Source organism: Bombina bombina, chromosome 1 (genome assembly GCF_027579735.1).
Source record: "Bombina bombina isolate aBomBom1 chromosome 1, aBomBom1.pri, whole genome shotgun sequence".
NCBI classification, from domain to species: domain Eukaryota; kingdom Metazoa; phylum Chordata; class Amphibia; order Anura; family Bombinatoridae; genus Bombina; species Bombina bombina.
Window position 1 is genome coordinate 449,627,053 of NC_069499.1, and position 72,089 is coordinate 449,699,141.

The following is a 72,089-nucleotide window of genomic DNA, read 5'->3' on the forward strand; positions in this document are numbered from 1 at the left end:
ATCTATACCTATGTATATAGATGATTATATATAGGTATAAAAATATACAGGAATATCTATTTAAAAATACTTAGAACATATTCTGCTATGTGCAGAACATTGTAATGTGAAATATTTACAGTACATACACAGTAAAACACTTAATTAAAAATGAATATTGCATAAATATGTTTTTACGTTTTCATCTTCCTAACTGCAATGCACTCTGAGGACGCGTTATCATGATGTGCATTAACTTCAATTGCGTTCAAGCAACTGTGTTTACTTTCAACTTGTAATACGAGTGCTACATCCGATATGCGCAAACAGCTGAGATAAACCCATGTTCACTTGTGCGTAACTGTTAGCGCGCCACTCGTAATCTGGCCCATAGTCAGTTTTTTATACACAGAGATGATCAAATGATATGTGAGTATTGGTGTATCAAACCATTGTATTTCTGTTCCTATCTGGAAGTCAAAAGTAATTATATGTCCTTGGTCCCCTTCTCTTATCAATTTATACATCTTCCTTAGGTTCCTTAATAAAGTCCCACGGGTTTTGATATCATTTGTACACTGATAATAGCCAAATCTACCTCTCTGCACCAGACCTAACCCCTTCCTTACTAACTTATGTCACTAACTGTTTTTCTAATATTTCATCCTGGATGTCCTCTCACTACCTTAAAGTGAAGGTAAAGTTTTTTCATTAAAAATGGATATGTATAATCCTTTTACAATCTCCAATGCAGTCGCTATGGGTTTTTTTTAAATAAACTTATTTTTGACCGTATTTATCTACCTACATTTTTCTTATCGTAGCCATCAGAATCTCCTCCCATACAGCATTTCCGGGTTTCTGATACTTTGACGTATAGAGCGGTCCCACCCGCTCTATACGTGTAAACTAAGCTCGTGCATATTGAGCGTCTAATAACCGCGCATGCGCATTCTAAATTATCTGTCACCATTGCGCATGCGTTAATCTTTAATGGACGCGCTCGCTTTGCAAGTAGGCAATACAAATAGTTGAGCATGCACAGAATTAACCATCCCCTGATGACGTCAATTGAAGGCCGCCTAACGGCCAAAGAATCAATTGGCTATCTAAACAACGTGAACGTTGTTTAGGGGGGGGGGAAAAAAAAACGAGTTGATTTTAGGATAGCAGAATCGGAGCAGATTATAAAAGATATCTAAAGTAATATTGAAAGATCGAAGTATTTATGAATGAACATGCTATTTATTTTGCATGATATATTCATTTATTTGTAGCAGACCCATTAACTTTACTTTCAGCCCTTTGACTTTAATCCGCTCTCTCATCATTTTACGCCTCGCATATTGCAACTCCATCCTCTCCGGACTCTCTAACTGCTGTCGTTCTGCCATACAATCCATAATAAATTCCAGGCTGATCTTCCATGCACATTGCTCCTCATCTGCTGTACTTCTTTGCCAATCACTTCTCTGGCTTCCTCTAACCTCCAGAAAAAAACACAAATTCCTGACTCTGACATTCAAAGCCCTCAATAACACTGCTCTCCCTTATATCTCTGCCCTCATCTCCAGATACTATACCTCCCATTCGCTTTGCTCTGCTCCTCTCTTGTTAACTCTTCACTTCTCCAGATTGGCCCATATCTTGAGGAACTCTCTACCTTGCTCCACAAAATTCTCCCCTAGTTTTCAAACTTTCAAGCGCTCCTTAAAGACTCTACTGTCAAGGATGCATATAATATACACTAACATTTTCTTACCTCAGTTCCTCCCCTCCTTTTGTCATCTATTTGTCACCCCTTGGCATGTAAGCCTATGAGCAAAGCTTTTTTGTAGATCACCTTTATGAGAGCTGATTTTTACAACAGCGCAACCCTTGGCAGAGCCCTCTATTCATTTGTCTCCCACAATGGTTACCTTACACATTAGACCCATGTTTTTAGCTATGCGGAATCTGTTGCCACTCTACAAATAACTAATAATAATAATAATAATGAGAATGTTTAGAAACTGTTCCAGGGCCTTTCTCCCAGTGTATTCCTAATTCTGCACTAAAACAAACAGCATCCAATAATAATAAATGGCATTATAAATTCTAGACATACCTCTGCAGGGGTCAGTTATTGCTTGTGTTGTGGTATGTGATTTACTAATACCATATGAGAGCATTAAGAAATGTAAGGATACCTTTCCATAAAAACTGTTATCCATCATTCCTGCTACTCCCCCATCACCCCTGGTTTGGTATGTGCAAACATGTGTAAAATGATAGATGGCTCCATTGGACAAGCACACTCTACTCATAAACAGGGAGGGGAAGAATTTACACAACACTAAGAGAATGTATTTTTTATTAGAATTAGTTTATGCAATTCCTTATTATATATGAGAGGTAGCAGGGCTGGCCTTGAGAAGTCAGCGGGTGCATTTACAAATTTCAGAGCTAAATTATGTGAAACAAATAGAAAATCCACAATTTTCACAGCTAAATTATGTGAAAAAAATAGAAAATCCACAATTTTCACAGCTAAATTAAGTGAAAAAAAAGTTGTTCAGCTAAACTAAAGATTTTATATAAAACTATCGATGTGTTTACTGTCCATTTTAACAAGGCAACTATTGCATATGTGGAGAGTTATGTGGTGATATAATACAGAAGCAAATGAGTCAAGATGAGCAGAGTATAGTGGTTGCATAGGCAGATATTACACAACACACATTCTTGAGCTGCGATTTTGGCATTGAGTAGTAGGGGAGTTCTCTGCACATAGTAACCCCCCTCCCTCCTTCATGCCATCACACCAGGGGTGGGAAGGAGGTGTAGGCCTGATATCTGACTGTGCAGCCTGACACACACAGTTATTTCACTTACAGACCATGGGCTGCTGAAGATGGAGGGTTATAAAAGTTTTTTGTTTTTCCTTGTGTGTTCTTTGTTGCTCGGATTTGTGGCTGTAATCTTTTCTCTGGTCTGGGTTTTGCACTACAGAGAGGGTCTTGGCTGGGATGGCGGAGCTGCAGAATTCAATTGGCATCCTGTTTTAATAACTACAGGGTTCATCTTTATCCAAGGCATTGGTATGTAATATGCTTAAATAGGCGTATTGTATTGCATAAGTGTGTGTAAATCTTTATTAGAATGGGAAGGATTTCTCTACGGCAATAATAAAATAACACTTTTTATCATCCTAGTTCCTCTGAAAAAAAGTCTTAAATAATTGAATTATAACTTACAACAAAGTTCCATTGGTATCATGTGATACAAAATGTAACCTGTATGTATTGCTGCATACATTTTTTTATTGACACCACTGCATATATTTGTGTTACATTTTAATAAATGTAAACAAAATATTAGTCCATAAATACAATATTACAGTAAGTGATACTCTGTGTGGAAACAACATGTATGTTTTCTTATTAAAGTATTACAGTAATATGTATTTTATGAGGGAGCAATATACTATTATAGTAAGAGAGATTCATATTGTAGTTATTGTATCAGTCCCTCAGCTGCGTTGTCTGTTATAAACACACCATCCTGCTTGTTTACTGCACGGTTACATTTAGAGAACTGTAATAACAAACACGACAGGAAATTGCATTTTATTAACTTCAGCTCCACTAGAAAATGTAGAAAGTTGAACCCAGACAAGATGATTTTGCTCACATTGTTAAAACAGTATAGGAATATGACTTTTTAGGTTGTTTTAGGAAAACTATTTTGATGTTTAGTTACTACATTCCAGATGCTTAACTAGAAACTGCTGGGTTGTTTTAGCATTAACATTTAACATGTTTTGTCTCTCTCTCGTTCTCTCTCTCTCTCTCTATATATATATACTACCACACATATTTTACAAACATAAGCAGACCAATATATTGGATATTTCTGTAAACAGAGAGGTCAGAGAGCAACCACATACCGTTCCCATCTGGCAATTATGTCTGTGACTGTGAGGTTGTTCCTTGAGTCTTTTATAATTTATTTAAAGTAGTACAATAGATAAAATCATGGCAGGATCAAGGTATGTTTGTTTTGCTTTTACAGGGTTATTATGTTGGCATATATGCCAATGCTGCATTATATTCTAAGTAAATATATTTTGTCAAAGGCATAGCCTTCACTTTTGTAATCACAATGAAATACATTGGATCCCTTCAAAAATAAAGGCTGTATTTTTAGAGGTTTTTATATATATATATATATTGTATAATTTGTATTTATAATATGACTACACACACACCTCTCTATATGAATGAGATGTATTATCACCATAACATATGCTTATATACTGGAATTAATCCTTTTTTTTGTCACTCAAACAGCAGTGCCTGTGCAGTACTTATAATTTTGGAATTCATCATAATGCTAGTTGTATATGAGCACCACATAAAAGATTCAGTTTGTATACTGCTGGCTGCCCTTTATAAGATTTTGAAATGTTAATTTTCGACCCTTTACCAAATTCCCCTCAAAAGTGACCAGATTTCCTTCTGCTCCATGAACCATTAGCCCTGCGATATTCTTAGTCTTGATGTCATTTTGCCTATGCCACCCAAAGTGTTACATGTGCAGCCTTCTCAAATGGTCCTTAAATCACTTTAAAGGGACAGGAAACCCCAAATATTTCATTCATGATTCGGAAAGAACATACAATTTTAAACAACTTTCAAATTTACTTTTGTTATTAAATTTGCTTCATTACCTTGTTATCCATTGCTGAAGGAACAGCATTGCACTACTGGCAGCTAGCTGAACACATCTAGTTAGCCAATCACAAGAGACAAATGTGTGCAGGCACCAATCAGCAGCTTGCTCCCACTAGTGTAGGATATGTTCGTATTGATTTTCAACAAGGGATAACAAGAGAACGAAGCACATTTTAAAATATAAGCAATTTTAAAACTGTCTTAAAATGTCATGCTCTATCTGCATTCTTGCAAGTTTCATTTTGACTTTTCTATCCCTTTAACCTTTAATATATATTAATACTGTATTAGAGAGGGTACATTTTAGGGGAAGTTGAAGGAAAGCAAGTGTATGTTTCATTTGGTAAAGTATACATTTTCCCAGGATACTGTATATATATATATATATATATATATATATATATATATATATATATATATATATATATATAGGATATTCTTTATTGCTTTTCCTTACTGTTTTGTATTACTGTATTTATATATATATATATATATATATATATATATACACAACAACATTTTAAATTAGGGGGAGATAAAAGGCGAGTTTAAAATCCTCCACTACGCACAAAATATAGAAAAAATAACTCATTGTGTAGTTCATTAACAAATCTAGACAGGCCCAGAGGCTTGTTTTCCCACAGAAAACCACAGAAAACAGAGTACTGGGATGGTTATGAATCACTGCACTAACCCTAGCTAAGTTGATAAGCTGTGTGAACAGCGATACTTTGGCGTAAAGGGAACCTGCTGAAAAGCAGACTGAAGTAAAAAGGTGTGTCATTGTGTACTTAATTTGCATATCTTACCCAGAATCCTTTGCTGCATTGGAAACAATGTAATTCAGAGGTTTTCTGTGGGAAAACAAGCATCTGGGCCTGTCTAGATTTGTTAATGAACTACACAATGAGTTATTTTTTCTATATATATATATACTTCATATATTCTATTACATTTGTAATTATCTTTATCTTCTCTATTGTAAGATGGTGACAATATTTTACATATAGTGAATCTTACAAAACATTGCAAAATTATACCAAAAGAACCATCACAATTGAAAGAATACAACAGTGCATGAGTATTTTCAAAGTCCTAAGACATTACTGCTCATTTTCAAAGCCAAAAAATAGTTTAACTTTGTTTCTATGTTCCAACTAAAGTTAATGTTTTAAATGAATTACAGTGGGGGGGGGGGTTTATTAGGAAAATTGCTATTCCTGTGCTACATAAACCAACAAATTCTATGGTAGTGGTCTCTGGCAGCCAGTGAGCTGTAACGTCACAGCTGTTAATTAACATATCATCTGTCATATACATGATAGAAACATTTTGAGTACAACGTACCTTTAATTGTCCCTTTAGGACATTATAAGCATTTTTTGTACCCTCAGCCCTAATTATCTGTGAACATTCTTAGCTTACTGTTAGGATTCCATGGTCTCGAGACATCTCCTTGGTTAGCAATCACTACTGTAGGGGAAACTGGGAATTTTGCCCACAACAAACTCCACAGGAGGCAAATTAAAATCCAAACTTAGGTCAGCTTCAAGTAATGTCTCTCCCTCTTCTTTAAAAAAAGTGGGGGGAAAAATAACAATGCATCTAACAACTCTGTTTTAATAGCTGGAGAATACTCAGTTTTTTTAATTGACCTGCTGCTTTATATTGTATACTGTATACTCAACCTTTTTATTGTAAACCGAATACCATAGTAGGTTAATAATAGGCATTATTTATTTATCAACCGTATATATTTATTATTATTATTATCAGGTATTTGTAGAGCGCCAACAGGTTCCACAGCGCATAATATAATACACTTATTATTTTTGCAAGTGAAACTCCAAATGATAATAATTAAAATGTAAAGCTCATATATTGCACAGATAAGCCAATTTCATTAAATTGTACAATGTTTATTAAAGAACACTGTATACATATGCTAAAATTATTTTACGTGGGAAAAAGGTTAAAGGGACAGAGTACTGTAATTTTTCCCCCTTTAAAGAATCAGTGTAGTCTCTTTGTTAGAACATTATCACCCTGCAAATCTGTGTGTTTAACCCCTGCAAAGGGGTTAAGCACATATGTAAACTACCGCTCTGGAACCATAGAGAACTGTTGGTCCTGAGCAGAAACTGACGCTAGTCCAATAAGCAGCTCTAGTCTCATAGCCCAGCTGGATCAGCATTCATTTCCGCTCAAGACCATGGGGCCCCATCCGATATGCAGCGTCGCCCGCAAAAGCTGGCGACGCCGTTTTTTGCATGAGTTTGGTATCCTATATACAGCACCGCATATAAATGTGGCACATACCCGGCGGACGTAGTTTTTCCCCCATAGACTAACATATAAAACCTGCGCAATTTGGTATCCAATATCCAGCGCAAGGCCTTACGTGGCGAAAATGGAGAAAACTTACTCCATTTTCACCTCGCCATAAAATGCACCCATAGCAGGCCTTGCGCTGGGTATGGGAGCACCGTAACTCCCTAAAATGCCTACAAAAACAAAACCTAACACCTAACGCATGCGCAATGTCTATCTACCTGTCAACCGCAATCCCCCACTGCAATACCTAATAAAGTGTTTAACCCCTAAACCGCCGCTCCCGGACCCCGCCGCCACCTACATTAAATGTATTACCCCCTAATCTGATCCCCCTACACCGCCGCCACCTACATTAAATATATTAACCCCTAATCTGATCCCCCTACACTGCCGCCACCTACATTAAATATATTAACCCCTAATCTGATCCCCCTACACCGCCGCCACCCACATTAAATATATTACCCCCTAAACCTAAGTCTAACCCTAACACCCCTAACTTAATTATTATTTAAATAAATCTAAATAATATTAATATTATAAAATAAAGTATTCCTATTTAAAACTAAATACTTACCTATAAAATAAACCCTAAAATAGCTACAATATAATTAATAATTACATTGTAGCTATTTTAGGATTTATATTTAATTTACAGGTAACTTTGTATTTATTTTAACTAGGTACAATAGCTATTAAATAGTTAATAACTATTTAATAGCTACCTAGTTAAAATAATTACAAAATTACCTGTAAAATAAATCCTAACCTAAGTAACAAATACACCTAACACTACACTATCAATAAATTAATTAAATAAATTAACTACAATTATCTAATATAAAATACAAGAAGTTATTAGAAGTTTAATCTAATTACACCTAATCTAAGCCCCTTAATAAAATAAAAAGCCCCCAAAATAATAAAATTTCCCTACCCTAAACTACATTACAAATAGCCCTTAAAAGGGCCTTTTGCAGGACATTGCCCCAAAGTAACCAGCTCTTTTACCAGCCCTTAAAAGGGCTTTTTGCGGGGCATTGCCCCAAAGTAATCAGCTCTTTTACCTGTAAAAAAAAAGCAATACAATACCCCCCCAACATTACAACCCACCACCCACACACCCCTACTCTAAAACCCACTCGATCCCCCCTTAAATAACACTACCCCATTGAAGATCACCCTACCTTGAGCCATCTTCACCCAGCCGGGCCGAACTCTTCATCCGATGCGGGCACAAGTGGTCCTCCAGCCGGGCAGAAGTCTTCATCCAATCGGGGCAGAAGAGGTCCTCCATCCAGCAGAAGTCTTCATCCAAGCGGCATCTTCTATTTTCATCCTTGCGGCGATGAGCGGCTCCATCTTGAAGACCTCCGGCGCGGAACATCCTCCTCGGCCGACGACTACCCGACGAATGACTGGTCCTTTAAATGACGTCATCCAAGATGGCGTCCCTCGAATTCCGATTGGCTCATTCGTCAGGTAGTCGTCGGCCAAGGAGGATGCTCTGCGCCGGAGGTCTTCAAGATGGCGCCGCTAATCGCCGCAAGGATGAAGATAGAAGATGCCGCTTGGATAAAGACTTCTGCTGGATGGAGGACCTCTTCTGCCCCGATCGGATGAAGACTTCTGCCTGGCTGGAGGACCACTTGTGCCCGCATCGGATGAAGAGTTCGGCCCGGCTGGGTGAAGACGGCTCAAGGTAGGGTGATCTTCAATGGGGTAGTGTTAGGTTTATTTAAGGGGGGATTGGGTGGGTTTTAGAGTAGGGGTGTGTGGGTGGTGGGTTGTAATGTTGGGGGGGTATTGTATTGCTTTTTTTTTACAGGTAAAAGAGCTGATTACTTTGGGGCAATGCCCTGCAAAAAGCCCTTTTAAGGGCTGGTAAAAGAGCTGGTTACTTTGGGGCAATGTCCCGCAAAAGGCCCTTTTAAGGGCTATTTGTAATGTAGTTTAGGGTAGGGAAATTTTATTATTTTGGGGGGCTTTGTATTTTATTAGGGGGCTTAGATTAGGTGTAATTAGATTAAACTTCTTGTAATATTTTTTTATTTTTTGTAATTTAGTGTTTGTTTGTTTTTGTAATATAGTTTAGTTTATCTAATTGTATTTTATATTAGATAATTGTAGTTAATTTATTTAATTAATTTATTGATAGTGTAGTGTTAGGTGTATTTGTAACTTAGGTGAGGATTTATTTTACAGGTAATTTTGTAATTATTTTAACTAGGTAGCTATTAAATAGTTATTAACTATGTAATAGCTATTGTACCTAGTTAAAATAAATACAGTTACCTGTAAAATAAATATAAATTCTAAAATAGCTACAATGTAATTATTAATTATATTGTAGCTATTTTTGGGTTTATTTTATAGGTAAGTATTTAGTTTTAAATAGGAATACTTTAGTTAATAATATTAATATTATTTAGATTTATTTAAATAATAATTAAGTTAGGGGGTGTTAGGGTTAGACAGGTTTAGGGGGTAATAAATTTAATGTAGGTGGCGGCGGTGTAGGGGGATCAGATTAGGGGGTAATATATTTAATGTAGGTGGCGGCGGTGTAGGGGGTCAGATTAGGGGGTAATATATTTAATGTAGGTGGCGGCGGGGTAGGGGGATCAGATTAGGGGGTAATATATTTAATGTAGGTGGCGGCGGTGTAGGGGGATCAGATTAGGGGTTAATATATTTAATGTAGGTGGCGACGGGGTCCGGGAGCGGCGGTTTAGGGGTTAATACATATAATGTATGTGTCGGCGGGGTCCGGGAGCGGCGGTTTAGGGGTTAATACATATAATGTAGGTGGCGGCGGGGTCCGGGAGCTGCGGTTTAGGGGTTAATACATTTATTATTAGGAGTGAGAGGGGGGGAATTGCGGATATAGGGGTATACATGTCGGGATGATGTTTGGGAGGCGTGTTAGACAGTTACGGGAGATTTCATACTTTAGTACGTTTTTGTAGGCGCAGGCAGTTTCTAAAGTGCCGTAAGTCACTGGCGACTCCAGAAATTTGTACTTACGCTTATTTCTGGACATCGCTAGTTTGTCTGACTTACGGCAGTTTAGCAACTGCCGGCGGGGTATATTGGATACCCCGATGTGCGAGGTGAAACTACGGGCGGCGCGGGTTCCCTCGCTTACGCTGAAAACTACGCCGTATATCGGATCGCGCCCCATGTTTTAAAATATGGCACAGTAATGGTCCATGCACATAGATTATTACCGATAAATACTGGTCTGTGGCATTTCTATTATGATTTAAACACACAAACTGATCAGTCTTCAAGGCCAAAATCAAAGCAGCAGGAGCTCCTAGCCCCAATGTATTATAACTAGTGCCTGTCTGGCAAATGCTAAGGGGATACTCCCTTTATGTGTTGCACACATGCTTTTAAATACATGGAGCATTAGGAATAAAGCATTTGGTAACATGCAGAGAATGTGATATATATGCAGTGTTGTTTCTCTTTTCTTCCCTGTAATGAAGGTATAAATTTTATTTTATTGAGTAATCATTATAAAAGTAAATGTATTTTGTGAGCTACACACACTGAACCAAGCTTAAGGAAAGAAATATAATTTAAAAAGCACACACAAAGCAGCCTCTTGTGGAAGTAATGTGTATAGAGAAAGAGGAAGCCGGAGTTTTGTAACTTATACTATGTAGCCAAAAGTATGTGGACAGCCCTACTAATTATTGAGTTCATGTGTTTCAGCCACACCCATTGCTAACAGGTGCAATTAAATCCAGCACATAACCATAAAATCTCCATAGACAAACATTGGCAGTAAAATGAGTGGTACTGAAGGCGTGACTTTAAACGGACATTAAACCCCAAAAAATTCTTTCATGATTCAGATAGAGGATACAATCTTTAAAAAGTTTCCAATCTACTTCTATTATCAATTTTTTTTCATTCTCATGTTATTCTTTGCTGATTAGATACCTAGGTAGGTAGCTTTCACATGCCTGAAGCACTACACAACAGGAAATAGTGCTGCCATCTAGTGTCCCTGCTAATGTATAACATTGTTGCAAAACTGCTGCTATATAGTGCTGCAGACATGTGCACACTCTTGAGCTTACATTTCAGCTTTTCCACAAAGAATAACAAGAAAACTAAGAAAATTTGATAATAGAAGTAAATTAGAAAGTTTTTTTAAAATGTTATGTTCCATCTAAATCATGAAAGAAAAAAAAATGGGTTTTGTGTCCCTTTAACCCTTTGAGTGCTAATGACGGCTCTGAGCCGTCACAGAGTTTCTCACTCTGGTGCTAATGACGGCTCAGAGCCGTCATGAGCACTCTCCCACCTTGAGGGAGATCTGGGGGCTCCTTATTGCTGCTACCCCGGTGATCGTGCCTGTAGAGTGACAGGCATCGCTGGGGCTTCACGTGATGCGCGGTGACGTCACGCGCAATTACGTGATGACGTCACCACGCAACTTAATTTATACTTAACAATGTTAAGTATAGGAGGAGGGGGCATGCTGCTTAGAAGCCTGTATCTCAGGCATCTAAGCAGCTACAGACCCCCAAGACCAACTGTTGGAAAGGTAATCACCTAACCTTTCCAACAATGTATGTCTTGGGTTCCTGTAAAAAAAAAAAAAGTTTAAAAAAAAAATCACAAATTTAAAAAAGAAAAAAAGAAAAAGAAAATATTAGCACCCAGGTGGGAAATGGCTTAGCAGCCAAAGGGTTAAGTCAGTTGATTAAATTTCTCCCTTACTAGCAACATCAGCACAAGAGCTGTTTGTCAGGAGCTTCATGAAATGGATTTCCATGGCCGAGCAGCTGTACACAAGCCTCACATTAACACGTGCAATATCAAGCATCGGCTGGAATGGTGTAAAGCACACCGCCACTGGATAACGCTACCTAACAGAATATATAGTGACTTCTCTAAAGACAAAGCTTGGTGGAGGAAGAGTGAATTGGAAAGAAAGCATATGCGCTCCAGATAGAGCTAACTGTCTACCAATGGTGTATATGTGTGTGCAAATACACAATTAGTACAAGAAAGGATAATGTATTATGAGTAAATAAGCGGATATTTATTCTACTTAATTATAGGCAAAAAAATAAAGAATCTAGTACATATACAAATAAATCAGATGCCGGCATCTAAATATAAAAATATAACACTTTGTTCATAAAAAAAAACATAACACTTGGTTCATAATAAAAAATGGCCAAAAAAATATTAGACATAGGAGTGTCAGATAGTGAATTTGCAGATGGAACACAATAGTGTTTCAAAGTAGGTCTGTGGGATATCAGACTGATTGTGGATCCAGCATCTGTGACTTTGAAAGTACCAGTGCCCTTGCGCTTGATAATGCTGGGTTTCTGAACACGTCGTATGGGTTTATTAGAGGAATTCTCCAGATTACACTGCATGTATGGACGCTGGGTTATCTGAAAACTCTGTTAGTTGCAGTATAGAGAAATGTCCCAATCACGTGACTTCTGTTCCTCTTTTCCAATTGGCTGTATGGACCACACTGGGGCTTTTTCTGGAAAAAAGTTATTTTTGTAGCCTTGTAGCCATTGTTATAATTGCAGCCCAAAGAGGAGTGGGTGATTTTCTTCCACTGTAGTATTTTTTTCAACTTGTGTGGCTAACGGCCCAGAGGAAGAGGTTAGTGAGAGCACCACAACAGGAGTTTTTAAAAGCCACTCCTAATATACACAAAGTGCTTAATTGGCCTGTTCTGCTCTGTAACCTCCTTGTTATAAAAGAGAAACGATGTGTCAATTCGGAAATGGAAGTATATCAACGTTCAGTGTAATAGAGCGCCACAACGGAAGGAGGAAGAACGGTCTGGGGCTCTTTTTCAGGGTTTGGGCTGAGCCCTTTAGTTCCAGTGAATGCTGCAGGTTACATAGACATTTTAGACAATTGGGTGCTTACAACTTTGTTGCAACAGTTTGGGGGGAGGCCCTTTCCTTTTCCAGCATGACTGTTCTCCTGTGCACCAAGCAGCAAGGTTTATAAAGACGTGATTTGATGAGTTTGGTGTGGAGGAACTCGAGTACCTTGCATAGAGCCCTTTCTTCAACCCCATTGAACACCTTTGGGATGAAAGACAGATTGGGATCCAGACCTTGTTGTCAAGCATCAGTGTCTAACCTCACAAATGCTCTTTTGGGTGAATGGGCACAAATTCCAACATACACACTCCACAATTTTGTGGAAAGTCTTCCTAGAAGAGTTGCAGTTGTTATATCCGCAAAGGGGCACCAACTCCATATTAATGCCCATGGTTGTGAAATAGGATGTCCATCAAGCTCATATAGTTGGTGTTGAGTGAATTGTTGGCTAAGTAAGATTCTTAAATACAAAATTACTTTAGATAGGCGACACATCTTTCTCTTTTACGAGAAAAAGAATAGATGGGTTAATATTTGTTTTATTAATGCAGTAATACTAGGTGGTAGATACTTAATTCTAAAAGCATGGAAAAACAGTAAAGAACCCTCTACCGCTTATTAATTGAATCCAAAAACAAGCGGTAATAGAACAATTTGAGAAACAAGTTTTATAAAAAATATGACATATCTTCTCCTGGACATGTCATATTTGGTATCAAAATCATGACATCACAGTACTGTTAGAAAATATATGAATGAGATGCAGGCAAATTTAAATAATCGGTTATAGCTATTACCTGCATGAATGAGTCAGTTATTGAGTGTTCTATGTGTTTTATATTTTGAAGGTGTAGAAGAAGATTAATAAGTGATTCAGTGAATTGTGTACTGTATATAAGCATCCTGTGATATTGTGCACTACCTTACGCTAAGTTTGTATCCAGATAATAATGCTATAGCATCTCATAAGATATATCTGTATATGCTGGACAGAAATCTCAGAATAAATTAAGTGCACATCTCCTAGCACAAGTATCGTATCTCAGAGCAGACTGTGTGCAAATCCATTAAGTATTAACCACAAATATCCATGAAAAGGAAAAATATATTAGTTGGCACTGTGTACACAAAAATCATGGCAAGATTTCATTGGCGAAGAAGAACAGTGTGCAAAAACAGAAATTGAATGATAGGGACTGCAAAACACTAACAAGGATTGTGTCCCAACAACTCAGAACTGCTGCAGCAAAAGTGACTGACAGCCAATATCCATCGAAGGGCTGCAATTGCTAAACCATAAGTCACAGACACCAATGCTAAAATGTGAAAAAAATGATGTCCTGAGCATGAAACCTGCAAAGATGAAAGTTTGGAAATGAGTGATATGATCTGAAGTCATCATTCACATTATTCCCAACAGTAGGTTGTATGGAGAATCCCAATGGAAACGTACAACTCAAAATGTCTGGTTCCAACTATGAAACATGATGGTTGATCTGGGATGATTAGGGCAGCCATACCTTGGTATTCAGCTGGCCCCATCATTACCCTAAATGGTCAAGTTAGGCACATTATATGGTCTAATGTTTTTTCCAAACAATAATGCCAGAACAGTTCAGTTTTGGTTAGAGGAGCAACAAGAGGAACTGGCCAGCTCAATCACCTGACTTGAATATCATCAAGCCACAGTAGACAGTTTTGAAGAGAAGAGTGATAAGCAGATTCCCTCCTCCAACATCTCTGAAGCAATTGTCAGATGTTCTGATAGATGAACGGTACAACATTCCATTGGAGCCTATTCAAAAGTTGCATGAATCTATTCCAAGAATGTTGGAAGCTGTATTAAAGACAACTGTATGTATATATATATATATATGTGTGTGTGTGTGTGTGTATTATAAATTCTCAGTTTATTTTTATTTATTTGTTTGATGTTGTTAGCAAATTTTGTATAAGTTACACATTTGCCAGCTGCCTGTTGTAAACAAAAATATTTCTTTTAAGCTTTGCTACATGTGTATATGAAAGATAAGAAAGAAATGAGCCTGTTTCCTGTTAAGTTTTCTGTCCTCGGTTGCTTATCACTACTGTGTAGATAATAATTTTTTTTATTTGCAAAAAAAAACATCCTAAAAGGGAAGTCAAATTATTAAAATAAAAAAGGAACACTGTTATGCAAGTGGGGCAAGCGAGAAAACAAACTAGGGAAAAATGAACACAAACTGAGACGTAGATAGGCACAGAAAGGAGGAAAAAAGGGGGATAAGAGAATAGTGGAGAACAGAGAATGTGTGAGAGATACATTCAGGAACAAAGAGATTGTGGGAAATGTGAGAGAATGAGAATGGAGAGTATAGGGGAAGACTTCCAGGAGGCGGCCATCATAAGACAAAATAATGAGAAGTGCAAGTGAATCAGATGTAATCGGCTCAATATTTTCAGATATTGACATCATCGGAGCCCTTAATGTCTGAAAGGAGACACTGCAACATTCTTATCTTAAAATATTCTTTCCAGTTTAAAAAATATATATATATTTGTTTGCTGATTTATTCTGTATGACATTCTACCATAAAATTGATTTCTTTCTCCTGGTATCCTTTGTTGAAACGCAGGTAGGTAGGATCAGGAGCATGCATGTCTCAGAATCACTATATAGCAGAATTTTACAAGAATGCTTTTAACTATGTTATACATTGTGTAAATACTGATGCCATCTAGTGTTCAAAAGTGTAATTATTATTTAAAGCTGTAGTGCCCCAAAAACATGCACACTGCTTCCTAGGTATGCCAGTGAACAAAAAATACCATGAGAGCATATACAATTTTATAATAGATGTAATGGTGTCTGTGCTGTTGGCGGCTTTACTTAGCCTGTGCATGTGCTCCTGGCAGCTTTACTTAGCCTGTGCATGTGCTCCTGGCAGCTTTACTTAGCCTGTGCATGGGCTCCTGGCAGCTTTACTTAGCCTGTGCATGTGCTCCTGGCAGCTTTACTTAGCCTGTGCATGTGCTCCTGGCAGCTTTACTTAGCCTGTGCATGTGCTCCTGGCAGCTTTACTTAGCCTGTGCATGTGCTCCTGGCAGCTTTACTTAGCCTGTGCGTGTGCTCCTGGCAGCTTTACTTAGCCTGCGCATGTGCTCCTAGCAGCTTTACTTACCTTGTGCGCTCCTGGCAGCTTTACTTACCTTATGTGTGTGCTCCTGGCAGCTTTACTTAGCTTGTGCATGTGCTACTGGCAGCTTTACTTAGCCTGTGCATGTGCTCCTGGCAGCTTTACTTAGCCTGTGCATGTGCTCCTGGCAGCTTTACTTAGCCTGTGCATGGGCTCCTGGCAGCTTTACTTAGCCTGTGCATGTGCTCCTGGCAGCTTTACTTAGCCTGTGCATGTGCTCCTGGCAGCTTTACTTAGCCTGTGCATGTGCTCCTGGCAGCTTTACTTAGCCTGTGCGTGTGCTCCTGGCAGCTTTACTTAGCCTGTGCATGTGCTCCTGGCAGCTTTACTTAGCTAGAGTCTGTGCTACTGGCAGCTTTACTTAGCTTGTGCATGTGCTCCTGGTAGCTTTACATAGCCTGTGCATGTGCTCCAGGCAGCTTTACTTACCTTGTGCGTGTGCTCCTGGCAGCTTTACTTAGCTTGTGCATGTGCTACTGGCAACTTTACTTAGCCTGTGCATGTGCTCCTGGCAGCTTTACTTAGCCTGTGCATGTGCTCCTGGCAGCTTTACTTAGCCTGTGCATGGGCTCCTGGCAGCTTTACTTAGCCTGTGCGCGTGCTCCTGGCAGCTTTACTTACCTTGTGCGTGTGCTCCTGGCAGCTTTACTTAGCTTGTGCATGTGCTCCTGGCAGCTTTACTTAGCCTGTGCATGTGCTCCTGGCAGCTTTACTTACCTTTTGCGTGTGCACCTGGCAGCTTTACTTAGCTTGTGCATGTGCTGCTGGCAGCTTTACTTAGCCTGTGCATGTGCTCCTGGCAGCTTTACTTAGCCTGTGCATGTGCTCCTAGCAGCTTTACTTAGCCTGTGCGCGTGCTCCTGGCAGCTTTACTTAGCCTGTGCGCGTGCTCCTGGCAGCTTTACTTACCTTGTGCGTGTGCTCCTGGCAGCTTTACTTAGCTTGTGCATGTGCTCCTGGCAGCTTTACTTAGCCTGTGCATGTGCTCCTGGCAGCTTTACTTACCTTTTGCGTGTGCACCTGGCAGCTTTACTTAGCTTGTGCATGTGCTGCTGGCAGCTTTACTTAGCCTGTGCATGTGCTCCTGGCAGCTTTACTTAGCTTGTGCATGCGCTCCTGGCAGCTTTACTTAGCATGTGCATGTGCTCCTGGCAGCTTTACTTAGCCTGTGCATGTGCTCCTGGCAGCTTTACATAGCCTGTGCATGTGCTGCTGGCAGCTTTACTTAGCCTGTGCATGTGCTCCTTGCAGCTTTACGTAGCCTGTGCGTGTGCTGCTTGCAGCTTTCCTTAACTTGTGCATGTGCTGCTGGCAGCTTTACTTAGCTTGTGCATGTGCTGCTGGCAGCTTTACTTAGCTTGTGCGTGTGCTGTTTGCAGCTTTACTTAGCCTGTGCGCGTGCTCCTGGCAGCTTTACTTAGCCTGTGCGCGTGCTCCTGGCAGCTTTACTTACCTTGTGCGTGTGCTCCTGGCAGCTTTACTTAGCTTGTGCATGTGCTCCTGGCAGCTTTACTTAGCCTGTGCATGTGCTCCTGGCAGCTTTACTTACCTTTTGCGTGTGCACCTGGCAGCTTTACTTAGCTTGTGCATGTGCTGCTGGCAGCTTTACTTAGCCTGTGCATGTGCTCCTGGCAGCTTTACTTAGCTTGTGCATGCGCTCCTGGCAGCTTTACTTAGCATGTGCATGTGCTCCTGGCAGCTTTACTTAGCCTGTGCATGTGCTCCTGGCAGCTTTACATAGCCTGTGCATGTGCTGCTGGCAGCTTTACTTAGCCTGTGCATGTGCTCCTTGCAGCTTTACGTAGCCTGTGCGTGTGCTGCTTGCAGCTTTCCTTAACTTGTGCATGTGCTGCTGGCAGCTTTACTTAGCTTGTGCATGTGCTGCTGGCAGCTTTACTTAGCTTGTGCGTGTGCTGTTTGCAGCTTTACTTAGCTTGTGCATGTGCTGCTGGCAGCTTTACTTAGCTTGTGCATGTGCTGTTTGCAGCTTTACTTAGCCTGTGCATGTGCTGCTGGCAGCTTTACTTAGCTAGAGTCTGTACTACTGGCAGCTTTACTTAGCTTGTGCATGTACTGCTGACAGCTTTACTTAGCTTGTGCATGTGCTCCTGGCAGCTTTACTTAGCTAGAGTCTGTGCTACTGGCAGCTTTACTTAGCCTGTGCATGTGCTCCTGGCAGCTTTACTTAGCTTGTGCATGTGCTGCTGGCAGCTTTACTTAGCTTGTGCGTGTGCTGCTGGCAGCTTTACTTAGCCTGTGCATGTGCTTCTGGTAGCTTTACTTAGCCTGTGCATGTGCTTCTGGTAGCTTTACTTAGCCTGTGCATGTGCTGCTGGCAGCTTTACTTAGCCTGTGCATGTGCTGCTGGCAGCTTTACTTAGCTTGTGCGTGTGCTGCTGGCAGCTTTACTTAGCTTGTGCATGTGCTCCTGGCAGCTTTACTTAGCTTGTGCGTGTGCTGCTGGCAGCTTTACTTAGCTTGTGCGTGTGCTACTGGCAGCTTTACTTAGCTTGTGCGTGTGCTGTTTGCAGCTTTACTTAGCTTGTGCATGTGCTGCTGGCAACTTTACTTAGCTTGTGCATGTGCTGCTGGCAGCTTTACTTAGCTTGTGCATGTGCTACTGGCAGCTTTACTTAGCCTGTGCATGTGCTGCTGGCAGCTTTACATTGCTTGTGTGTGTGCTGCTGGCAGCTTTACTTAGCTTGTGCATGTGCTGTTGGCAGCTTTACTTAGCTTGTGCATGTACTGCTGGCAGCTTTACTTAGCTTGTGCGTGTGCTGCTGGCAGCTTTACTTAGCCTGTGCGTGTGCTGCTGGCAGCTTTACTTAGCTTGTGCATGTGCTGTTGGCAGCTTTACTTAGCTTGTGCATGTACTGCTGGCAGCTTTACTTAGCTTGTGCATGTACTGCTGGCAGCTTTACTTAGCTTGTGCATGTGCTGCTGGCAGCTTTACTTAGCTTGTGCATGTGCTGTTGGCAGCTTTACTTAGCTTGTGCATGTACTGCTGGCAGCTTTACTTACCTTGTGCGTGTGCACCTGGCAGCTTTACTTAGCCTGTGCATGTGCTCCTGGCAGCTTTACTTAGCTAGAGTCTGTGCTACTGGCAGCTTTACTTAGCTTGTGCATGTGCTCCTGGTAGCTTTACATAGCCTGTGCATGTGCTCCAGGCAGCTTTACTTACCTTGTGCGTGTGCTCCTGGCAGCTTTACTTAGCCTGTGCATGTGCTCCTAGCAGCTTTACTTAGCCTGTGCGCGTGCTCCTGGCAGCTTTACTTAGCCTGTGCGCGTGCTCCTGGCAGCTTTACTTACCTTGTGCGTGTGCTCCTGGCAGCTTTACTTAGCTTGTGCATGTGCTCCAGGCAGCTTTACTTACCTTGTGCGTGTGCTCCTGGCAGCTTTACTTAGCCTGTGCATGTGCTCCTAGCAGCTTTACTTAGCCTGTGCGCGTGCTCCTGGCAGCTTTACTTAGCCTGTGCACGTGCTCCTGGCAGCTTTACTTACCTTGTGCGTGTGCTCCTGGCAGCTTTACTTACCTTGTGCATGTGCTCCTGGCAGCTTTACTTAGCCTGTGCATATGCTCCTGGCAGCTTTACTTACCTTTTGTGTGTGCACCTGGCAGCTTTACTTAGCTTGTGCATGTGCTGCTGGCAGCTTTACTTAGCCTGTGCATGTGCTCCTGGCAGCTTTACTTAGCTTGTGCATGTGCTCCTGGCAGCTTTACTTAGCATGTGCATGTGCTCCTGGCAGCTTTACTTAGCCTGTGCATGTGCTCCTGGTAGCTTTACATAGCCTGTGCATGTGCTGCTGGCAGCTTTACTTAGCCTGTGCATGTGCTCCTTGCAGCTTTACGTAGCCTGTGCGTGTGCTGCTTGCAGCTTTCCTTAACTTGTGCATGTGCTGCTGGCAGCTTTACTTAGCTTGTGCGTGTGCTGTTTGCAGCTTTACTTAGCTTGTGCATGTGCTGCTGGCAGCTTTACTTAGCTTGTGCATGTGCTGTTTGCAGCTTTACTTAGCCTGTGCATGTGCTGCTGGCAGCTTTACTTAGCTAGAGTCTGTGCTACTGGCAGCTTTACTTAGCTTGTGCATGTACTGCTGGCAGCTTTACTTAGCTAGAGTCTGTGCTACTGGCAGCTTTACTTAGCTTGTGCATGTGCTCCTGGCAGCTTTACTTAGCTAGAGTCTGTGCTACTGGCAGCTTTACTTAGCCTGTGCATGTGCTTCTGGTAGCTTTACTTAGCCTGTGCATGTGCTGCTGGCAGCTTTACTTAGCTAGAGTCTGTGCTACTGGCAGCTTTACTTAGCCTGTGCATGTGCTGCTGGCAGCTTTACTTAGCCTGTGCATGTGCTGCTGGCAGCTTTACTTAGCTTGTGCGTGTGCTGCTGGCAGCTTTACTTAGCTTGTGCATGTGCTCCTGGCAGCTTTACTTAGCTTGTGCGTGTGCTGCTGGCAGCTTTACTTAGCTTGTGCGTGTGCTACTGGCAGCTTTACTTAGCTTGTGCGTGTGCTGTTTGCAGCTTTACTTAGCTTGTGCATGTGCTGCTGGCAACTTTACTTAGCTTGTGCATGTGCTGCTGGCAGCTTTACTTAGCTTGTGCATGTGCTGCTGGCAGCTTTACTTAGCCTGTGCATGTGATGCTGGCAGCTTTACATTGCTTGTGTGTGTGCTGCTGGCAGCTTTACTTAGCTTGTGCATGTGCTGTTGGCAGCTTTACTTAGCTTGTGCATGTACTGCTGGCAGCTTTACTTAGCTTGTGCGTGTGCTGCTGGCAGCTTTACTTAGCCTGTGTGTGTGCTGCTGGCAGCTTTACTTAGCTTTTGCATGTGCTGTTGGCAGCTTTACTTAGCTTGTGCATGTACTGCTGGCAGCTTTACTTAGCTTGTGCATGTACTGCTGGCAGCTTTACTTAGCTTGTGCATGTGCTGCTGGCAGCTTTACTTAGCTTGTGCATGTGCTGTTGGCAGCTTTACTTAGCTTGTGCATGTACTGCTGGCAGCTTTACTTAGCTTGTGCGTGTGCTGCTGGCATCTTTACTTAGCTTGTGCATGTGCTGCTGGCAGCTTTATTTATCTTGTGTATGTGCTGCTGGCAGCTTTACTTAGCTTGTGCGTGTGCTGCTGGCAGCTTTACTTAGCTTGTGCGTGTGCTGCTGGCAGCTTTACTTAGCTAGAGTCTGTGCTGCTGCCCTTACCTGTCATTATGTGACCTCTTTATTGTACTGCCATGGACTTCTCGTGACATTGTAACTTATAACTTACCTATCAAACATGTGTGGTGCTTTGTCTCTACATAGTTGTGTCATTTTGCATGATGATTTCATTGTAGTGTCTCGTACGCTAACAAGACACGTGCTAGATTTAAAGGTGCAAAACGTAAAATAACGTTCCCTACATAATACACGGAGCTGTCTAAGGAAGGTGCCTTGCATTAGGTCAGTCTGTCTCTGGGTAGCGCTTGTTGATTGATGACTAAATGTAGTGACAGGTAATGGATATGAAACCCAATCATGTAGCCACCAATCAGCAAGCTCTACCTAAGATGCTGAACCAAAAATAGGCCGGCTTCTAAGCTTACATTCCTGTTTTTTTTTTTTTAAATAAAGATACCAAGAGAATGAAAAAAATGATAATAGGAGTAAATTAGAAAGTTGATTAAAATTGCATGCTCTATCTGAATCATGAAAGAAAAAATGTTTTGTATCCCTTTAACACCACTATATCACTATAGTTTAGTAATCAGCAAGAACAATTGTAGCTAATCATAAGAAAATTTAACTAATATTTACTTATTAATGTGCTATTTTTACTACTAGTCTAGGATTATAAGAATACTGGAAATGTCAAGGTGTGTGTATCTATATATTCTCCATTTCAAAATATTTACTGAGAATTATTTTGTCACTTTTTTTAAGTGAGAGCAATGTATTTACTAATTCTCACTATAACCTGATTTAATTTACATTTAGAATATCTTACAACTAAATTCCCCTTCATAACAAAGCTTTTTTTCTATATATTTTTAGCTATTATAGTGTACAGGTTACCATGGACCTGGAAATGCAGCAAGCTGCTAATGAAATGCATACATGCTGGTCTACACCTTACTGCCTTGGTGCTGGCTATAGTAGCACTAGTGGCTGTGTTTGATTTCCACAATGCCAAGAACATCCCTAACATGTACAGTCTACACAGCTGGGTTGGTCTGACTGTTGTAATCTTATTTTCTTTACAGGTGAGTGTGTTTATCTGATTATGAGAATATATGCTACATTTAACACCTATAATACTCTTATGCAAATGATAATCTTATTAAAACAAACTATTCAATTAAAGGGACAGTCTACAATATCATTTTTATTGTTTAAAAAGATAGATAGTCCATTTATTCCCCAGTTTTGCATAAGCTACACAGTAATATAAATATAAGTTTTACCTCTGTGATTACCTTGTATCTAAGCATCTTCTGATATCCCCAAATCACTCAAAATTTTCTTTATTATCTATTGACTTGCATTTTAGCCAATTAGTGCTGTGTTGTGCTGACTCTTAAAGGGACAGTATACTGTAAAATTGTTTTTCCCTTAATGTGCTTCCAATTACTTTGTTTACCAACTGCAGAGTATAAAAGGTACAAGAATTTTCTTTTTAATGTTTATTTGTTTATATAAAAAAGCTGATTTTGTGTTTTGAAGACACAACCTAATAAAATGGGTTGAGCATGTAGGTATAATCATATCTCATTATACTATATCACATTGTGTACATATACACATGCTAGCGGCCGATTGAGCAGGAGGCAGCATTGCACAAGTATTTCACCAGAAATGCTTGTGCAATGTTAAATGCAGACAGCGTATGCTACAGCGAATCATGTCCGCTCGACCTTTGTTAAATCTACCCCTATATATCCTTTGATGGTGCACTATATCACATTTTTGTTCACTTAAAGTGCTTTTTGTGATTTTCAAGTTACCTATTGTTTGTTTACTATTTGAAGTGTGCTGAAATGTTACAGTATGTTTTTTGTAGTATTTTAAATGGACAGTCCATTATTTCAACTTGCTGTCAAGTAAAGTATACATTACACTGCAGTAGGGTTGCCACCTCAGCCATGTTTTCCTGGACACTTATGAGTTACACATGCTGCAGGGTGTGCAGGAAGGAACATGTATTGTGTTTCTGGACAGCACTATTTATATGCACTCTACAGATTCCTCCCTGCACACCCTGCAGCATGTGTAACTTATAAGTGTTCTGTATTTTAAGGGACGGTTGGCACTGCAGACATATGTATATTTTTTAATCTGAGGTCTGATTTTAGTATATAGTTGACAGGAACATCTGGACAATGGGTCTGATCTGATCTTTTATATAGGCTGCAGGAAAAGGTGTTTAATATGAGTTTTAATATGGGATTAAGACAAACAGGGGCTGCTGGGCTATGGGGTTTTATGATTGTAGTGTATTCTCCCCAAAACCACTGGTTTACAGTATGTATATATATATATATATATATATATATATATATATATATATATATATATATATATATATATATATATATATACTGTATATATTGCATTAACCTGTGTGTATGTCTGTTACCTAAATGCAGACATTTAGCACTTATAACAGGTGTGTATTTGTGTGTATATATATATATATATATATATATATATACTGTATATATTGCATTAACCTGTGTGTATGTCTGTTACCTGAATGCAGACATTTAGCACTTATAACAGGTGTGTATTTGTGTGTATATATATATATATATATATATATATACTGTATATATTGCATTAACCTGTGTGTATGTCTGTTACCTGAATGCAGACATTTAGCACTTATAACAGGTGTGTATTTGTGTGTATATATATATATATATATATATATATATATATACTGTATATATTGCATTAACCTGTGTGTATGTCTGTTACCTGAATGCAGACATTTAGCACTTATAACAGGTGTGTATTTGTGTGTATATATATATATATATATATATATATATATACTGTATATATTGCATTAACCTGTGTGTATGTCTGTTACCTGAATGCAGACATTTAGCACTTATAACAGGTGTGTATTTGTGTGTGTGTATATATATATATATATATATATATATATATATATACAGTATGTGTGGGTGTTATATAGTGATTTAATATTGACTTTGTGCTGTGATGCCAGATAAAGCTTCTTATGGTTCTTTTTTCCAGCTTGTTTTGGGAATCTTGGTCTTCTTACTTCCGTTTGCCTCTGCAAATCTTAGAGCAGCACTGATGCCAATTCACGCATACTCTGGGCTGCTCATCTTTGGGACTGTGATAGCAACAGCTCTTATGGGAATAACTGAGAAACTTATTTTTGCATTGTAAGTATTGATACGTTGTAAGAACTTGAATTGCAATAGATAAATACCCAATGTCATCAACCTTTATTATTAATGGTCTTCTGCTACACATATAGAGTTGTGCACAATTCTTTGAGTATGATTTTCTGAACTATGGGACCTTTTTGCTTTGCGTTAGACACAAAAGGACTATAATTTCTAGAGTGTGCATGGGATCTATTAACATAGAAACAAACAATGATAAGGCCCAGTGAGGTAAATAGACAATTTATTAGGAAAAGTCTAAATTATTCTTGGTTCTGCCACCTTCATAACATATGGAAGCCATACCAAATTGTTAAGTGTGCCAAGAAGCAGCCCACTCTTAGAGAGTGAAGATAGGCTAGGGGTGTCCGTAGTTAACACATACAAGCTCAGAAGAGCATAACATCTAAATAAAATTAACATTTATAATATAATCTATTTAGGCATCAAGCTAAAATCAGATATCATATAATGATATTATCTGCAAACTTAGTTTCACATCCCTGCTCTAATCAAAGAATACTCTGTTTTATTACATGGGCTGACTTTCAAGGGAAATATGGTGATCATGTAATCAGGATAAAAAGTGAAAGTGCAATAAAAAAAAATCTGTGCCATTCTAAAGTACTAGCACCATAATATAATCTATATCAACATCAGGTTAAAACCAGAGTAAGATATCATGATATTAGCTGCATGATTTGTTCAACATCCGTGCTCTAATCAAAGAATACTCTGTTTTATTGCATGGGCTGACTTTCAAGAGAAATATGGTGATCATGTAATCAGGATAAAAAGTAAAAATGCAATAAAAAATTTTGTGCCATTCTATAGTACTAGCACCATAATATAATCTATATCAACATCAGGTTAAAACCAGAGTAAGATATCATGATATTAGCTGCACAATAGGTTCAACATCCCTGCTCTAATCAAAGATAGCACTGTTTTTTTCATACAGGTAGCGAGAGTCCATGATCCATTACTCTTGGGAATGACTCTTCCCTACCTCTAGGAGGAGTCAAAGATTCCCAAATCACAAGGACTCTATAAAACCCCTCCCACCTCACCAGTACCTCAGTCTTGTATTTGCCTCCACTGGAGGTGGTCGAAGAAAGATGTGCATTTAATTCTTCAGAGAGAGGGTTTCTCCGATCGAGTTGAGGCCTGTTTTTCTCAGAGTACAAGTTGCTTGTTGGAGGGATGCATTTTGAGTATTGGAAGCGTGATATATATTTCACATATGGGGATTTAGTTACAAGCCTTTCCATGGGGTTGCAGGGACTTGCCCATTGCCTCTGTCTGTTGGTTTATCGATATACTTCTATTCCAGTTCCTCTGCTGTTTTGTTTCAGCACTGGTCTTGGCTTCCTACTGATTTCCCCCAGTATTAGAATGTTTTTGGGTAAGTACTATATTTTTATTTACTTGGCACTCTATAAGTCGCTTAAAGGGACAGTCAACACAAAAATAGTTTTAACATATATCTATAAAGTTGCCCTAGCTTGTTTTTTCCAAATATATGCCAGTTTTTAACGATAATCCGTTTTCAAGTTAAATCACTTACTTTTCCCCCGGCTGTCGTTTTAAAATGTGTAGCTCCTCCCCTTTTTCGTCATCCGTGACATCATTAAAATCCTGTGTTCCCTGTAATTGTTCTAAAAACAGCCTGTGTATGTGTGATGCAGGGGAAGTCACTCCCCCCACTCCAGAAAGAAATGGAGAGTCTTGTAGTCTGTGAAGAGTTAGCTGCTCCAAGTGTTTGCCCTGTGTATGCTGCAGCCAAATAAAGTTAGGATTGTTACCTGTTATAGTACAGCCTGAAGTTGAGACATGAGGAATTTAACATCTGATGACATTTTTCTTAAACAAGATACAATAACTTTTAGAATTTGCCCTCTCTCATATGTAGGGCTTTATTCTACAGCCTCGAGATTGAAGATGCTGACAGCTCATTGTCTGCTTTCTGTCCATCTACATGTTGCAGTTTGTTCAATTACTTTTATATACAAGTTAGTTTTTAATGATGTCACCTTTATACACTCTATGTCACTCATACACACAGGATGTACATTCCTGCAGTTCGGTGCTTTTTGTGGACCATATGGGCTTGCAAACCTCACTTTGGTCTTTACAGATTATACATTATATATTTGCTGTTGGTTTGGGATTTCTGACAAGGATACATCACATTTTTTAGCGTATGTATAGTCCACTGTATGTATTACATTTCTGATTTTGGTCTGTATATTGGCGTGTTTTAGGTGTCTCTCATGTGTTTATATCATTGATTTACCTAAAGTCCCTGTTCACCTAAATTATGACTATAGCTTATGTATTGGATTAGCTTTATCCATCTCATCCTCGCTAGTACTAATATGGTCCACAAAAAGCACCGAACTGCATGAGTGTACATATCCTGTGTGTATGAGTGACGTAGGCCTAGATTTGGAGTTCGGCGGTAGCCGTCAAAACCAGCGTTAGAGGCTCCTAACGCTGGTTTTGGCCGCCCGCTGGTATTTGGAGTCAGTGATTAAAGGGTCTAACGCTCACTTTTCAGCCGCAACTTTTCCATACCGCAGATCCCCCTACGCCATTTGCGTAGCCTATGTTTTCAATGGGATCTTTATAACGCCGGTATTTAGAGTCGTTTCTGAAGTGAGCGTTAGAGCTCTAACGACAAAATTCCAGCCGCCTGAAAATAGCAGGAGTTAAGAGCTTTCTGGCTAACGCCGGTTCATAAAGCTCTTAACTACTGTACCCTAAAGTACACTAACACCCATAAACTACCTATGTACCCCTAAACCGAGCTCCCCCCACATCGCCGCCACTCGATTAAAATTTTTAACCCCTAATCTGCCGACCGCCACCTACGTTATACTTATGTACCCCTAATCTGCTGCCCCTAACCCCGCCGACCCCTATATTACATTTATTAACCCCTAACCTGCCCCCCACAACGTCGCCGCCAGCTACTTAAAATAATTAACCCCTAATCTTCCAACCGCAAAGCGCCGCCACCTACGTTATCCCTATGTACCCCTAATCTGCTACCCCTAACACCGCCGACCCCTATATAATATTTATTAACCCCTAATCTGCCCCCCTCAACGTCGCCGACACCTGCCTACACTTATTAACCCCTAATCTGCCGAGCGGACCTGAGCGCTACTATAATAAAGTTATTAACCCCTAACCCGCCTCACTAACCCTATCATAAATAGTATTAACCCCTAATCTGCCCTCCCTAACATCGCCGACACCTAACTTCAATTATTAACCCCTAATCTGCCGACCGGAGCTCACCGCTATTCTAATAAATTGATTAACCCCTAAAGCTAAGTCTAACCCTAACACTAACACCCCCCTAACTTAAATATAATTTACATCTAACGAAATAAATTAACTCTTATTAAATAAATGATTCCTATTTAAAGCTAAATACTTACCTGTAAAATAAATCCTAATATAGCTACAATATAAATTATAATTATATTATAGCTATTTTAGGATTAATATTTATTTTACAGGCAACTTGGTATTTATTTTAACCAGGTACAATAGCTATTAAATAGTTAAGAACTATTTAATAGCTAAAATAGTTAAAATAATAACAAAATTACATGTAAAATAAATCCTAACCTAAGATATAATTAAACCTAACACTACCCTATCAATAAAATAATTAAATAAACTACCTACAATTACCTACAATTAACCTAACACTACACTATCAATAAATTAATTAAACACAATTGCTACAAATAAATACAATTAAATAAACTAGCTAAAGTACAAAAAATAAAAAAGAACTAAGTTACAAAAAATAAAAAAATATTTACAAACATAAGAAAAATATTACAACAATTTTAAACTAATTACACCTACTCTAAGCCCCCTAATAAAATAACAAAGCCCCCCAAAATAAAAAATTCCCTACCCTATTCTAAATTAAAAAAGTTACAAGCTCTTTTACCTTACCAGCCCTGAACAGGGCCCTTTGCGGGGCATGCCCCAAGAATTTCAGCTCTTTTGCCTGTAAAAGAATAAATACAATACCCCCCCCCCCCAACATTACAACCCACCACCCACATACCCCTAATCTAACCCAAACCCCCCTTAAATAAACCTAACACTAAGCCCCTGAAGATCTTCCTACCTTGTCTTCACCATCCAGGTATCACCGATCCGTCCTGGCATCCGGTGCTGAAGAGGTCCAGAAGAGGCTCCAAAGTCTTCCTCCTATCCGGCAAGAAGAGGACATCCGGACCGGCAAACATCTTCTCCAAGCGGCATCTTCGATCTTCTTCCATCCGGTGCGGAGCGGGTCCATCTTGAAGCAGGCGACGCGGATCCATCCTCTTCTTCCGATGTCTCCCGACTAATGACGGTTCCTTTAAGGGACGTCATCCAAGATGGCGTCCCTCGAATTCCGATTGGCTGATAGGATTCTATCAGCCAATCGGAATTAAGGTAGGAATTTTCTGATTGGCTGATGGAATCAGCCAATCAGAATCAAGTTCAATCCGATTGGCTGATCCAATCAGCCAATCAGATTGAGCTCGCATTCTATTGGCTGATCGGAACAGCCAATAGAATGCGAGCTCAATCTGATTGGCTGATTGGATCAGCCAATCGGATTGAACTTGATTCTGATTGGCTGATTCCATCAGCCAATCAGAAAATTCCTACCTTAATTCCGATTGGCTGATAGAATCCTATCAGCCAATCGGAATTCGAGGGACGCCATCTTGGATGACGTCCCTTAAAGGAACAGTCATTCGTCGTTCAGTCGTCGGTCCGGATGGATGTTCCGCGCTGGAGGTCTTCAGGATCCTGCCGCTTCGCTCCGGATGGAAGACCATAGAAGATGCCGCCTGGATGATGACTTCAATCGGATGGAAGATCCTCTTCTGCCCCGCTTGGATGAAGACTTTGACCGGATCATGGACCTCTTCAGCCCCCGCTTGGGCTTGGATCAGGACATCGGAGGAGCTCTTCAGGACGGATCGGTGAACCTGGATGGTGAAGACAAGGTAGGAAGATCTTCAGGGGCTTAGTGTTAGGTTTATTTAAGGGGGGTTTGGGTTAGATTAGGGGTATGTGGGTGGTGGGTTGTAATGTTGGGGGGGGGTATTGTATTTATTCTTTTACAGGCAAAAGAGCTGAAATTCTTGGGGCATGCCCCGCAAAGGGCCCTGTTCAGGGCTGGTAAGGTAAAAGAGCTTGTAACTTTTTTAATTTAGAATAGGGTAGGGAATTTTTTATTTTGGGGGGCTTTGTTATTTTATTAGGGGGCTTAGAGTAGGTGTAATTAGTTTAAAATTGTTGTAATATTTTTCTTATGTTTGTAAATATTTTTTTATTTTCTGTAACTTAGTTCTTTTTTATTTTTTGTACTTTAGCTAGTTTATTTAATTGTATTTATTTGTAGGTATTGTGTTTAATTAATTTATTGATAGTGTAGTGTTAGGTTAATTGTAGGTAATTGTAGGTAGTTTATTTAATTATTTTATTGATAGGGTAGTGTTAGGTTTAATTATATCTTAGGTTAGGATTTATTTTACAGGTAAATTTGTTATTATTTTAACTAGGTAACTATTAAATAGTTCTTAACTATTTAATAGCTATTGTACCTGGTTAAAATAATTACAAAGTTGCCTGTAAAATAAATATTAATCCTAAAATAGCTACAATGTAATTATAATTTATATTGTAGCTATATTAGGATTTATTTTACAGGTAAGTATTTAGCTTTAAATAGGAATCATTTATTTAATAAGAGTTAATTTATTTCGTTAGATAAAAATTATATTTAACTTAGGGGGGTGTTAGTGTTAGGGTTAGACTTAGCTTTAGGGGTTAATCCATTTATTAGAATAGCGGTGAGCTCCGCTCGGAAGATTAGGGGTTAATAATTGAAGGTAGGTGTCGGCGATGTTAGGAAAGGCAGATTAGGGGTTAATACTATTTATGATAGGGTTAGTGAGGCGGATTAGGGGTTAATAACTTTATTATAGTAGCGCTCAGGTCCGCTCGGCAGATTAGGGGTTAATAAGTGTAGGCAGGTGTCGGCGACGTTGAGGGGGGCAGATTAGGGGTTAATAAATATAATATAGGGGTCGGCGATGTTAGGGGCAGCAGATTAGGGGTACATAGGGATAATGTAAGTAGCGGCGGTTTACGGAGCGGCAGATTAGGGGTTAATAATAATATGCAGGGGTCAGCGATAGCGGGGGCGGCAGATTAGGGGTTAATAAGTGTAAGGTTAGGGGTGTTTAGACTCGGGGTACATGTTAGAGTGTTAGGTGCAGACGTAGGAAGTGTTTCCCCATAGGAAACAATGGGGCTGCGTTAGGAGCTGAACGCTGCTTTTTTGCAGGTGTTAGTTTTTTTTTCAGCTCAAACAGCCCCATTGTTTCCTATGGGAGAATCGTGCACGAGCACGTTTTTGAGGCCGGCCGCGTCCGTAAGCAACTCTGGTATCGAGAGTTGCATTTGCGGTACAAATGCTCTACGCTCCTTTTTTGGAGCCTAACGCAGCATTTGTTTGAACTCTCGATACCAGAGTTAATTTTATGGTGCGGCCAGAAAAAAGCCTGCGGAGCGTTAACAGCCCTTTTACCGCCAAACTCCAAATCTAGGCCAGAGTGTATAAATGTGACATTAAAAACTAACTTATATATAAAAGGAATTGAACAAACTGCAACATGTAGATGTACTGAAAACAGACAATGAGTTGTCAGCATCTTCAATCTCAAGGCTGTGGAATAAAGCCCTACATATGAGAAAGGGCAAATTCTAAAAATTATTGTATCTTGTTTAAGAAAAATGTCATCAGATGTTTAATTGCTCAGGTCTCAACTTCAGGCTGTACTATAACAGGTAACAATCCTAACTTTATTTGGCTGCAGCATACACAGGGCAAACACTTGGAGCAGCTAACTCTTCACAGACTGCAAGACTCTCCGTTTCTTTCTGGAGTGGGGGGGGGGGAGTGACTTCCCCTGCATCACACATACACAGGCTGTTTTTGTTCCTGGGTGAAAAAGTGGCTTGAGTACAATAGGCACATTGCGTATGCCCGAAAAACGGTTACGAGTAACTTAGAACAATTACAGGGAACACAGGATTTTAATGATGTCACGGATGACGAAAAAGGTGTGGAGCTACACAGACATTTTAAAACGACAGCCAGGGAAAAGTGATTTAACTTGAAAACGGATTATCGTTAAAAACTGGCATATATTTGGAAAAAAGCTAGGGCAACTTTATAGATATATGTTAAAACTATTTTTGTGTTGACTGTCCCTTTTAAGTTATCACTATATATATTGTTATATATGTACATAGCCGTGGGACAGTTATATTTACGTTGTTATTTGGTATTTTCCTCTTTAAAATAATATGGAAAATTATTCAGCTTTTTCAAGCGCATATTTTGATGCACACTAGTCACGTGCATACATTTTTTGATGCACGTTGATGCACACCGGCCATCGGGTCTGTGTGCGTCGGCGTGATAGTGTGCGTAATTTTCTATTATAAATTATGTAAGTTTGATACACACCTCACTTTACAATTGTGCTGCCTGGATGCAAGGTAGTCACATGACTAAGAGCCTACTGTAGGGAAACGTTGTCCTTTTTCCCATTATATTTAGGCAATAAAGAGGTTTTTATCATTATTTTTGACAAGAGGCTGGATTCCATTGTTTTTCTTTATTTTTTTGCAGTTATAGAGTCTTATAATTCTTTCTCTAAATCTGCCTTTGAAGCTGGGTCATTTTCTACCAGTGTTAAATGTTTATTTTGTTATGCTAAGGTATTTCCCTCGGCAATCTTATGCAATAAATGTTTTAATGCATTCTCGCCACTTCTACTACTGTTCTTGCTTCAAAGGGTATTATTGCTCCTTCTATTTTGTTCCTTAGAGAAGAAAATCTACTTTTTCTCCTGGAATTAAGAACTTCATGTGAACAACAGTGCTGAAATGTTGGTGACCATGGCTCTTTCAGCTAAGCGTAACACGTCATTTCAGAATTTACCTTCTACTAGTTCTTAGCCTGCTAAGGTTACTGTTTCTAGTTATGAGGCTGCTGTGTCCTTAGAGGGGGTGGTTTTCTCTGTTGAGTCTTTCTCTAATATTTAAACTGAAACATCCTATCATTCACTTTATGTTGAGCATATTTGTTCTCTTTTTAAGGGAATTTTGCTTACTTACTTTAGAGGTTAAAAACGCTAAATTATCACACTCCCGCAAATGTGCAAATTTGCTCGTTTGCAGGCGTGCGATAATTAATCAGCCATTACAAGTGGCTGGTAATTGCTACTGTGAGCTCGCAATTAGCACTTATATCAGATCTCTGGTTAATTTTATAAATGTGCCTCAAATGCCCACAAAATACAGTCTAACATATTTTATTGAAAATAAAGATAGCAGCATCTTTATTGTTTAATAAAATTACTGCACTAGGCAATATATTTTGGGCTAAAATTGTCGGGAATGGGGTGTTAGAAAAAGAAACGGCACTGAAAAGTACATTTACAATGTGGTCTATTAGAACTGTGTGCTCCCTGTAAATATATATGTGTTTCTATACATATATATTTATGTGTTAATATGTGTAATTGTGTATATACACATTTTAACACATAAATATATGTTTATAATCATATACATATATAATGAAAATTGCTGCCCATCGCTGCGCTACTTACCCCCTTCGCTGTGCTGAAGTTCTGATGCAGCCTATGGAAGCGCTCACTCTTGACTCAAGCGCAATGCTTCCTAGAAATGAGAATGCTGGTATTATACAGTGGAGCGGAAATATCGTTTTCATGTTTTTTAAACCCTTGGTTAGATCCATTGATTTGTTTCTTGTCCCTGTTGCAGTTTGTGAGATTATATTCAGAGTTTGGACTAAGCCATGTATACCTTTTATTAAATTTCTTCTGCAACGTTTAAGAATGTGTATCCTTTTCTGGCTTCTATTATTGAGCTTTGGGAAGCTATTCCCAAAGTGGTTGGGCCGTTATATCTCTGGCTAAATGTACTACCATTATTTTGGAAAATTGTTCTTCCCTTATAGTCCCTTTAGATAGGAAGTTATAATCTTTCTTTAGGAGGGCTTATTTGCAAGCAAGTTATATTTTCAGTTCAGTAATATCTATTGCTGATGTGGCTGTTGCGTTATCTTTTGGATATATAGTCTTTCTGGGCAGTTTTCTTATGTTTCTGAGTGAATTTTTCTTAATTCTTTTTATGTTGTTTAAATATGCAAATGCTATCTTTTTTTTTTTTTTTTTTTACAGGGAAAGATTTTATTTGGTTTTGGTTTGTTTTCCATTATTTCTACGGTGTCTGGAGATTAAGGAGCTTTTCTTCATCAGGACAAGAAGTCCAAGGGTGTACCTAAAGCTCAGATTTCTGTTTTGCCTTGTCCCTTTCGTCATAACAGGGCTCAGAAATCGTTTTCCTTTGCCCAATATCAGAGTTCCTCTGGTTATATCTGGAAATAAATAGAATAGCATTTGCAAAAAAAAATAAAGCCTCTGCTTGCAAGGCTGCAAAGCTATATACCAGGCCAATCTATATGCTGTGAAATATGCTGACAGGAACAGTGGCCATTAGTTTATCTGGAACAGGTCTGATCAGTCAAACAAATCTTCTCCCCCTTCCAAGTCTGCATGTAGGTCCGGCCCCTGATCCAGAGACTCTGATAGGGGGTAGGTTGCATCTCTTTCAGGTAGCTTGGTTTTAGTCTGTTCAGGTTCCTTGGGTTCTTAACATAGTCTTAAGGATATCGAAAACGTTTCATATCAAGGCCTCCCAAAGGAAGGTTTTTTTCTGTCCTGTTCCTTGGAAAATTGTAAAGGCTCAGGTAGATGGGAACTGCAACCTATTCATTGTTCCAAAGAAGGAGGGAACTTTCAGGTAAATTCTGATCTAGAAATTCTGAACAAGTTTCTTAAGTTCCTACTTTTGAAATGGAAACTATTCAGACTATTCTGCGAGGTCATTCGAATTTTAGGATTCTTACCTTTTATGTTATGTTCTTATTTCAGGAACATTATCGGTTTCTGAGGTTTGTATTTTTGGATGAGCATTTTCAAAAATTTTGCAGATTTTGCAGGTTCCTCCTTTTGAGCCTATGGGGCCGATTTATTAATGTGCGGGCAGACATGATCGACTGTAGCGGATCATGTGTGCCCCACATCGATAAATGCCAACATAATACGCTGTCGGCACTTATCATTGCACAAGCATTTCTCATGAAATGCTTGGGCAATACCGCCCCCTGCACATTCATTGCTGTCCGCCACCTTCTTAGCTTATGTTTCTGTCAAGTCTTAAGGCTTGCGTGGAAACAGCAGCATTCGCTGCTTCTTAAATCGTTCCCTATGCATCAGGTGTATATTAAACTTGATCTGCTAGAAGAGTTTTTACTCTTTCTTGTGTTTCCTGACAATATAAATTGGGACATTGTTGTTCTTTCTTTAGGTATAATTCCTAAGAATCATTTAGAAAGATCTCTTCATGTTTTGGATTCTGTTAGAGCTTTGTAGTGTTATGTAGATGCTACTAAGGATTTCAGACAAACATTTTGATTGTTTGTTCTTTTCTCCAGTTCTATGAAAAGGCTGAAATTTCTGCTGTTTCTTTGGCTTCTTGATTGAAGCTTCTGATTCATATAGCTTTCTTGAAGGCAGGTTTGCCTCCACCTAGATGTATTTCTGTTCATTCTACCAGTTCAGTCACCACTTTTTTTTTTTTTTTAATATATTTTTTATTGAGGACAACATACATACATCATATATAGAATCAGTGGCGTAGCGTGGGGGGGGCACAGGGGCGGTTGCCCCGGGCGCATAATTATGGGGGGCGCAAAGCCTCCACCAGATAGTAGACTGTGACAGTCAGTCCCAGACTCCAGCGGCGCTTTGACAACTTGGCAGGCAAAGGGAACAGGGAGGATAAACATTCTAACAGGTGCCCTGCTGTTCTCTCTTGAGTCTTAAGCAAGTGTGAACTTCAATTGTCAGTCAGTGTTGTCTGTGAGTCTGTGCCGCCTGTAAGTGTAATCCGACTCTGTCCGAACGTTACCTGCTGACTAGCGTTACGGTTTACGTCACTAGTTAGCACGTCGGGTCCCGACTCCTCCCACTCCTAGCGCACAGGTCAGGAGGGACCAAGGGAGCAAGAAGTGGAGGAAGACTGTCTCTAGCGCGTTGTGCCCGCCCGTGACTTTAAAAGGTAAGTAATGTGGGAGCCTGGAGGAGAGGATAAAGGGATGTTGGTGGCTATATTGACTACAAGTTATCACTAGCTCACAATGCAGCCATTAAACATGCTAAGAGGAATGGAATGTTAACCCGGTCCAGCCCAGGAACACCCTGAAATTTGCAAACACTCAGACTGAAAATTGTCTGATCAATATGACGCACTGCATTAGGAACTCTTGATTACAAGCATCTCTTCTCATGTCATTACAGCTGAGCCTTGGCCCTGCCTTGTGTATACGTGCTGCCCTGCACTCTGTGGGGCCTAGTTATCAAGCCGTCAACCTCAAATACGCTGCGTATTCCGCAGCGTATTTGTGGCGAGGCTGATACGCCTTAGTTATCAAAGGCTCGAGACCGGCAAAAGTAGAATTTTGTGACGTAAGCATCGATCCGCCGGACTCAGTCCGACACAGATCGATTCTTACGTCACTCCAGATGTTCCGCACACAAGTGCGGCACATTCTCACTACTTTTGCTAGCTATCAAAAAACTAGCAGGTACGCTCGGCACTTTTACGGCCCAGCGTACCTGGTTTTCAAAGCGCCAGCCTGGAGGCGGCGGATCCCATAGGAATCAATGGGAGTCTGACCATAGCGAAAGTACAAGTTCGCTGCTGACAGACATCCCATTGATTTCTATGGGAGCTGTCTACACCTAACACCCTAACATGTACCCCGAGTCTAAACACCACTAATCTGACCCCCCCTACACCGCCGCAACTAAATAAAGTTATTACCCCCTAAACCGCCGCTCCCGGAGCCCACCGCAAGCTACTCTATACATATTAACCCCTAAACCGCCGCTCCCGGAGCCCACCGCAACTATAATAAATGTATTAACCCCTAAACCGCCGCTCCCTGAACCCGCCGCAACCTATATTAAATGTATTAACCCCTATCCTGCCCCCCCTACACCGTCGCCACCTATAATACATTTATTAACCCCTAATCTGCCCCCCCTACACCGTCGCCACCTATAATAAATTTATTAACCCCTATCCTGCCCCCCACTACGCCGCCGCCACTGTAATAAAATTATTAACCCCTAAACCTAACCCTAACCCTAACGCCCCCTAACTTAAATATTAATTAAATAAATCTAAATAAATTAACTCTTATTAACTAAATGAATCCTATTTAAAACTAAATACTTACCTTTAAAATAAACCCTAATATAGCTACAATATAAATAATAATTATATTCTAGCTATCTTAGGATTTATTTTTATTTTACAGGTACCTTTCAATTTATTTTAACCATGTACAATAGCTATTAAATAGTTATTAACTATTTAATAGCTTACCTAGCTAAAATAAAGAGAAATCTACCTGTGAAATAAATCCTAACCTAAGTTACAATTACACCTAACACTACACTATACTTTAATAAATTATTCCTATTTAAAAATAAATACTTACCTGTAAAATAAACCCTAAGATAGCTACAATGTAATTAATAATTATATTATAGCTATCTTAGGATTTATATTTATTTTACAGGTAACTTTGTATTTATTTTAGCTAGTTAGAATAGTTATTAAATAGTTATTAACTATTTAATAACTACCTAGCTAAAAGAAATACAAAATTACCTGTAAAATAAATCCTAACTTAAGTTACAATTAAACCTAATACTACACTATCATTAAATTAACTAAATAAACTACCTACAAATAACTACAATGAAATACAATTACATAAACTAACTAAAGTACAAAAAATAAAAAAAGCTAAGTTACAAAAAATAAAAAATTAAGTTACAAACATGTTAAAAATATTACAACAATTTTAAGCTACTTACACCTAATCTAAGCCCCCTAATAAAATAACAAACCCCCCCAAAATAAAAAAAATCCCTACCCTATTCTAAATTACATAAATTTCAAAGCTCTTTTACCTTACCAGCCCTTAAAAGGGCCATTTGTGGGGGCATGCCCCAAAAAGTTCAGCTCTTTTGCCTGTAAAATAAAAATACAACCCCCCCCCAACATTAAAACCCACCACCCACATACCCCTAATCTAACCCAAACCCCCCTTACAAAAACCTAACACTAATCCCCTGAAGATCATCCTACCTTGAGTCGTCTTCACTCAGCCGAGCCACCGATGGAACTGAAGAGGACATCCGGAGCGGAAGAAGTTAATCCTCCAAGCGGCGCTGAAGAAATCTTCCATCCGATGAAGTCATCATCCAGGCGGCGCTGAAGAAGTCTTCGATCCGGCCGATGTCATCTTCAAAGAGGCGCTGAAGAGGTCTTCTATCCGGGCGAAGTCATCTTCCAAGCCGGGTCTTGAATCTTCCTTCCGCCGACGCGGAACCACCTTCTTCACCGATGGACTACGACGAATGACGGCTCCTTTAAGGGACGTCATCCAAGATGGCGTCCCCTCAATTCCGATTGGCTGATAGGATTCTATCAGCCAATCGGAATTAAGGTAGGAAAATCTGATTGGCTGATGGAATCAGCCAATCAGATTCAAGTTCAATCCGATTGGCTGATCCAATCAGCCAATCAGATTGAGCTCGCATTCTATTGGCTGATCGGAACAGCCAATAGAATGCGAGCTCAATCTGATTGGCTGATTCCATCAGCCAATCAGATTTTCCTACCTTAATTCCGATTGGCTGATAGAATCCTATCAGCCAATCGGAATTGAGGGGACGCCATCTTGGATGACGTCCCTTAAAGGAGCCGTCATTCGTCGTAGTCCGTCGGTGAAGAAGGTGGTTCCGCGTCGGCGGAAGGAAGATTCAAGACCCGGCTTGGAATATGACTTCGCCCGGATAGAAGACCTCTTCAGCGCCTCTTTGAAGATGACATCGGCCGGATCGAAGACTTCTTCAGCGCCGCCTGGATGATGACTTCATCGGATGGAAGATTTCTTCAGCGCCGCTTGGAGGATTAACTTCTTCCGCTCCGGATGTCCTCTTCAGTTCCATCGGAGGCTCGGCTGAGTGAAGACGACTCAAGGTAGGATGATCTTCAGGGGATTAGTATTAGGTTTTTGTAAGGGGGGTTTGGGTTAGATTAGGGGTATGTGGGTGGTGGGTTTTAATGTTGGGGGGGGGTTGTATTTTTATTTTACAGGCAAAAGAGCTGAACTTTTTGGGGCATGCCCCCACAAATGGCCCTTTTAAGGGCTGGTAAGGTAAAAGAGCTTTGAAATTTATGTAATTTAGAATAGGGTAGGGATTTTTTTTATTTTGGGGGGGTTTGTTATTTTATTAGGGGGCTTAGATTAGGTGTAAGTAGCTTAAAATTGTTGTAATATTTTTAACATGTTTGTAACTTAATTTTTTATTTTTTGTAACTTAGCTTTTTTTATTTTTTGTACTTTAGTTAGTTTATGTAATTGTATTTCATTGTAGTTCTTTGTAGGTAGTTTATTTAGTTAATTTAATGATAGTGTAGTATTAGGTTTAATTGTAACTTAAGTTAGGATTTATTTTACAGGTAATTTTATATTTCTTTTAGCTAGGTAGTTATTAAATAGTTAATAACTATTTAATAACTATTCTAACTAGCTAAAATAAATACAAAGTTACCTGTAAAATAAATATAAATCCTAAGATAGCTAGAATATAATTATTAATTATATTGTAGCTATCTTAGGGTTTATTTTACAGGTAAGTATTTAGTTTAAATAGGAATAATTTATTAAAGTATAGTGTAGTGTTAGGTGTAATTGTAACTTAGGTTAGGATTTATTTCACAGGTACATTTCTCTTTATTTTAGCTAGGTAAGCTATTAAATAGTTAATAACTATTTAATAGTTATTGTACATGGTTAAAATAAATTGAAAGGTACCTGTAAAATAAAAATAAATCCTAAGATAGCTAGAATATAATTATTATTTATATTGTAGCTATATTAGGGTTTATTTTAAAGGTAAGTATTTAGTTTTAAATAGGATTCATTTAGTTAATAAGAGTTAATTTATTTAGATTTATTTAATTAATATTTAAGTTAGGGGGGCGTTATGGTTAGGGTTAGACTTAGGTTTAGGGGTTAATCATTTTATTACAGTGGCGGCGGCGTAGTGGGGGGCAGGATAGGGGTTAATAAATTTATTATAGGTTGCGGCGGGTTCATGGAGCGGCGGTTTAGGGGTTAAACTATTTATTTAGTTGCGGAGAGGTGCGGGATCAGCAGGATAGGGGTTAATAATTTTATAATAGAGGGCGACGGTATAGGGGGGGCAGGATAGGGGTTACTAGGTATAATGTAGGTGGCAGCGGTGTCCGGGAGCGGCGGTTTAGGGGTTAATACATTTATCAAAGTTGCGGCAGGGTCTAGGAGCGGCGGTTTAGGGGTTAGTAACTTTATTGAGTTGCGGGGGCCTCCGGGGGCGCCGGTATAGGGGGTAGAACAGTGCAGTTTAGTGTGAGTGCTTAGTGACAGGCTAGCAATAAAGCTGGGAAAAAGCCGAAGGGCAGCGAGATCGGATGAGTGATAACTGTCACAGTCCGCTGCTCATCGCCCCGCGGCTTTTTGACAGCTTTATTTGATAACTTAGGCGTATTTTTTCAGGTCCGCGGCGGCGAAGGTAGGCGAGCTTAGGCGGACGTATTGGGCCGGCGAAGCCAGAAAAGTAGACGGCTTGATAACTAGCCCCCTGTAACTTCATTATAACTTTTACATGCTATGGCTGATAGGGATAGGAGATAAAGGGATGTCGGTGGCTATATTGACTACAAATTGTAACTATCACTATCTCACAATGCAGGATTAAACATGCAAAGAGGAATGTTAACACAGTCCAGCCCAGGAACACCCTGAAATTTGCAAACACTCAGACTGAAAATTGTTTGATCAATGTGACGCACTGACTGCATTGGGAACCCTTGATTACAACAAGCATCTCTTCTCATGTCATTCAGCTGAGCCTTGGCCCTTGGGTATACGTGCTGCCCTGCACTATGTAACTCATAGTATTATTAGTATTATCATTTAGATATGCGCAATTAGCGTAAGAATTGCGCATGTGCAGTCCATAGCAATGAGTGAGTTGAGAGCACGGGAGCGTGCAGGTCCGATTTCACATGGGGCGCATGGTGAGCTGATGATTGGCTAAAACCGATGTCAATCACAGCTGCCCCTGTGAAATATATAGAGGGAGGCAGATTATTAGACTGTACGGTTACCCTAATAAAAACGGAATAACAAAGTAAAAAAAGTTTATTTTTTAAATATAAGCACATCGATCTGCTAGTTAAAGTAAGAGCATCTAGAATATGTTTTGCAATACATACGAATTTACCATCACTTTAAGCGTATATATATGGAGATCCGGTAACAGATGCTTGTATTGTGGTTGTAGCATAACATTCCATTAGGTAGTAAAATGGTGCTCTTTCAAGTATATCTAGTAGCCGTTTTTCAAGATTCTCCATGGTTAACGCAATGTGGTGTGCATTATGATAGTATTCTCCTTGCTCCTTTCTGCTATTTATCAGAGATGTTGTGCGCTGTAAGGTTATGTATTCAGGGTTAATTTCTTAAATACAGATGTGTCCAGTTTCGGCTGAAGACCTCGGGTTACCGAGGGGGGTAGCGCTGCCTATTATGCGCCGCCGCCCTAAGCCTCAGTTGTCCTAAGCCTCACTCCGACTTTAAAAAAAACTGCTGATATCATGTAAAGTGTTAAGCTATGGAGTAGCACAATTGTGGAGCTTGCTAATGACTGATTTTTGCTGTTGGATGGCTCTGATATCGGCTGATTTTTCAGAGTTTCGGTCAGAGCTATGGGAATGTGCGACCAGTCAAGAACGCAGTTCGGACATGCACCCTTTTAGAATGTTTTATCTGTGGACCAAATTTGCAAGGCAGCTACTTGGTCTTCTTTGCATATTTTTTCTACCACGTTTGATGTTTTTGCTTCTTCTGAGGCAGACTTTAGTAGGTTGTCATTCAGGCAGTTGTCTCTGGTTGGTTTGTTTATGCCTGTTGGTTATTTTTAAATTGCCTTTTTAAGATCTATTGGGGTTGTAGATTTAGCTTCATTACCAGGGATAATGGATTGTGCACTCTTACCACCTGCATGAAAGAAAAAATAATTTATGCTGACCTGATAAATTAATTTATTTAATGGTGGTGAGAGTCTACGAGACTCCACCATATATTTTCTGGTTGTTTTTTCTTCTATTTTTTTGTTGCGTACATCTTTTTTCCTTGCTACTATTTTTTTTTTTTGCTCTTATTAATTTTCCTTCCTCTTTGTGCTCGGCTATATGTTAGACTGAGGTACTGGTGAAAAGAGAGGGCTTTTATAGAGTTCTTGGGGTTTGGGAATCTCTTAGTGGTAGAGAAGAGTAATTCCCAGGAATAATGGATCGTGGACTTTCACCACCATGAAAGAAATTCATTTATCAGGTAAGCATTCATTACGTTTTATTATATGGGCTGACTTTCAAGGGAAAGATGGTGATCATGTAATTGGGATAAAAGTTGAAAGTGCAATAAAAAGATCTGTGCCCTTCTTTCCCTATCTTGCATTTACAAAAGGCTATAAACAACTTTGATAAATGTTTATCTTAAAGAGGCAGTAAAGTCAAAATTACATTTAAAATGATTCAAAAGAGCATACAATATTAAGCACCTTTCTATTTACTTTGATCTTCAATTTTGCTTAGTTGGTATTAATCAGTAACCCTATGTGAGTTCAGGAGCCTGCACATGAGTTTGCAACTATGTCTAACATTGCTATAAACATTTTTGCAAACACTATAGCCAGATGGCTAAAGACACATGAATGCTCCTTAGCTCACCTAGGACACCTCATTAAAAAAGAATACCAAGAGAACTAAGCAAAATTGATAATAGAAGTACATTATAAAGATGCTTAAAATTGCATGCTCATTTAAGTTTGACTTTACTGTCCCTTTAACTCTTAAAGGGTACGTCGCTGGTCTTTTAATAGGGTTTGCATTACTAATAGCAAGGTCTTGCTGCTTGCGCTATTAGCAAGGAAACCCTTAACGACTGGCAAAGTACATGGTGCAACGTGGTCATTAAGGGGTTAAATATATTGGTTATGTAGACTAAAATATAGTATAGCAACTATAAAGTCAGTTGCTCGGTTTTAGATAGCACTTATGACATATCATATTAAAATAAATGATCAAAAAAAGATATATAGAAGTTCTGTAAAATATTTCAATAACTGGAATAACTCCATACAAAGACTCCAGGTATTTATAATCCTGTAACAGATTATGTCCCCTAGATATATACACATTCATATACATATTGAGTATTATGTAAATTTGAGAATTTGGGTTTGAACAAACAAGTTTGGATACTATGAAAAAAATATTTATATCTGTGTAATTTTTAGTAAAAATAGTGGTAAAGGTCTATCTGCTAAATTTCTAATTCCCTAAACGTATTTTTTTTTCTTTCTTAGGAAAGATCCAGCATACAGCAAGCTTCCACCAGAGGCGATCTTTGTGAACACTCTGGGAGTGCTTATATTTGTATTTGGCGCTTTGGTGATTTGGATGACGACTCAGCCAGCTTGGAAGCGCCCCCCAGAACAAAATTTAAAAACTCTGCGCCCTGAGGGAGGCACCCCAGAGGGCACAGAGGATGGCTCCACAGACTACAGCAATACTGAGAAGTCTGATGTGGAACTAAACAGTGAAGCAGCAAGGAAAAGAAACCTGAAACTGGACGATGCAGGTCAAAGGGCAACTATGTAAAAACTGCAGAATTTACAAAACCATGGAAATGAATCAATGACTCATGGTTAAGTGTCACTACTTTCAATTTGTCTCTCCACATTTCTCCAAGAGGTTTCATTCGCTTTAAATTGGTACAGTGATGTGGTTTCAAAAAGTCATCATGAGGGACTAGAGCAGAAATCTTCAGTACATTCACAACTTCATATTGCCAAGTCTAATAATAAACAAAATGTCATATTGTACAACGCTTCCAAAAGATATTTTCTCTAGAGAAAAACTATTATTTTAAAATTACTGTAAGTGTATTCTCCTATAGTGTCTGGTTTTAATTCACAACAAAATTGGACATTTTATTTTCTATATACCATATTTCCATAAGTGCATTGAACATCTTGTTCACAAAATAAATACATTACAGAGAAATGTTATTGTTGATATTACATCAATATGGCTATATCCACTCTCTTCCTTTTCCCGGTTTTTATAATGCATTTTACGGGACTTTAAACTCAACATTTAATATCTCAGTATAAAGTTTACAGTAATTAAGGAAAATAAAACTAAATTGTAAAAGATATTCATTATATATTTTGCCTGATTTTTGTTAGTATTGACTGCATTGTTTTGCAAAAAAGGGTCGGCATCTAAACTTACATTCTTGCTTTTCAAATAAAGATACCAAAAGAATGAAGAACATTTGATAATCTAATGAATCTAATAAGGGAAGGGCATGTAGCAGGGTTAGCATTGAGAAATCTGCAATGTGTATTTGCAGTTCTGAGAATTAGAAAATCAATTTTCATAACTAAATTAAATTTGGCAAAATAAAATAAATAAAGTATATTGCAAAGTTGTTATGTAAAGTTGTTTTACTGCTCTCAACTAAACATTTTATAATACAGTTTCCAGGTGTTAATTGTCCCTTTCAATATTATGAAATTTGTCTGAGCCTGCAACATTCTACTCTCTGGGTATTCAGAGTATGAGCCAATTTTCATCTTTAATTGGCCACAGCAAAATATGGAATCCACCAGGATTGTCAAGAAGAGTATTGCTGATCTGCCTTTGATTTTCAAAACCTTTTCAATTGTACAAACAAAATGACAGTGTTAATTGATTTCAAAATATTCAAAACTTTGCATTTCAGTGTTTTATTGCTGATGTTGTGAAATGAATATCCCTTTTAAGACTAAAGTTATAGTTGCTATATAAATAAAAAAACAAGTAAGCATTAGTCAAAATATAGTTATAGTAGAAAAGCTGTAATTAAAGGAATATTTGCAGAGCACAATTAGTTAAAGGGACACTGAACTCAGTTTTTTTCTTTCGTGATTCAGATAGAGCATGACATTTGAAGCAAATTTCTAATTTACTCCTATTATCAAATTTTCTTCATTCTCTTGGTATCTTTATTTGAAGTGCAAGAATGTAAGTTTAGATGCCGGCCCATTTTTGGTGAACATCCTGGGTTGTTCTTGCAGATTGGTGGATAAATTCATCCACCAAAGAAAAAGTGCTGTCCAGAGTCCTAAAACAAAAAAAAAACTTAGATGCCTTCTTTTTCAAATAAAGATATCAAGAAAGAAAAAAATTTGGGTTCAGTATCCCTTTAAAAATTTTTAGTTTGTGATTCAGATAGAGCATGCAATTTTAAGCAACTTTCTAATTTACTCCTATTATCATTTTTTATTCGTTCTCTTGCTATCTTTATTTGAAAAAGAAGGCATCAAAGCTAAGGAGCCAGCCAATTTTTGGTTCAGTACCCTGGACAGCACTTGTTTATTGGTGGGTGAATGTATCCACCAATCAGCAAGAACAACCCAGGTTGTTCACCAAAAATGGGCCGGCATCTAAACTTACATTCTTGCTTTTCAAATAAAGATACCAAAAGCATGAAGAAAATGTGATAATCGGAGTACATTAGAAAGTTGCTTAAAATTCCATGCTTTATCTGAATCACAAAAGAAAAAAAATTGGGTTCAGTGTCCCTTTAATGTTGAATGATGTAGGATATGTGTTTGTAGAGGTATTTAGATTTTCTGATGCTTTACAGAAGTGTCTTTAATCTGCTTTCTTGAAAGGAGTTTGTGTGAATATCTATAAATAATCATAGAAGAAGGTAATATCTATACTGTACAGAGAGTGTGATACATGTGAAAGGAAATCATACAGATTGTGTTTAAGTAGATGTGTAAATTTGGTTCTTTTTTAATCTTAGGATAAATTCTGTCCCAGACAAACAAAATATATCAACACAGCTCTACATACAATTAATGTAGGATTCATATGAAAACTGTTGATATAATGAATCTTTTAAATAGGATATATTTTCTCCCTGGTCAGAAATAGTTCAAAAGGTAACACCAGCATAATGTATAACTTGAAACACTTTTTTTTATGTAACCAGAAATAAAGTGTTACAAGTTATACATTGTGCTGGTGTTACCTTTTGAGCTAGTGTGAACAGGGGTTTTGAGCTTGCCCCTAACACTGTGCACTTATTCACACTGTAGTGCTGTATTCCGCTGGACTGTTTAGCTGGTCAGAAATAGTAGTATGGGTTAAAGAATGCCCACCTTTTTTGGAAGTACCCTTAAAGGTTATTTACCTTATGTAGCAGTACTAAGAAAAAATAAAGAAATAAATACCTATTAAAAACATCTACCCATTTTATCTTGAAAAAATTGCTTTGCCTCTATATACCAAGGCAATCTATTACCAGGGAGCTCCCTCACCCTAAATACTTACACTGTTCTTCAAATAAATTGTCACTACAATGGAGCAATTGTGACAGACTACAAAATATCATATATTGACTGTCCTAAAAAATATCCAGATGTTTAAATACATTGAACCAATACCCCTTGTTAAAGGGATAGTCTAGTCAAAATTAAACTTTCATGATTCAGATAGAGCATGCAATTTTTAGCAACTTTCTAATTTACTCCTATTATTAATTTTCTTTGTTCTCTTGGTATCTTTAGTTAAAAAAAGTTAGAATGTAAGCTTAGGAGCCGGCTCATCTTTGGTTCAGCACCTGGGTAGCGCTTGCTGATTGGTGTCTAAATGTAGCCACCAATCAGCAAGCGCTACAGAGGTGCTGAGCCAAAAACGGGTCGGCTCCTAAGCTTACATTCTTGCTTTTTCAAATAAAGATACAAAGCGAACAAAGTAAAATTGATAATAGGAGTAAATTAGAACTTTGCTTAAAATTGCATGCTCTATCTGAATTTAATTTTGACTAGACTATCCCTTTAAATCCATTATGCGAAGAACATAAAAATATGCATTTTAACTCTGTCATCAGACCTTTACTTCATACTATTTGTAATGTAATGATTAGGAAGAAAACAAACACAGCGTCACTCTATTTCTGCTTTTTAGTATCCAATACATCAGTACTGCTTCCTTTTTTTGCTATGTATATTCCTGTATATTCCGCACAGCTAGTACTGTCACAGCCAGTGACGTCAGGTTGTTGGCTAGACTGCTCTACAGCTGGCTAGGGAGTGTAGGAAAATAGTAAGCAGTATGGGGAAGGAAAAATAAAGTAGTATCACATAGCTCATAACAGGAAATAACACTAGCAAGTTCACGCTCAATTTTAACAATTTTAAGCTGCCAAAAAAGATATAATATATTCATATTAAAAAAATACATAAATTTAAAACAGCAGATTTCAAATGTTTTAATTTTTTATATGGAGGTGGCAGAGAATGCAGTTAATTTAATATGTGCTATTTGTTGACCCAAGATGGCCTAGGTCTCAGCTGATGATAAGATTGACTACACGTTAAGTAGACTGCTAGATGAATAGGCAGAAATATGATTCCATCCATCCTTTTTTACAAGAGAAGGTATGAAAATGGTGCTTAAAGTTTAATTTTGAAATAATACAAATTGGAATATATGAATGCATTAGGATATATATATATTTATATCAGTGGTAGGATTCAGCCTCTCTCGCCAGTTCTTAAGAACGTGTTCCTAAAATTTAGAAAGTGTAAAGGTTTTGTATTATAGGGAAGAAGTTAGAGAACCTATTGCTAAAATTTTGGAATCCACCAGAACCTGTTGCTTATAGGGACAGTCTACACCAGAATATTTATAGTTTTAAAAGATAGATAATCCCTTTATTACCCATTCCCTAGTTTTGCATAGCCAACACCGTTATATAAATACACTTTTTACCTCTGTAATTACCTTGTATCTAAGCCTCTGCAGACTGCCCCCTTATTTCAGTTCTTTTGACAGACTTGCATTTTAGCCAATCAGTGCGGGCTCCTAGGAACTCCACGTGCGTGAGCACAGTGTTATCTCTATGAAACACATGAACTAACACCCTCTAGTGGTGAAAACTATCAAAATGCCCTGAGCTAAGAGGCAGCCTTCAAGGGCTAAGAAATTAGCATATGAACCTCCTAGATTTAGCTTTCAACTAAGAATACCAAGAGAACAAAGAAAAATTGGTGATAGAAGTAAATTGGAAAATTGTTTAAAATTACATGCCCTATCTGAATAATGAAAGTTTGTTTTGGACAAGACTGTCCCTTTAAATTTTGGAATCCCACCACTGATTTATATATATTATATATATATATATATATATATATATATATATATATATATATATACCTGTATATATATATATATATATATATATATATATATATATATACCTGTATGTATATATATATATATATATATATATATGTAGATAGAGAGCACTCTCACTTTCAAAATCCTAATGCCAGGGTGCCAGCAGGTAAGTATACAAGATGAAGGAAGGCACTCACTGGTCTTTTCATCAAATGTTTATTAAGCGTGACGTTTCGGGGACACACTCCCCTTCCTCTGAGGAAGGGGAGTGTCCCCCCGAAACGTCACGCTTAATAAAGATTTGATGAAAAGACCAGTGAGTGCCTTCCTTCATCTTGTGTATATATATATATATATATATATATATATATATATATATATATATATATATATATATAGAGTGTGGTTTCTATACAGTGTATAACAAATGTATACTAAATAATTGTCTATTCCGCAAGGTTATTTCATATTCCTGTGTATTATATATAATGCTGCAATACATAATGGTATGCAAAGAAACAGCATTTTTTCCTCTATTTATAGTTTTCAGAAATGTCAATTTTAGGTTTGCAAGTTGCAGTTATTTAAGTCATTGTATACAAGTGCTTTAATTAAGTATGATTTCAGGAAAGGCATATAATCTATCACCTGCTAAAATATCATTTATCCAGGAAATAGAAGAATGTTCTTTTGTTTGTTTTTTCACAAAATATGCTTTTAAAAGCATTAACACATAGTCAAACTTTACCCACATGTTGGTTTATTTCGAGGAGCCAATCCAGAGCAGTTAAGGTTTGTTGCTGTCAATCTTTTAACAAAATATTGGGTGTTTTGCAGTTAAAGTGAATGTAAATTTTGATGCTAAAGTGCCCGATTTATAAAAATTTGATTAAAAACCGGGTCACTTTAATTCATCAAACTTTAAATTTCACTTGTGTTGTGAAAAATTACTTACCTTTTAATCTTGACAGCCCCTCCAGCTTCCTCCGCCCGTCGCAAAGCCTCTTCCTAGGTCTAAAATGAGGAATCCGGCTTCCTCCAATCACAGCGTTTCATTTCCGACGTCAGAAATGGCTTGTGACGACCGGGGGAAGCTGGAGCGGCTGTCAAGATTAAAAGGTAAGTTTTTTTTCACCACGAGTGAAATGTAAATTTCAATGAATTAAAGTGCCCCTGTTTTTAATCGAATTTATAAAAACGGGGCACTTTTGCATCAAAACTTACATTCTCTTTAAGCAAGCAAGGTTAAGACGCCAGCCAATGTGCACACCCAAAACTCAGATTTGGAAAACCCACAATTTCCAGACTTGAATTGCAGAAATAAGGAACAAAAACATATTGAAAGTATATTACAAAGTTTTTCACTCCACATAATTAAACATATGTGTTTACTGTTCCTTTTAAAAAGGATTAAAGGGGGCTGTGCCCCCTTGAAAAGTTCAAACCACATTCATATAGTAATATATCTAAAATGGAATATCAAAATAAATGGTCCATGCATTGAAACATTTAAAGGGACAATAAAAACAATTTTTTTCTTTTGTGATTCAGACAGAGCATGCAATTTTAAGCAACTTTCTATTTTACTCCTATTATCAAATTTTCTTCATTCTCTTGGTATCTTTATTTGAAATGCAAGAATGTAAGTTTAGATGCCGGCCCATTTTTGGCGAATAACCTGGGTTATTCTTGCTGATTGGTGGATAAATTCATCTACCAATAAAAAAGTGTTGTCCATAGTTCTGAACTAAAAAAGAAGCTTAGATGCCTTCTTTTTCAAATAAAGATTGCAAGTGAACGAAAATTTTTTTATAATAGGAGTAAATTAGAAAGTTGCTTAAAATTGCATGCTCTATCTGAATCACGAAAGAAAAAATTTGGGTTCAGTGTCACTTTAAGTAATTATCCACTTAAAATGTATGTAATCCAAATGAGAAACAGCTAAACATTCAGATGTTCTTCCTTCTTTCATTCAGTGCTTTCAAAGCATATTTTTCTTAACCCTTTGAGTGCTAAGCACTTTCCAACCTGGGTGCTAAGGTTTTCATAAAGGGTTTTTTATTTAATATTTTAAAAAATATATATTTTTTAATTTTTTTTTTATTTATTTCAGATCCCCAAGACTTACACCGTTGGAAAGGTTAGGCGATTACCTTTCCAACGGTGGGTCTTGGGGGTCTGCAGCTGCTTAGATGCCTGAGATACAGACTTCTAAGCAGCATGCCCCCTGCTCCTATATTTATCATTGTTAATGTTAAATAAAGTTGCGCGGTGACGTCATCACGTTTATTACGCGTGATGTCACCACGCAAAACGGAAGCCCGGCGATGCCTTTCATTATGCAGCACCGATCGCCGGGGTAGGACCGGGTGGGAGCCCCCAGATCTCCCTCAAGTTGGGATAGTGCTAGTGACGGCTCTGAGCCGTCATTAGCACCAGAGTGGGAAACTCTGTGACGGCTCAGAGCCGTCATTAGCACTCAAGGGGTTAAAGGGATATTAAACCCAAACTTTTTATTTCATGATTCAGATAGAGCATGTAATGTAAATATAGCCACCAATCAGCAAGTGCTACCCAGGTGCTGAACGAAAAATGGGCCGGCTCTTAAGCTTACATTCCTGCTGTTCAAATAACGATACCAAGAGAACGATGAAAAATGTATAATAGAAGTACATTAGAAAGTTGCTTAAAATTGCATGCTCAATCTGAATCATGAAAGAAAAAAATTGTGTTTTATATCCATTTAAAGTTAATTAACAAAAACATATTTTAAATTTACAGATATTCATTTCGGTCTCATTTTGATAAGAGGCCAGCATTTATGAAAAACCACTAAGTTAAAAACGACAGCATTTTTTATCGATATTTCTGAATAATGCACTTAAATTTTCCTATGTATAAACTTAGACATTTCTTTACAAAAACTTCTGTTCTGTTTTTTTTATTAATTGTTTATAAATACAGCACAGAACAGTGTGCTTTCTGGATTTTTGATAAGTCTTTCCCTCAAGACATATAAAAGGTCTAGCCTACTGCTGTTTAATTACTACATGTTTTTACTGATTAGATGGTTTGAGATCAAATGATCTCATTACACTGACTGCAAACCGGGAGTACACATTTTACATAAGGCGCTTTACCATTTCCTATGATCCCACTCTACGCTGTGCGTAAACTGAGTGAATGAAACTATAAAGAACCAAACCATTTTATGAAGGAAACTATATATCCTTGTTTAAGAAGTAAATAAAATTATTTAATTTTTATATGGCTATCTTTTATGTATAGCATTTCTTAGAAAAATGTACTTAATCATATTGTGTAGCCTTATTATAAACATAAGTTAACAAATATCTGTATAGTTATTACAATGTAATACATATGTTATCTATATAAAAATATATATAAACACGTATTGTGGTATTTTATTTATTGGATGTATTTTATTTAGACTGCAGGAAAATCAGGCAAAAAAAATATTCTACATTGTTTGGGGAACTAAATTTTGGGTTTAACGTTTCTTAAATATGGTGTAAATTTGTAAACACAAGCAGAAAACAAGTATGTCCTGATATCATGCAAGAACATTCTGCCTGTTCACTATGCACACAAATTTGTAAACACAAGCAGAAAAAAAGTATGTCCTGATATCATGCAAGCACATTCTGCCTGTCCACTATGCACACAAACTGTCCACACTGACAGACCAATTTGGAGGGGGTATATGATATATATTTGATATATATTTAATATAAAGGCTTAGAAACCACTATAGGGTATCAGTCTACGAAAAAAGAAAAATAACTAGTCCATTCTATGTCAAATATTGGAATATATATATATATATATATATATATATATATATATATAAAAACCCATCAGTTATACAGTGTTACCCTCCAATGGTCATCCGCCCGGGTGCCAACATGTAATCAATATTCCAAAAGTAATGGTCGCACTCTCAGGTCTTTTAGTGAAAAAACGTAGTTAATTTTAATGAAACGTTTTCGGGGTAATCTACCCCATCATCAGCATAAACATACAGTGCATCAAACAAACTTAAATAGAAGCATGTTGCTCATTAAACAAATCAAAAATAAATCAAAAATACCTGTGTGTGTAAATTTCTCAGTGTGGTGACGCCAAACAGTGTGTGTGTGGACCGCATATTTTGCGTTCCACTGTGAGGACCGGAAGTGTAAAGTGTAGTATTATATCCGGTATCCTCGATTTTATAAAGGACTTATAATGTTATTATATACATTCAAGGATACTGTGTTACTTATTTTAAGTTACTAAGTGTGTAATAATGTTTTAATCTCTGTGCCGTTATTGACAGTGTATCACACTCTTTGTGTATTGTTGCAATTGCGTACATTTATTTAGCCAGTGCCTTATGCACTGCTCCTAGGCTCATATATATATATGTACATTGCTTCCTGTTATCTAAATTACATCTCCCTTACTAGCGTGTTACTACTGCCTGTTGCGATGATCTGCGTGACAGGTTCGATAGAACTCGCTGTCATATTCTAGTTGTCATAGTAACCATTTGTTGTGCCAGTTCTACTTAGGCGGATTGTTCTGTTGGTTTACCTATCTCAGATTACACGTTATCCTATAGCCGGTACATATTGCCTTCATGTCTCACTATTAACCTGGTTTTCATACATCTACATATCTCTTATGCTTGTCCTAGAGTGTGTTAGTTAAAGGCATATATAGGGGCTAAACAGTATTCTCTGGCTCTTATTGTATATAGTATCTATATATTATCTCGAGTATGGTATATGTATTTCTAAGGCTGGCTTTGTGGATTATGTGGTAGGTCCCCACAATTGGACCTAGATAACAGTGAAGAAAAATAAAAGCATCAAACCATCTAACATGGATAGAAGATACAAAAATACAAAAATAACTAGTAAATAAATAAATAAATAGCAGCCTCTTTGTTGCTGCTACATTGCACACTTAGCTTTAGTAATGTATAGTTGGTTTTGATCTTGTTGTAAATTATATTATATCTATCTCTCTTGTGCCTGTATACACTTTACATCTAATACACACATCTTAGCTCTCTTAGTGTGTAATAAAGAAAGCTATTGTTGCCTTATAAGTCCATATAGTTGCTCCGTGTCATATTGCTTATATAGTGATGTCCATCCTTAATGCAACCTTTGGTTTCATCATAGTTAGACAATCCTAGTACAGTGTCCCTATTTCATGATGTAGGCACAACCTGACCCTAGGGTGTATGGGGTATCATCCTTAGTTGAATGGTTGATGTCATCTCTTGTCATGGTTATATGCCCATGGTTCCTCGGCCTATGGCTTTTCTGATGTTCCTATCGGTTATTCTCCGCACCTTGAGATTGTCACCTTAGATTGGTGTTGATGGATGATCTCTATGTGATTGCCATGGATGTAAAGAAAGCTCAGTGTTTTAAGACTGCATGAGAACTTGTTGGCTATAGGCATTAATATACCGAGTATTGTTGCATTGGAGGAATCATTACCATGGCTCCCCCAACACCAGATAGTGCACCCTGCACTGAGTGGTCTACCCCCCAAGAGGCCTGACCCTCAGTACATTGTCACAAACTACTCAAGGTGTATTTGCCATGCCCCAGTATGTATCTCAGCTTAAATGAGCGTTTTAAAATCTGGAGGTGAGTTTAACCCTCCTGGGGCTACCGTGCCCAATCTATAAATCCATTCAGCTTCTCTTCTAAGCAGGGCCTTGTTTCTGTCCCCACCCCTATCAAGGGGGGGGATATGGTCAATCAGGATATACCTGATGGTGGACACCTGGTGTCTCATGTTGGCACAATGTCTGGCCACTGGTTGATCCGATCCTCCTTGTTCTAATGCCAATCGTATTGCCCGTCTGTGGTTAGCCATCCTATCGCGGAGTGTTCCGCTCGTCTTGCCCACATAGAACCGGGCACATGGACAGAATAATAGGTAGACTACAAATGTTGTAGTACAGGATATTGAGTGCTTGATCTTAAGTACTTTATTCGTATGAGGATGGTGAAAGGTTTTAGTTGTTATGAGTCCATTACATGTTGTGCACCCTAGGCATCTGTATGAGCCTTTGATGTTAGTATGGGCAGTATCCATGTAGCTTGATTTAGGGTCTGTGCGTACCAAGCTGTCCTTGAGGTTACTTCCCCTCCGGTATGCTACCATTGGTGTCAGGTTGTGCGTGAAGGTCAATTTAGGGTCAGACTGTACTATTGGCCAGTGTTCTCTTAATATGTTACCAGCTTGTGTGGTGTTTGGTGAAAACGTTGTTGCCATTATCAATTTGTTCAGCTTCTCTGTCAGATTCCCCCTATATATCAGACTGTCCTGTGTGTGTGGAAGGACTTCTCTTAGGGTACTATCAAGTATCTGTTGCTTGTATCCCCGCTGTAAGAATTTGTCCCGCATGAGCTGCAGCTGTGAGACCCCTGTGGCTCTGTTTGAATTATTGCGCACTACTCTAGTCATCTGTGATTTGACTATCCCTTTTAATAGGGCTGGGGGGTGACAGCTTGTTGCACTTAAAATGGAATTTTTATCAGTAGGCTTACTGTAGAGTGTGGTGCCTAGGGAATTTCCATCTATGTAAATAGTGAGGTCTAGGAACTGTATCTCCTTATGGTGGTGCGTGATCTTGAATCTCACTGGTGTAGGGGTATTGTTCCATTTCATAAACCATTCTAGCAGCGCCTGTTGTCCGCCACGCCACACCATGAACACATCATCGATGTATCTTGCGTAGTAAACAACCTGCGATGTGTCAGTGCTCCATAGGAATTGATTCTCAAATTGAGACATATATATGTTGGCATACGATGGGGCCATATTAGACCCCATCGCAGTGCCTGTGAGTTGCAAATAAAAAGATGTCTCAAAGCGAAAGTAGTTCCTAGTGAGGCAGTATTCCATTAGTGTCAAAAAGTAGTCAATAGGGGGTCCCTCATATAGTGTACTGTCTATGAGGTGTTGTTTAGTAGCCAAGAGTCCTGTATCGTGTGGGATGATAGTGTAGAGACTGTTGACATCCAGGGTGACCAGGATGTCCCCAGTCTCCACACGCACATCCCTCATCTTCCTAATAAGGTCATTGGTGTCTGAAATGAATGATCTGACAGTCTTGACAATGGGTTGAAGAAAAATGTCTATTACTTGTGCCACTGGCTGTGTGAGTGATTGTACCGCGGAGACTATGGGCCGCCCTGGTGGGTGGTGTAGGGTTTTGTGTATTTTTGGGGTGGTGTATAGTATTGGGATTCTTGGATGTGTTGTAGTGCAGTATTCAAAGAGTTGTTCCGTTAGGTATCCTTGTTCAAATCCTAATTTAAGGATACCATCCAGTTCTTTCTTGTATTTGACCGTAGGGTCACCTAGTAGCTTTCTATAGGTGTTGTTGTCAGTCAATTGCATAAGTATGTCCTCTTTATAATCCTCATAATTCATTAGGACTATTGCCCCGCCTTTGTCCGCAGGGCGGATGACCAGAGCATGGTCATTTTGTAAAGTTTTAATAGCTGCTCTTTCTGTGTCTGTGAGGTTGTGTCTCCATTTATTGGACTTGCTATGTGTTTCCATATCCTGTGCTACTAGCCTCATAAAGGTCTTGGTGCTAGCACTACTGTTTGTTGGCTCAAATGTACTGGGCTTTTTGCACTTATGGATAGGATCAGTAAGTTCTGGTCTTATTGGGGCGTTTTGAAAGTATTCTTTAATTTTCATTGTACGATTTAACTTATACAAGTCTAATTTAAGGTCCATTTCATTGGTCGTGTGACTAGGTATAAATGATAGACCTTTATTCAGCATGGAACTCTCTGCTGCTGTGAGAGCATGCCTACTAAGATTGATCACTATGTCCTCTGTCTGTTGCGGCGTGTGGGTCTGTGTCTGCCCCCTTGCCCTCCTGATGTGTGGTCTAGAATGCCTCCCCCTCCTCTGCGTGACCTCGTGGTAACCCCTAAAAAATGATGGTCTGGGGTGGATTGTCCCCTATGTGTGTATGGGGGATGGTATGGGGGTTGCGTCTGGTATGTATTTGGTGATGTGGGTGTGTGTCTTGTAGTGCTAGTGTCTGTTTCAGATGAATCAGCACCGCTGGTGTCAACCGTTGTAAATTGTACTCTCCTAGGTCGGAAGGGTCTACCGCAAAAAGGAAGGCACTCGCCAGGTTTAATAAGGATAACGTTTTATTCCTTATGGAGTAAGGTTTCAGAGTTTTACCTCCGTTTTCAAACTGACAACAAGAATCAATGCTATACACAGCCTTAAATACCCCTTCACCTTAATCGCCTTGTGCAGGTGTTGCACAACACGTAGCACGCATCATCAGGCAGTGCCCGTATCTTAGCAACCAACAACAAACAATCTTAAGTGAACATCTTTCACTACATATAATAATGAACGTGTCAAAATTATTGTGAAAAACTAATCTATTTAAAAACAATTGAATTGCTGAGATATTACACCTATTGTTGCTAATAATGAGACTAAATACAATAATATATGTCCCGAGCACGGCAAATTCTACAGTACTTTGTATACTAGACTGTATTCCTACCACAGGACTAATATGCACAGTAAATAACCTCTATAATAAATCGAAAACATCCACACATTACCTAAGTCCAGTATTCAGATCTCTAGAAACATACATATAACAAAACAAACAAAGAACTGCAAGACAGTACATCAAATCATAAACCAGACTAAAAAACATAAAATAAATACACTGCAAAAAACATACAATAAAAACACAAACCAACGAAAAACAATTACAAAACAACCATATCTTCAGAAATCCTTATGTCTTAACTTACAGAAGATATATAGATGACCTCTTTGTTATATGAAGAGGAGACGCCGAATTGCTTCAGGAGTGGTTTAATGCGTTGAACCTAGTACATCGATCCTTAAAGTTCAAGATGAGCTGGAACAGGGAAACCATAGAGTTTCTGGATCTGAGGATATATAAAGAGGATGGTATCTTGCAGACCACTTTATACAAGAAGCCAACGGACATAAACTCATTGCTTGAAGCCTCTAGCTGTCACCCACCAGTGCTTAAAAAGGCACTACCCAAATCCCAGCGCCAGCGTTCAGCTCAAGGAGATGAAACAGAATTTTATTGAGAGAGGTTATAAGAAGAGAGCCCTTAATGAGCAGTTACAAGCAATGCAGCGGACGAGTACCAGTCGAAGGAATGTTGACAGTAAGAAAAGGCTAACATTTACAACTACCTATACAGTGGACAAGAACGGATTTAATGGGGTCTTGAGACGAAATTGGGAAATCCTGCAGAGTGATGATGTACTCCCCTTTAAGGATATGATGGCACTGAGAATAGGGTAGAAAAAAGGTAAATCCCTTAAGGACAATCTGCAATTGACGGACCCTGCACATTGTTATTCTAAAAATTGGCTAAGCAGACAGGCACTAAAACCAGGATGTTTTAAGTGTAGCGGCTGTACCACTTGCAACAGGATGTCAGCAGGGAAATACTTTAACCACCCAAGGTATAATAAGAAATATTTTCATAAACACAGGGTGACCTGCACGACCCCTTATATAGTGTTTATGCTCCACTGTCCTCATAGCCTATTCTATGTAGGCAAGACCTGTGACAACCTGAGGGTTAGGATGGCTAACCAAAGGAGCGCCATTAGACAAGCCATCAAAAATGGAGAATCAAATCAACCTGTGGCTAGGCACTTCCAAGAACAAGGGCATAGTGTGGCTGACCTGCGATACACGATAATTGATCATATTCCTGAGATGAGCAGAGGTGGCGACAGGAACAGGTTGTTACTCCAAAGAGAGACAAGGTGGACCTACAAGCTGGACACTATAATCCCTAAAGGACTGAACACTAAACTAGAGTGGCATAGTTTCCAATAACCTCTGCATGAGGCAGTAATACCCAGTATCTCGTATCTGTATTTTATGTCTATTTGGTTATGTGATGTCTTTTCATGGTGGTTTATTTATTTTTCAGTTTTTGTCTTTGTTCTTTGTGTGTCCTTGTTTTGTAATTGTTTTTTGTTGGTTTGTGTTTTTATTGTGTGTTTTTGCGATCTATTTATTTTATGTTTTTAAGTCTGGTTTATGATTTGATGTACTGTCTTGCAGTTCTTTGCTTGTTTTTTATATGTATGATGCTGGGACGAGTTAAGGCTGTTGGACCGAGGTTTGGCATGACAAAGAGATTTATGTCATCCCTGATGCAGGACAGCCGAGATTAGCAATCCTCTGAGAGCCGTATGTATCTGTTTCTAGAGATCTGAATACTGGATTTAGGAAATGTGTGGATGTTTTCGATTTATTATAGAGGTTATTTACTGTGCATATTAGTCCTGTGGTAGGAATACAGTCTAGTATACAAAGTACTGTAAAATTTGCTGTACTCGGGACATATATTATTGTATTTAGCCTCATTATTAGCTCCAATAGGTGTAATATCTCAGCAATTCAATTGTTTTTAAATAGATTAGTTTTTCACAATATTTTTGACACGTTCATTATTATATGTAGTGAAAGATGTTCACTTAAGGTTGTTTGTTGTTGGTTGCTAAGATACGGGCACTGCCTGATGATGCGTGCTACGTGTTGTGCAACACCTACACGAGATGATTAAGGTGAAGGGGTATTTAAGGCTTTGTATAGCATTGATTCTTGTTGTCAGTTTGAAAACGGAGGTAAAACTCTGAAACATTACTCCATAAGGAATAAAACTTTATCCTTATTAAACACGGCGAGTGCCTTCCTTTTTGTGGTATGTTGAATCTGTGAATCATGCAGGATCTTTTTGATGTGCACCCCGGTGGTTCAAAGGTTACCGTGAGTACTAGGCCATGCTATAAAAACTATATATATATATATAATATATAAATTCCTTCTTCCCATGGGACTATATATGTATTTTTGCTTGTTGCTATTTTTGTTTTTGTGGTAGTTTCGTAACCAAGCTCATCGCTGTTTTAGTTTCATTTATGCTGCTATATGGACAAAGTATTTAATACTTATTTTATTCTCATTTACTTGTATCAAAATTCAGTAAAATAAGCTATTATATAGCTATATCAAAATGCTATTGAAAGTTACATACATAAACACTCCAATTTAACTGTTAGTTGCATTCAGACTGATTGCTGCACATTTTGAACAGCTCTCCTTGCAGTAAATATTAACCAAATGGGTGAGAGAGGTATCTCTATCGTGTCAGAGAATGTGGCAAACAGCTTTCTTAAGGTCAGAGAGATGATTTTGTGGGAAATGTATAGAATAGAAAGCTTATCAGACATACATTACACCAAGACTTTGATCAAAATGGGTCCCTGGGGAATCTGATACCTGTAGCAAATGCTCGGCCATTTTACCAGACTTAACACACCTGTTTTGGGAACTTAAAAAAGGTTTTTGGGTTAAATCTAATTTTGGCTCACAAAAATAATTAAAGAAAAGGTAATACTATCAGAACAGTACATCTTCCTCCTACAGGAATAAATATATAAGCCCAAACATCAGAGGTTAGTGGACATGGTCATACTCATGGCTAGAAAACCTATACTTCAATATTGAAGAGCACCTCTCTTTAAGAAAGTAGTCAAAGCCTTACATGCTCAATTACTAACAGAACAAGCTGATGTACATAGAGACCTAGAAAAGATATTTAAGAAATTTCTGAATAAGTGGGAAGCATATTTATTATACATTCCAGAGCAGTTGGAAAAGAGAGTATTACACCCCTTCAGACACTCCACATTTATGCTGAGTGAAAATCCGGATGGTAGGTGGTGTCTACAAGATCTACCGCGGTGTCCAGGCATAACCCAGGACTCTGGTGGCATAACGTCAGATCTGGCAGAGGGTCAGTAGTTTGTGGGCAAATTCACTCGCCTGCGTTTACTTCTCAGGTAACAGATACTCCTCCTTCTCGTGTTGTGGCTTTGTTAAGTTTAGTTTTATTTTTTTAATTTGTTTTATTGAGTTATGTTTTATTATTGTTTTAATTTTGTTTATTTGGAATTAGATGAGAATTCCTCTATCAGGTAAAAATGTATTTAAGTGTTGCATGGAACCTTGCAGATTTTTTTTTGTTGTCATTTTTTTTTTTTTTGAAATATCATTTTTATTAAGGAGAACAGAGCACGCATAAACAGAATTAATATGTACAGGTTACATAGGTTAAATACCATTACATCAACTGCTTTGATACAAAAGGAAATAGCAACCTAGAGTACATTCCAGCCAGTCTGTCTTAATTCAAACTTTCCTGTTTCGTTCAATGACATATGCAAACGGTGCAACTGTTTCTATGTGCACATCCCCCTCCAAAACATTTTTCTTTACTTTTGTTCCATAAATTCCCTAAACTTTAAAAACTCTAACTAACTAATACTTATTAACCGACACTACTACTAACTAGGATAACCCTGGGGGTTATTGAGTCATCGTTGGTCATGAGGCCCGGCAAAGGAGGAGGAAAAAAAAAAGGGGGGGAAGGGAGAGGGGAGAGAGGAAGGCCAAGGGGACGGAGATAGGTGAATCGATTGAATGTGGGAGAGGGTTTGTAGAGCGTGGTGCTACTTATCTAACATTCCTTCAGTTAAACAGATGTTCCCAATCTCCTCTTAGAGTGCCCTCCATGAAAATCACAGAGTCCCTAAATGGCCTTAGAATTAACTTCTGTATTTCCAACTCAAAGGTGAGAATAACTCTGCACCACTTGCGCAGAAACAGGCCCAGTCTGTTCTGCACATCCAGTCTAACATCCATTTGTTCAATGAATATTTGGGATTGTAACAAATTTTTAAAGCCTTTGAAGGAAGGGCCTACCGTCGCTATCCAATGTTTTAATATGTATTTTCTAGCCACTAAAATAATTAGAGTCAGCACTGAATCATGTTGTTTATATCGCTCATCCCACTTCAAGAATATTATAGTTTCAGGTTGTATGTTAAGCTGTATCTGTAATTTTTGTTTCAACCAGAACTATATTTTGCCCCAATACTGCCTGATTGGAGGGCACCCCCATATGTAGTGTAAAAGACTGGGGTTTTCTAATGCGCATTTGGCACATCTTCGGCCAAGTAGGCACCCATTTTGCCAGTACTCTCTGTGTGAAATATGCCTTATGTAAGAAGCGTACCTGGGATTCCCTATACATGGCTGACAGTTTTGCTTTCCTTATTTTTTCAATACTGTTCCTTATCTCCACCCATGTGACCTCCTCCAGTCCCTCTCTGACCCAACCCGCCCGTATGGACGGTTGTAGGCTTGTGAGGCGATGTTGCAAGAGCGTTTGATATATTTCAGAGAGTGAGAACCTGCCCATTGTATATAGTGACTGGGTAAGACGGAAGGGAGAACCCTCCCAGAAGTCTGGATTGTCTCTGACCAATGCCCCGACGTAATGGCGTACCTGAAGAAAGGTATAAAAGTGGGTTCTGGGTAAGTCATATTCCCTTTGCAAGGCACCAAATGTCTTGACCGCCCTTGTAAGCGGATCTATTAGGTGTTTAAGTGACGACATCCCTTTTTTCTCCCAAATTTTAAAAGGCAGAGTCTCAGATCCCGCCGGGAAGTCTGGGTTTTTTCCTATAGGTAAATAGTGTGAGGCATGACAAGCTTTACCCAGATACTTGTGCGCTAGTGGCCAAGCTTTCAATGGATCTTTGAACAACACGCTGAGGCCCAAGGCCCCCAAGGACCTTGAATCCGCGACATGTGGGAGATAAGCTAGAGACACATCCCCCAGCACTGCCTGCCCCAAGTTCAGCCGACAGAAATGGTGAGTGCCCACTTGCTAATCCTCTACCAAGTGAATCAGTGCGGCCCAATTATACGACCTAAAGTCTGGGAGCGCTAGACCCCCATTAAGGAAGTTCATGTTTAATTTATCTCTCAAAATCCACGTTTTTTCCCCCCTGCCATATGAAGCCCTTTGCTGCGGAGTTTAAGAGTTTAATATCAGATTTGTTCAAGAGCAAAGGGAGCATAAGTAGCGGGTACAGGATTCGGGGAAGCACCACCATTTTAAGTAAGGCAATCCTTCCCGACAGCGACAATGGCAAAGACCTCCAGCCATTCATTTGAGCTTGTAATTTAGCACAGATAGGGGTTAAATTGTTGGCATATAACCTATTGGGGTTAGCAGAAATTTTGATACCGAGATACGTAATATCATGTCTAGCCACCGTGAAGGGGTATTTCTCATCAGAGCCCGTTACCTTATTAAGCCAAAGAATTTCCGATTTTTGTACATTTACCTTATAGCCCGAGAATAGGCCAAAGTCAGTAAGGTTGTTCATGATGCCAGGCAGATGCGTCCGAGGATCTTGTACAAAGAGGAGCATGTCATCTGCGTAAAGTGCCAGATGTTGTGGGGCTCCTGCTATGTCAATGCCAGGAAAATCCTGCCACAGTTTAATAGCCAGAGGCTCCAGCGCTATGTTAAAGAGCAGGGGTGATAATGGACACCCCTGTCTTGTGCCCCTGTGTAGTTGGAAATTGGGCGAGAACACATTATTCACCAGTACATTTGCCAGAGGGGAATGGTAAAGATTTTTAATAAGGGTGAGGAAGGGGCCAGAGAAGTTGGCTTGAGTCATGGTATTGAATAGATGACCCCATTCCACACGGTCGAAGGCCTTCTCTGCGTCAAGTGACAGCAGGAAGGCCTCCGGTCTATCTGCCACCTTGCAATCCCGGGATCCGGCCCAGAAGTGCTGGATTATCTGCAGAACCCTACGTACATTAACAACCAACGAGCGTGGACTTCCGGTGGGTGGGGCGACTGGAGAGCAGCACGATAACGGAGCTCCGTGCCTTTGAGCCCCCGCAATATCTTCTTGCCAGACAGGCAGCGGAGTACAGCGCGGACCTTTCTTGGCCGAAAACGGCACCAGCGCAGGACCCTGATATCAGTCCTGGCCCATGGAAGGCAGAGGCGCAAGCAGAGGCGCGAACAGTCGCCATTTTGGACAGTGCTCCGGATCGCTCCTACGACCTCTGCAGGGCAGCATCGGTCCCTGGGGTAAGAAAAAGTGACAGCCTCCCCCACACAACACCACATTGCTCACAGAAAACTCTATGTGACTGGGCAGACCTCAGGCAGGCTGCCATAATAATTTGCTGTGACGCAGCTACACCTCAAGGCCCTCCTGCTACCAACTCTGGGCCCAAATTACTCTTCCAGTTACTTGAATGGAAATAGAGGGGCTCATGCAACACACCACTCTGTCGTTCTTTGACTGAAACAGGCACAGAGGCAAAACAGATCACTATAAAGCACCATTTTTTAAGCTCTATATCGCAGGCTGCTATATGTGCTGGAGGAGAGATATGCTGGTGACCCTATTAGAGACCTTTATTGTCTAGAAGTAAGCTTATGCTATATCTATTCACCCTGTTTGGACCCAGTGTGGGTTGGAATGCTTGGGACTAGAGACTGTTGTATACCATTGAACTGAGCTGTGGCCTATACATGCATTCTGGGGTCAACAATATCTTGGCTGCAGTGAAGTTTAAGAACGTTATTGCATTCAAAGAAGGAAAAAGCCATACACCTATTTTTTTGAATTCTTCTTTTTTTCTACTCTATGAAAGTTAACGACTACTTTAAAAGGCTGTCTCCGCCTCTAACAGACAATATGAGTCACAGATCCAGGACACATGACAAAAAACTCAAAAATTCTACGGAAACACCTGCATCTAGCTCCGCAACCTCAGATAATGAAAACACATCTGTTGGTGATCACAGCTCCTTACTACAAGAGCTTAAAGCTTTTTTCTTACCGAAGATGGATTCGCTACAAGCTGGCGTAGACACTCTGACAAGCGAGGTAAGAGCATTCTCCACACGTCTCACGTCTGCAGAGCATAGAATCTCAGAAGTTGAAGATCGCCAACAAGAATCGGCAGGATCAATAAAGAACCTCTTAAAACAGAATCAATACTTGTTAGACAAATTAGAGGATTTGGAGAACCGCAGCCGCAGAAATAATCTGTGTGTAGTGGGTGTACCAGAAACTGTTAGAGATAAGGATTTACTGGACTTTGCTGCATCTACTCTCCCCAGATTGCTGGGAATGTCATCTGACTATTTACCAATAGACATTGAGCGGTCACATCGTATAGGCCCGGACAGGCATCTGGGTAACTCCAAAGATAAGCCTCGCCAAGTCATCTTCAAATGTCTGAATTATCAGGACAAGCTAGCCATGTTGAGAGCCTACAGAACCACTAAAGAGCTTAAATATGAAGACCGCCGTCTCTTGTTGTTTCAGGACTTTTCAGTTGAAGTAACTAGACGGCGAAAGGACTTTGCTCCACTTTGCTCACAGCTACATGAACAGGGCCGTCAGGTTACCCTCCTATATCCGGCCAAGTTGAAACTCCAAACGAACTCAGGACCCAAGATTTTTCACTCCCCCGCCGCAGCACAGGCCTACCTGGCCTCAGAGAGAAGACAAGACGCGGGTTGATGCTGTTTCACCAAGGATTTGTATTGTTTCTATTATGTACTTTTTATTTCTTTTCTTCTTCTCTCTTATCTTTAGTCTCTATAGCAATATAACATAAAACAAATGTATGCAAATTTAAATACATTGATGCCAGCGCAGGCCCCTTGGACATTATTCCCTATATTGAGTTTGGGAAATCTGTTGTATATTCAGTTATGTTTTTTGTTGTGTCATGCATTTATGGGTTTTTTAAGTGTCAGTTTTACACCAGACGTGAACAGGCCAGTCCCACCTCACGGTCCACATAGGCCGCACACACTGTATTGTCAAGGTTTCTATTGCTGCTGCTGTTACCGTCATGTCAGATTTATTCACTATTGTTCCACCCTCACCACTGCCCCGAAAGTGTCTTGCCCTGGCGGGGGCGCCCCTAGGGTGCCCGAGCTCTCTTATACACCCTGCTCCTTTTCAGTGAGAATGCACAAGCCTTTATTCCCTGTGGAGGTGCTCTCACCCTGTGTACAAATAGCCTTCATGGTACTCAGCCATGCTCAGACCCCTATAGGATCTTGTCACCCAAGAAAAGTTAGCACATTGTATATAGTCTATCTGCTGTACAATCATATTGACAAAACAGCAATGGTCCATTATAATAGAAGTCCAAGTGAGGTACACCCCCCGAAACATGAGACACTTAGCATAATACAAGACTATATCTCCTTGCTCAGGGATGGGGAACGATGGGATATCTGTATCATTATGTCTAAAGATGTGTTGTTTTTTTCTCTTATTAGCCTTTTCGCTTTCTGAAGCTGCTGCTCAGAATGTAACCTGGGTGTCAATCCTCTCGCCCCCCACAGACTGCATACATCGGCTGTCTTCTCAATGATACCGCCCAACTGTGAGTCTTTCTATAACTTTAACCTTTCTTTCCAGGCTGTGTTGCTGTGTGGTGCCCATCCTCTCCTTTCTCACTCAGGGGAATCACATGTTTACCCTCCTACTTACCAGACCTCGTATACTCCCACACAATAACTTAGCCACACTTTTCACACTTAGCGCTCCATGACTACACAGCTTAAGTTGATCTCATGGAATGTGGGGGGAATTACTTCACCCGCAAAAAGAAGCATGATTATTCAACACCTACAAACACTACATGCAGATATAGCTTTACTTCAGGAGACCAAACTATCCACAGAGGAACATGAAAAATTAAAAATCCGCTGGGTGGGACAGATTCTCTTCTCCCCTACAGAGGGCAGGAAAAGAGGAGTGGCCATTCTGGTCAGGAAGGGCCTTCCAGTTTCATTCTCAAAGATAGAGATAGATCAGAAGGGCAGATTTATAATAGCTCTATTACAAATTAACTCGACCAACTATACCATCTGTAATGTTTACGGTCCTAACGAGTATAGTCCTGTTTTTTGGACGACACTATCAGCTAAAATAATTACTAATAATGCTCCCATAATTCTGGGGGGGGATTTTAATTTGGTTCAGGCGTTGCCCCTAGACAGGTTCAAAGATCCCGCCACAGCATCCACTTCCAAAATGGGTACATCCAGATATAAAAGAGAAGTGAAATTGATTAAATCCTTTAAAGACGCACTAGACCTGGTAGACATATGGAGGACGCAAAACCCAATTAGCAGAGATTACACTTGTTTATCTAGAACACACAACACTCTCTCACGAATTGATTACTTCTTAACTTCATCCACCCTATCACCTCAAATCCACCATGCTAATATAGGTCCAATCACAATCTCGGATCATGCCCCAATTAGTCTAGTATTCCAGACACTGCCTAACAAACCCCCCAAGAAGACATGGAGATTTCCAACTTATTTATATAACAATATTGACTTCCGTCAGCACCTTAAATCATCTTGGATCCATTATGCTTCAGATAATGCCCAGCATAGTGCCGACACAAACTTATTCTGGCATGCCTCAAAGGCGGTGATACGAGGACACATCACCTCCTTCACAGCCCATCATAACAAAACTCTTAAAAGGATAGATAATGAATTCCTCTCCAAACTAACCGAGGCATATAATACATACTTGAATAGCCCCACACCAATATCTCAGCAAAATTATTATGATCTTAAGCAATCCCGAGATACCTTCTTGGCCCAACAGAACAACACCTTTCACATACATAGACAGGGCAGGTACTTCAGGCATGGCAATAGATCAGGTAAACTTCTGGCAGACTTGGTTAGGCTATATAGACCGAAATCCTACATCACAGCTATTAAATCTCACTCTCGCATAACTTCGACACCCACGGACATTATGACAGAATTTGTAAACTATTACACTAATCTATACGCTAGTCAACCGGTTAACTTGGAGGCAAAAGGGCATTTCTGGGGCTCCGTAAAAATCCCCAAGATAACGACTGAGCAAAAATCCCTACTTAACGCCAAAATACAAACACGTGAGGTGATTAAAGCCATACGTAATGCCAAACTTGGGAAGGCAGCTGGCCCTGATGGGCTACCATGAGAGTTTTACAAAATCCTAAGCGAAGAAATAGCGCCTACCTTATCATCCCTATACTCGGCGTACCTGGAGGGCACCACAGAAATAGATAATAGATTCACTGATGCAAATATTTGCCTCCTACTCAAACCAGATAGAGAGCCTACCCTCACATCATCATACCGACCAATCTCACTTCTGAATGGGGATTATAAAATATTAACAAAAATTTTAGCAGATAGGCTAACGATGGCTTTACCCTCAATTTTTCACCCAGATCAGACCGGATTTGTTAAGGGTCGCTCCTCAGTAACAAATATTAGGAAAACATTAGCAATCATATCCCATTACTGGTATAACACCCATTCCCCTAAACCTCCCACATTGCCAGATGCATGCCTCTTAGCGCTAGACGCTGAGAAGGCATTTGATAGGGTTGAATGGGACCATCTACACACTTCTTTAACACAATTTGACATTACCGGTAACTTCCCAGGCCTCCTTCATAGAATATACAATGCTCCTAGGGCCTCCCTGATCATTAATGGTGAGCTTTCCCCCTCATTTGAACTGCAAAGAGGCACGAGACAGGGGTGCTCCCTCTCCCCCTTATTATTCGACCTGGCCATAGAGCCCTTAGCATGCTACATCAGGCAAAATTGTGAAGGATTAAAGTTCCTGGACCATACACAACATTTGTCATTATATGCTGATGACCTACTACTATTTATAGGAAATCCTAATGCCAACCTACAACCAGTTTTAAACATAATCGAGAGATTCGGCACATTAACTGGATACAAAATAAACATTGACAAATCGGAGGTTGTATGGCTACAAAACAAACAAAATATCCCATTACAGCACACAGGACTCAAAATTACAGAGGGCTCACTTAAATACCTAGGCATACAACTACATGTCAATCCTAATAAACTATATCACCTCAACCTCAAAGAAACGGTTCAAAACATCAAAATCTTACTTTTGGGTTGGGCAAGGCTACCAATATCTCTCTCAGGCAGGATACACCTCTTTAAGATGGTTGCATTGCCCAAACTTTTATATCCCCTACAGATGTTGCCACTGCTTCTCACAAGACAAGATGCCAATACACTACAAACTGCTCTGGGACAGTTTATCTGGAGAGGGAAAAACATAGGATAGGGAAGAATTACCTGATGATGCCAATGAATAGGGGTGGTCTTCGTCTCCCTAATATTGTATGGTACAATTGGGCTACCTTAGCAAAACTAATTCTCGACTGGCTAGTTGGTGATAATCACTTCACTGTCCCTGTCCTGGAACAACGTCTTATTGCCCCGATACATCTTGCATTTCTCCCCCATGCGGACATGTCCTCGCTGCCACCACATATACAAAACCATATTCTTTACAGGGATCCCTTGAGAGCATGGGCTAAACTTTGTAGATTTTGGGGGGTGGATAAGTCGGTGAGTAAATATTTGCCAATCCAAGGGAATCTACGGTTCCTTCCTGGTTATACTACAGAAACCTTTCGGTTGTGGCAGGAGAATCACCTCACTACACTTAGGCAGTTGTATAACCCTGTAACTTTGGAACTCCTATCCTTTCAGGAATTACAAAACATGTACGCCCTCCCCGGCACTCACAAATTTGCATATTTTCAGTGTAGACACTATATAAATAAATTGAAATCAGATGGCTTACTTACCAGGGATGCATCCAATATAGATAAGCTTTGCATATTAGCAAGACAAGGGTCTTATAAACTCACGCATATATATAACCTCTTGCTCCTCCATCTAGAAGACACTGCTATGCAAAAGATATTATCTAAATGGTCGGGATATGATCTTCTAACGGTAGACAAACCTCTGATCGAAGATAGTTTAGATAAAATACAGGCCATAACTATTTCCTCCACCATAAGAGAATCCCATTTAAAAATATTACAGCAGGCTTACATAACACCCGGTCTTCGTTCTAAATGGGTACCAGGGGCAAGGAATATGTGCACCAAATGCAGCTTTGGGGCACCAGATTGGATACATCTACTGTGGAACTGCCCTAAATTGAAAAGTTACTGGCAGAAAATATCTTACTGGCTGGCCAAGGTCACCAAAATGTGGGTCGAACTTTCTGCACAACATATAATATTCTTAGTATCCACTAATGAGAGACTTAATTCAGACACCTTTATCTCCACAGTTATCACACTGGCAAAACAGCACATCTTGGCGGGCTGGGCCAGCAATAAGTCCCCTCCATTCCAAAAACTAATCAAGAACATACATACCCAGATGTTAGTTGAGCAAGCAGATACAAAGGGAGACCCTGAGAAAAGAATTAAACGTTTTCTCCATAAATGGGAAACATATCTACGGTATTTGCCAGATGCAGTTACAGAAAGAGTTATCTTCCCATTTCGGAATAGCTTATATATCCTAAATGAAAATCTGAAGGGTAATTGGTGTTTCCCAAACAGCGAAACCTAGACTAGCAATACCTGTGTGTGAATGCTCTGCTGATTGAACTCTTATCTATCCTAAGATGTTTCTGATGCTGGCCTGTGGGGGGCGATCTGGACGCACTCTGGGTAAGTTAAGTTAAATTGAATAGTTTTAATGGTTTATTTTGTTGTCCTTTTTCTTTGTGTTCTTTCTTGCCTATCTTTCTTTTCTCCTTTCTTCTTTAAATGTTGAAAAAAAGAGATCCAGGCCGCTTCATAAAGGACATTTCAACTAAAAGCTGGCAGAACTCAGGGTCATGGTATCTTATTATAATACAGCTTGGGAAGCATTACTGCTGATAAATTTGCATTTTGTGTTTAAATACTGTAAGCTACTGTATTCCCGGATATTTATTGCCACCCTTTTTGCTGCTGTAACTAATCACAAAGTATCTGCATTACTTGAAATAACTGTGTTGTAAGTGAAATGGATCTTCATATTATAAATAAAGTTATTAAAAAAAAAACAAAAAAACAACCAACGAGCGTGCATACATAAAGCCCGTCTGGTCCTCATGGATGATGCTAGGTAAAATAAATTTTAGTCTCTCGGCAAACAATTTGGTGAGGATCTTGTAGTTTAATAAAGAGATAGGCCTATAGGACTTGGGCAACAAGCAGTCTTTCCCTGCTTTCAGGATCAACGTGATGGAGGCCGATAAGAATTCCTGCAGCGGGTGTCTTTTCCTCCCTAAAATAACCGGCGAACAATTCCACGAGAGTTGGGGTCACCTGTGGCTTAAGCAGACGGTAAAATTCAATCTGCAACCCGTCGGGGCCGGGTGCCTTACCCAGGGTCATGGTCATAATAGTTCTCTCAACCTCCTCTCTCTCTATGGGAGCATTTAATTTGTCCAGTTGCTCCTTGGAAATCTTTGGAAGTGTGATAGTCTCCCAAAATCTGTCCCTCGCCTCGTTTCCAGAGGGGAGTTCACTTGTATATAGGGAGGAGGAGTAGGAAGCGAAAGCTTCCGCTATTGATTTAGAATCTCGGAAAACCTTATCCCCCCACCTTTACTGCCGCAATGTGTTTAGAAGAGGTGTTTAATTTTGCCAGTGTCGCTAGAAGCTTCCCAGATTTGTCCCCGTATCGATAGTATTTGCCTCGAGTCCGTAGGAGTGCCTGGGAGGCCTGGTGTGCAAGTAGCGCATCATACTCTGTTTTGGTACTAACATACTTGCGATAGTTACGATTAGAGGGCGTAGTGCAATAATCACGATAAGTGTCCGCTAAACTGGCTCGCAGTCGCTCAACCTTTTCCATGTATTGCTTTGTCTGCGTGCCAAGTACGCGATAATGTTACCTGAGAGAACCGCTTTGGCCAGAATAATTCCGGTGTATTTAAATGCTGGATGTTATTTGTCCTATAATCATCCCAACAGTGCACTAAATAATTTTGGAATTCTTGGGATGTCACTAAATATTTTGGGAATCGTAAAGTATGCATGTTACACACTCTAGGAACTACGTCAAGAAAAAGTGGAATGAGGGCATGGTCCGAGACAATAACTTCTCCGATTTTTGTATCAATTACTTGAGTAACTAGGGTGTTTGAGATCATGAAGAGGTCAATACGTGACATGGAGGGTGTCGCCCGCGATATGCAGGTATAATCTCTGCCATCAGGATTAAGTTGCCGCCAAATGTCTAGCACATCTAGAGTGCTGCCCAGCCTTGCAAAGACCTCTTTCTCAAATTTATCTAATACCGTGGGTAATTTCCCCTCTGTACATCTATTGGGGTCCTTAAGTCTGTCACAATGAGGGTTTGGGGCCAGATTAAAATCCCCTCCTAGTATAATGTGGGTACCTAGATCGGGTGTGAGTGTGGCCACTATAGTGTCCCAAAACTTCCTGTCCTTTTGATTCGGGGCATAAATATTACATAATGTGTAGATTTTCTCTAGGATGCAAATCTTTACGACTATGTATCTGCCTTCGGGGTCTTTAAGCACTTCCAAAACCTCATATTCTAACTGTTTACCAAAAAGTATAGCCACCCCTCTGCTAGCTGTTTTGTATGAGACATATTATACCCTCCCCACCCAGTCAGTCCGTAGTTTATCATGTTCCAAGTCTGAAAGGTGTGTCTCCTGTAGAAACGCAATCTCTGCGCGTTTTTTCCTAAGGTGAATTAGGATTGACTTCCTCTTAACAGGGGAATGTATTCCCCCTATGTTCCATGAGTATAAATTAAATCTTAGCTATTAAATGAGGACCTAAGTGCATATACATCACTTGTGACAGGGGGAGCTGCATGATATGTGGGACAAATCAGGGGGGAGGAAAAGCAGTGCAGAGAGAGGAAATTTTATATAGCGAAGAGATCGAAAAAAAAACAAAAAACACACCTCCTTGACATGCCTATGTGACGTGTGTACAGGCTCCGGGTTCAGCCCTTCATCACGCCACCTCCTCGCCAGGCCACACCAACTGGGCATGTTTGACTGCTGTGCTGCGGAGAAACACAACTTTGTCATCGAAATCCATTCTAATACATCTTTTACATCATAACCAATAAAGATAACGTGTTGTGACAAGTACATTTTCTTTCATTTTTGTAGTTGTATATAA

General features: G+C 39.3%; 1 protein-coding gene across 1 annotated transcript; it reads left to right on the forward strand.

Moving 5' to 3' along the window:
* The first annotated feature begins 2,817 nt into the window (after positions 1–2,817).
* On the forward strand, positions 2,818–44,302 carry LOC128645430 (plasma membrane ascorbate-dependent reductase CYBRD1). Its single transcript, XM_053698429.1, has 4 exons — positions 2,818–3,059; positions 22,111–22,319; positions 24,319–24,473; positions 43,169–44,302. Exons 1-4 carry the CDS (start codon positions 2,873–2,875, stop codon positions 43,461–43,463), a joined length of 846 nt encoding a protein of 281 aa, XP_053554404.1. The 5' UTR covers positions 2,818–2,872; the 3' UTR covers positions 43,464–44,302.
* The last annotated feature ends 27,787 nt before the right edge of the window (positions 44,303–72,089 follow it).

Bases quoted from the DNA above. Each gene is read 5' to 3' on its own strand.
- LOC128645430 (XM_053698429.1), top strand. From the start codon at position 2,873: ATGGAGGGTTATAAAAGTTTTTTGTTTTTCCTTGTGTGTTCTTTGTTG. The intron at 3,060-22,110 runs GTATGTAATATG...ATATATTTTTAG, and splicing joins CATCTTTATCCAAGGCATTG to CTATTATAGTGTACAGGTTA. The intron at 24,474-43,168 runs GTAAGTATTGAT...TTTCTTTCTTAG, and splicing joins GAGAAACTTATTTTTGCATT to GAAAGATCCAGCATACAGCA.